The 66,220-nt window shown below is 43.7% G+C and overlaps 1 protein-coding gene and 1 non-coding gene across 2 annotated transcripts; one reads left to right on the top strand and one right to left on the bottom strand.

Annotated features, from left to right (window-relative positions):
* The first annotated feature begins 6,424 nt into the window (after positions 1–6,424).
* Positions 6,425–29,083, top strand: SDHAF4 (succinate dehydrogenase complex assembly factor 4). The gene is made up of 3 exons (XM_038751559.1): positions 6,425–6,513; positions 23,458–23,610; positions 28,918–29,083. Exons 1-3 carry the CDS (start codon positions 6,480–6,482, stop codon positions 29,025–29,027), a joined length of 297 nt encoding a protein of 98 aa, XP_038607487.1. The 5' UTR covers positions 6,425–6,479; the 3' UTR covers positions 29,028–29,083.
* Positions 16,735–16,872, bottom strand: LOC119933541. Its single transcript, XR_005452564.1, has one exon. It is a non-coding gene; the product is annotated as a small nucleolar RNA SNORA7 (small nucleolar RNA).
* Positions 29,084–66,220: the final 37,137 nt, after the last annotated feature.

Genomic DNA, 66,220 nt, shown 5'->3' with positions numbered 1-66,220 from the left:
CCTCTCCGTGCTTCGTTCTCACCCATCCCGCCATCGACCCCCGGCCCACGTCCTGCCCCGGGCCTGGAATGTCCTCCCTCTGCCCATCCGGCAAGCTAGCTCTCTTCCTCCCTTCAGGGCCCTACTGAGAGCTCACCTCCTCCAGGAGGCCTTCCCGGACTGAGCCCCCTCCTTCCTCTCCCCCTCGCCCCCCTTTCCATCCCCCCCGCCTTACCTCCTTACCCTCCCCACAGCACCTGTATATATGTTTGTACATATTTATTACTCTAATTTACTTGTACATTTTTATTCTATTCATTTTATTTTGTTAATATGTTTTGTTTTGGTCTGTCTCCCCCTTCTAGACCGTGAGCCCGCTGTTGGGTACGGACCGTCTCTGTTTGTCGCCAACTTGTACTTCCCAAGCGCTTAGTACAGTGCTCTGCACACAGTAAGCACTCAATAAATACGATTGATGAATGAATGAATGAATGAATGAATGAATGAATGAATGAATGAATGAATGAATGAATAAGGCTTTGAAGTGGGGGAGAGTATTCTTGTCCCGTCCAGAGAAGCTGAGGCAGAGCCAGGGCCTTCAGGTCTGTTGTTGCCACATATGTTGCTTCATATAATAATAACAATAATAATAATGATGGCATGTGTTAAGTGCTTACTATCTGCAAAGCAATCGATCAATCAATCAATCGTATTTATTGAGCGCTTACTGTGTGCAGAGCACTGTACTAAGTGCTTGGGAAGTACAAGTTGGCAACACATAGACATAGACGGTCCCTACCCAACAGTGGGCTCACAGTCTAGAAGGGGGAGACAGAGAACAAAACCAAACATACTAACAAAATAAAATAAATAGAATAGATATGTACAAGATAAATAAATAAATAGAGTAATAAATATGTACAAACATATACACATATATACAGGTGCTGTGGGGAAGGGAAGGAGGTAAGATGAGGGGATGGAGAGGGGGATGAGGGGGAGAGGAATCAATCAATCAATCACATTTATTGAGCACTTACTATGTGCAGAGCACTGTACTAAGCGCTTGGGAAGTACAAATTGGCAACATATAGAGACAGTCCCTACCCAACATTGGGCTCACAGTCTAAAAGGGGGAGACAGAGAACAAAACCAAACATACTAACAAAATAAAATAAATAGAATAGATATGTACAAGTAAAATAAATAAATAAATAAATAAATAGAGTAATAAATATGTACAAACATATATACATATATACAGGTGCTGTGGGGAGGGGAAGGAGGTAAGGCGGGGGGATGGGGTGGGGGAGGAGGGGGAGAGAAAGGAGGGGGCTCAGTCTGGGAAGGCCTCCTGGAGGAGGTGAGCTCTCAGTAGGGCCTTGAAGGAAGGAAGAGAGCTCGCTTGGCGGATGTTGGGAGGGAGGGCATTCCAGGCCCGGGGGATGACGTGGGCCGGGGGTCGATGGCGGGACGGGCGAGAGCGAGGTACGGGGAGGAGATTAGCGGTGGAGGAGCGGAGGGTGCGGGCTGGGCTGGAGAAGGAGAGAAGGGAGGGGAGGTAGGAGGGGGCCAGGTGATGGACAGCCTTGAAGCCCAGGGGGAGGAGTTTCTGCCTGACGCGCTGATTGATTGGTAGCCACTGGAGATTTTTGAGGAGGGGAGTGATATGCCCAGAGCGTTTCTGGACGAAGACAGTCCGGGCAGCGGCGTGAAGTATGGACTGAAGTGGGGAGAGACACGAGGATGGGACATCAGAGAGGAGGCTGGTGCAGTAGTCCAGACGGGATAGGGTGAGAGCTTGAATGAGCAGGGTAGCGGTTTGGATGGAGAGGAAAGGGCGGATCTTGGCAATGTTGCGGAGCTGAGACCGGCAGGTTTTGGTGATGGTTTGGACGTGAGGGGTGAACGAGAGAGCGGGGTCGAGGATGACACCAAGGTTGCGGGCTTGTGAGACGCGAAGGATGGTAGTGCCGTCAACAGAGATGGGAAAGTCAGGGAGAGGGCAGGGTTCGGGAGGGAAGACAAGGAGTTCAGTCTTCGACATGTTGAGTTTTAGGTGGCGGGCAGACATCCAGATGGAGATGTCCTGAAGGCAGGAGGAGATACGAGCCTGGAGGGAGGGAGAGAGAGCAGGGGCAGAAAAAGCCCTGTTCTAAGCGCTGAGGGGGATACAAGGTAATCAGGTTGTCCCACTGTGGGGCTCACAGTCTTCATCCTCATTTTACAGATGAGGTAACTGAGGCCCCGAAAAGTTAAGTGACTTGCCCAAGGTCACACAGCAGGCATGTGGCGGAGCCGGGATTCATTCATTCATTCGTTCATTCATTCATTCAATCGTATTTATTGAGCGCTTACTGTGTGCAGAGCACTGTACTAAGCGCTTGGGAAGTACAAGTTGGCAACATATAGAGACGGTCCCTACCCAACAGCGGGCTCACAGTCGAGAAGGGGGAGACAGACAACAAAACCAAACATATTAACAAAATAAAATAAATAGAATAAATGACCTCTGACTCCAAAGCCCGTGCTCTTTCCACTGAGCCACGCTGCTTCATATGTTACCAACTTGTACCTCCCAAGCGCCTAGTCCAGTGCTCTGCACACAGTAAGCGCTCAGGAAATGAGAAGCAGCGTGGCTCATTGGAAAGAGCACGGACTTTGGAGTCAGAGGTCATGGGTTCAAATCCCACCTCCGCCAACTGTCAGCTGTGTGACTTTGGGCAAGTCACTTTAACTTCTCTGGGCCTCAGTTCCCTCATCTGTAAAATGGGAATTAAGACTGTGAGCCCCCCCATGGGACAACCTGATTACCTTGTAATCTCCCCAGCGCTTAGAACAGTGCTTTGCGCATAGTAAGCGCTTAATAAATGCTATCATGATTATTAGAGAAGCAGCGTGGCTCAGTGGAAAGAGCGCGGGCTTGGGAGTCAGAGGTCATGGGTTCTAATCCCGCCTCTGCCACATGTCTGCTGTGTGACCTTGGGCAAGTCACTTTACTTCTCTGAGCCTCAGTTCCCTCATCTGTAAAATGGGGATGAAGACTGTGAGCCCCCCCCCCACTCCCGTGGGACAACCTGATTACCTTGTATCTACCCCAGCGCTAGGACAGTGCTTTGCACATAGTAAGCGCTTAATAAATGCTATCATGATTATTAGAGAAGCAGCGTGGCTCAGGGGAAAGAGTGCGGGCTTGGGAGTCAGAGGTCATGGGTTCTAATCCCGGCTCCGCCACATGTCTGCTGTGTGACCTTGGGCAAGTCACTTCACTTCTCTGAGCCTCAGTGACCTCATCTGCAAAGTGGGGATTAAGACTGTGAGCCCCACAGGGGACAACCTGATCACCTTTTATACCCCCAGTGCTAAAAACAGTGCTTTGCACACGGTAAGTGCTTAACAAATACCAACATCGTCATTATTATTATTATTATTATTATTATTATTATTATTATTATTATTATTATTATTATTCTCTGAGCCTCAGTGACCTCACCTGTAAAGTGGGGATTAAGACTGTGAGCCCCACATGGGACAACCTGATCACCTTTTATACCCCCAGTGCTAAAAACAGTGCTTTGCACATGGTAAGTGCTTAACAAATACCAACATCGTCATTATTATTATTATTATTATTGTTATTATTATTATTATTATTATTATTATTATTATTATTATTATTATTCTCTGAGCCTCAGTGACCTCACCTGTAAAGTGGGGATTAAGACTGTGAGCCCCACATGGGACAACCTGATCACCTTTTATACCCCCAGTGCTAAAAACAGTGCTTTGCACATGGTAAGTGCTTAACAAATACCAACATCGTCATTATTATTATTATTATTATTATTATTATTATTATTTATTATTATTCTCTGAGCCTCAGTGACCTCACCTGTAAAGTGGGGATTAAGACTGTGAGCCCCACATGGGACAACCTGATCACCTTATATCCCCCCAGCGCTAAAAACAGTGCTTTGCACATAGTAAATGCTTAAGAAATACCAACAACATTATTATTATTATTATTCTCATATCATTAATAATATATCAATATATAGTATATTATTAATAAGATATATATTACCTATGCTATAACATATATCATAATATAGTATGTTGTATGATCATATACATTTTTATTAAATAATATGTTATTATTAACAAATGCCAACATCATTATTATTAATTCAATATATCATGTATATGATATAATGTATAATATATTATGTTATAGAATTATATGTTATATGATGTCTTATCATTATAATTAGCAAATACCAACATTATTATTATTCTCTGAGCCTCAGTGACCTCACCTGTAAAGTGGGGATTAAGACTTGTGAGCCCCACGTGGCACAACCTGATCACCTTGTATCCCCCCAGCACTAAAAGCAGTGCTTTGCACATAGTAAGTGCTTAACAAATGCCATTATTATTATTGTCGTTATCATTAGCAACAACAACGATAATAATAACAATAATGACACTACTAATAACAAATAATGATAATAATAATACTAATAATAACAAATAATGATAATAATAATAACAATAATGATCACCATAATGGCATTTGTTAAGCGCTTACTATGTGCAAAGCACTGATACTAATAATGATACTAATATGATGATACTAATAATAACAATAATGATAATGATAATATTAGCAATAATAATGATAATAATAATAACAATAATGATACTAATAATAACAAATAATGGTAATAATAACAATAATGATAATATCAGCAGTAATAATAATAACAATAATGATGCTAATAATAACAAATAATGATAATACTAATAACCATAATGATACTAATAATAGCAATAATGATAATGATAATATTAGCAATAATAATAATCATAGCGATAATGATACTAATAATAAGAAATAATGATAATAATAATAACAATAATGATGCAAATGATAACAATAATGATGATAACGATGATGATAATATCAGTAGTAATAATAATACTAACAATAATGATACTAATAATAACAAATAATGATAATAATAATAACAATAACGATACTCATAATAATAACAATGATAATAATGATGACAATAATAATAATGATAATATTGGAAGCAATGATAATACTAATAACAATAATGATACTAATAATAACAAATAATGATAATACCGATAATAATGATACTGATAATAACAATAGTGATAATGATAACAATAATGATTATGATGATATTAGTAATAGTAATAATAACAATAACAACAAATAATGATAATAATAATAATAATGAAACTAATAATAACAATAATGATAATAATAGTGATAATGATAATGTAAGTAATGATAATAATAATAACAATAATGCTACTACTAATAACAAATAATGAAGCTAATAATAACAATAATGATACTAGTGATAACAATAATGATAATAATGATAACAATAACGATAATATCAGCAATAATAACAATAACAATAAGAACGATACTAATAATAACAATGATGATAATAATAATAATAACAATAATGATAATAATAATAATAATAATGAAACTAATAATAACAATAATGATAATAATAATGATAATGATAATGTAAGTAATGATAATAATAATAACAACAATGCTACTACTAATAACAAATAATGATAATAACAATAATGACAATAATGATAACAATAATGACAATGATGATATTAGTAATAGTAATAATAACAACAATAACAAATAATGATAATAATAACAATAATGATACTAGTGATAACAACAATGATAATAATGATAACAATAATGATGATAATATCAATAATAATAACAATAACAACGATACTAACAATAATGATAACAATATTAACAATAATGATAATAATAACAATAATGTTAATAATGATAACAACAATGATAACGATAATATTAGCAATAGTAATAATAATGATAATAGTAGTGATACTAATAACACAGAATGACAAAAATAATAACAGTAATGATACTAACAAATAACGATAATAATGATAACGATGATATAACCATAACAATAAGAACGATACTACTAATAGCAATAATGATAATAATAATAACAATAATGATAATAATGACAACGATGTTAACGATTATACCAACAATGATAATGATAATATTAGCAATAATAATAATGATAATAGGAGTGATACTAATAACAACACAGAATGACAATAATAATAACAATAATGATACTAATAACAAATAACGATAATAATGATAACGATGACATTAGTAATAATAATAATAACAATAATAATAATAATAATAATAATAATAATAATAATAATAATAATAATAACAACACTGATGATGATGACGATAAATCCGGTTGAACGAAGGAGTGAACGGCTTCCGTCGGCAGGGGGCGGCCGGGAGCGAGGCGCGCGTGCGCGCGCCGCCCGGAACTGTTTCCGGGTCAAAGTGCGCGCCCTGACCGCTCTGAGGCGGCGGCGGCGGCCCTGAGGCGGCCCTGAGGCGACGGCCCTGAGGCGGCGCGGGGATGAGGCTGGTGGGCCTGGCGGCCACGGCAGCAAGTAAGGAGGCCGCCGGAGGAGGAGGAGGAGGAGGACGACGAGGAGGAAGAGGAAGAGGAGGAAGAGGAGGAGGAGGAAGAGGAGGTGCCCGCGGGGGCGAGGACCCCCGCCTCCTCCCGACCCTCACCGTAATCCTAACAGTCGTTCATCGGCGACCTTTTCCCACAGAAGCGCCGTGGCTCGGTGCAAATCACCATCATAATAACGGCGACGGCCTTTATGAAGCGCTTACTACGTGCCAAGCACCGTCCTGAGCGCTGGGGAGGTTACAAGGCGATCATCATCAATCGTATTGATTGAGCGCTTACTGCGTGCAGAGCACTGGACTAAGCGCTTGGGAAGTCCAAGTTGGCAACATAGAGGGACGGTCCCTACCCAACGGCGGGCTCGCAGTCGAAAAGGGGGAGACGGAGAACAGAACCAAACATACTGACAAAATAAAATAAATAGAATAGATAGGTACAAGTAAAATAGAGTAATAAATATGCGCAAACGTATATACAGGTGCTGTGGGGAAGGGAAGGAGGTAAGGTGGGGATGGAGAGGGGGAGAGGAAGGAAGGGGCTCAGTCTGGGAAGGCCTCCTGGAGGAGGTGAGCTCTCAGTAGGGCCTTGAAGGGAGGAAGAGAGCTAGCTTGGCGGGTGGGCAGAGGGAGGGCGTGCCAGGCCCGGGGGAGGACGGGGGCCGGGGGTCGATGGCGGGACAGGCGAGAGCGAGGCCTAACGGTGAGGAGATCAGCGGCGGAGGAGCGGAGGGTGCGGGCTGGGCTGCAGAAGGAGAGAAGGGAGGTGAGGTAGGAGGGGGCGAGGGGATGCACAGCCTGGAAGCCCAGGGGGAGGAGTTTCTGCCTGATCAGGTCGCCTCACGGTCTTCATCCCCATTGGACAGATGAGGGAGCCTCAGAGAAGGGAAGCGACTTGCCCGAGGTCACACAGCCGACAGGTGGCGGAGCCGGGATTCGAACCCCTGACCTCTGACTCCGAATCGCGTGCTCTTTTCCACTGAGCCACGCAGAGGTCGTGGGTTCAAATCCCAGCTCGCGGTCTTTATCCCCATTTGACAGATGAGGTAACTGAGGCTCAGAGAAGGGAAGTGACTTGCCTCAAGGTCACACAGCAGACAGGTGGAGGAGTCGGGATTCGAACCCCTGACCTCTGACTCCAAAGCCCGGGCTCTTTCCCACTGAGCCACGCAGAAGTCGTGGGTTTGAATCCCGGCTCCGCCGCTTGTCGGCTGGGTGACCTTGGGCCGGTCACTTCACTTCTCTGAGAAGCAGCGTGGCTCGGTGGAAATAATAATAATAATGGTATTTATTAAACGGTTCTTAATCCCCATTTTACAGATGAGGTAACTGAGGCTCAGAGAAGGGAAGCGACTTGCCCGAGGTCACACAGCCGACAGGTGGCGGAGTCGGGATTCGAACCCATGACCTCTGACTCCAAAGCCCGGGCTCTTTTCCACTGAGCCACGCAGAGGTCGTGGGTTCGAATCCCACCTCACGGGGGGGCTCACGGTCTTCATCCCCATTTGACTGATGAGGTAACTGAGGCTCAGAGAAGTGAAGTGATTTGCCCGAGGTCACACAGTAGACAGGTGGCGGAGCCGGGATTCGAACCCATGACCTCCGACTCCAAAGCCCGGGCTCTTTCCCACTGAGCCACGCAGAGGTCGTGGGTTCGAATCCCGGCTCCGCCGACTTGTCGGCTGGGTGCCCTTGGGCCGGTCACTTCACTTCTCTGAGAAGCAGCGTGGCTCGGTGGAAATAATAATGATAATAATAATAATAATGGCATTTATCAAACGGCCTTAATCCCCATTTTACAGATGAGGTAACTGAGGCTCAGGGAAGGGAAGCGACTTGCCCGAGGCCACACAGCCGACAGGTGGCGGAGCCGGGATTCGAACCCCTGACCTCTGACTCCAAAGCCCGGGCTCTTTTCCACTGAGCCACGCAGAGGTCGTGGGTTCGAATCCCGCCTCACGGGGGGGCTCACGGTCTTCATCCCCATTTGACTGATGAGGTAACTGAGGCTCAGAGAAGTGAAGTGATTTGCCCGAGGTCACACAGTAGACAGGTGGCGGAGCCGGGATTCGAACCCATGGCCTCTGACTCCAAAGCCTGGGCTCTTTTCCACGGAACCACACAGAGGTCGTGGGTTCGAATCCTGGCTCCGCCGACTTGTCGGCTGGGTGACCTTGGGCCGGTCACTTCACTTCTCTGAGAAGCAGCGTGGCTCGGTGGAAATAATAATAATAATAATAATAATAATAATAATGGTATTTATTAAACGGTCTTAATCCCCATTTTACAGATGAGGTAACTGAGGCTCAGAGAAGGGAAGCGACTTGCCCGAGGTCACACAGCAGACAGGTGGCGGAGTCGGGATTTGAACCCATGACCTCTGACTCCAAAGTCCGTGCTCTTTTCCACTGAGCCACGCAGAAATCGTGGGTTCGAATCCCAGCTCCACCGCTTGGAGGCTGGGTGACCTTGGGCCGGTCACTTCACTTCTCTAAGAAGCAGCGTGGCTCAGTGGGAATAATAATAATAATGATCATGGCATTTATTAAGCACTTACTATGTGCAGAGCACTGTTCTAAGCGCTGGGGGGTGGGGATACAAGCTGATCAAGTTGCCCCACGTGGGGCTCACGGTCTTAATCCCCATTTGACAGATGAGGGAACGGAGGCCCAGAGAAGGGAAGTGACTTGCCCGAGGTCACACAGCAGACAGGTGGCGGAGCAGGATTCGAACCCATGGCCTCAGACTCCAAAGCGCGTACTCTTTCCCACTGAGCCACGCAGAGGTCGTGGGTTCAAATCCCAGCTCCGCCGCTTGTCGGCTGGGTGACTTTGGGCTGGTCACGTCACTTCTCTGAGAAGCAGCGTGGCTCGGTGGAAATAATAATAATAATGATGATGGCATTTATTAAGCGCTTACTATGTGCAAAGCACTTCTGAGCACTGGGGAGGTTACAAGGTGATCAGGTTGTCCCACGGGGGGCTCACGGTCTTAATCCCCATTTGACGGATGAGGTAACTGAGGCTCAGGGAAGTTAAGTGATTTGCCCAAGGTCACACAGCCAACAGGTGACGGAGTCAGGATTCGAACCCCTGACCTCTGTTTCCAAAGCCCGGGCTCTTTTCCACTGAGCCACGCAGAGGTCGTGGGTTCTCATCCCAGCTCCTCCGCTTGTCGGCTGGGTGACCTTGGGCCGGTCACGTCACTTCTCTGAGAAGCAGCGTGGCTCGGTGGGAATAATAATAATAATAATGATGATGATGGCATTTATTAAGTGCTTACTATGTGCAAAGCACTGTTCTGAGCGCTGGTGGGGGGAGACAAGGTGATCAGGTTGTCCCACGGGGGGCTCACGGTCTTCATCCCCATTTGACAGATGAGGTAACTGAGGCTCAGAGAAGTGAAGTGACTTGCCCAAGGTCACACAGCAGACAGGTGGCGGAGCGGGATTCGAACCCATGACCTCTGACTCCAAAGCCCGGGCTCTTTTCCACTGAGCCACACAGAGGTCGTGGGTTCGAATCCCGGCTCCGCCGACTTGTCGGCTGGGTGACCTTGGGCCGGTCACTTCACTTCTCTGAGAAGCAGCGTGGCTTGGTGGAAATAATAATAATGATGATGATGGCATTTATTAAGCGCTTACTATGTGCAAAGCACTGTTCTGAGCGCTGGTGGGGGGAGACAAGGTGATCAGGTTGGCCCATGGGGGCCTTACGGTCTTAATCCCCATTTTCCAGATGAGGGAACTGAGGCTCAGAGAAGTTAAGTGATTTGCCCAAGGTCACACAGCAGACAGGTGACGGAGTCGGGATTCGAACCCCTGACCTCCGACTCCAAAGCCCGTGCTCTTTTCCACTGAGCCACGCAGAGGTCATGGGTTCTCATCCCGGCTCTTCCGCTTGTCAGCTGGGTGACCTTGGGCCAGTCACTTCACTTCTCTGAGAAGCAGCGTGGCTTGGTGGAAAGAGCCCGGGCTTTGGAGTCAGAGGTCATGGGTTCAAATCCCGGCTCCGCCAACTGTCAGCTGTGTGACTTTGGGCAAGTCACTTCACTTCTCTGGGTCTCAGTTACCTCCTCTGGAAAATGGGGATGAAAACTGTGAGCCACCCCCCGCCCCACGCCGGGACAAGATCACCTTGTAACCTCCCCAGCGCTTAGAACAGTGCTTTGCACATATTAAGCGCTTAACAGCAGCATGTCTCAGTGGAAAGAGCCCGGGCTTTGGAGTCAGAGGTCATGGGTTCAAATCCCGGCTCCGCCAACTGTCAGCTGTGTGACTTTGGGCAAGTCACTTCACTTCTCTGGGCCTCAGTTACCTCCTCTGGAAAATGGGGATGAAAACTGTGAGTCCCCCCCCGCCCCACGCCGGGACAAGATCACCTTGTAACCTCCCCAGCGCTTAGAACAGTGCTTTGCACATAGTAAGCGCTTAACAAATACCATCATTATTATTATTCTCTGGGCCTCAGTTGCCTCATCTGTAAAATGGGGATTAAGACTGTGAGCCCCATGTGGGACAACCAGATTACCTTGTATCTACCCCAGCGCTTAGAACAGGGCTTGGTACATAATAAGCACTTAACAAGTGCCATTATTATTATGTGTGTATAGCGAAACGTCTGTTTATTCTAATGGTGTTGACACCTGTCTACTTGTTTTGTTTCATTGTCTGTCTCCCCCTTCTAGACTGTGAGCCCGTTGTTGGGTAGGGACCGTCTCTATATGTTGCCAACTTGGACTTTCCAAGCGCTTAGTACAGTGCTCTGCGCCCAGTAAGCATTCAATAAATACAATTGAATGAATGAATGAATAATGATGCCATTTGTTAAGCGCTTACTATGTGTCAAGCACCTTTCTAAGCCCCCGGGGGAGATACAAGGTCATCAGGGGGTCCCACATGGGGCTCACCATCTCAGTCCCCATTGTACAGATGAGGGAACTGAGGCCTAGAGAAGTCAAACGACTTGCCCAAGGCCACACAGCAGACAAGTGGCAGGGCCGGGATTAGAACCCACATCCTCCGACTCCCCAGCCCCTCCTTTTGCCGATAGGCTCTGCTGCACTAATAGGAGCCAACTTGTACTTCCCAAGCGCTTAGTACAGTGCTCTGCACACAGTAAGCGCTCAATAAATACGATTGAATGAATGAATGAAGGACCCCAGCCGATGGACAGACGGACTCCTGTGTATATGTGTATATGTGTATATGTATTTATTACTCTATTTTATTTGTACATATTTATTCTATTATATTTTGTTAATATGTTTGGTTTTGTTCCGTCTCCCCCTTCTAGACCGTGAGCCCGCTGTTGGGTAGGGACGTCTCTATATGTTGCCGACTTGTACTTCCCAAGCGCTTAGTACAGTGCTGTGCACACAGTAAGCGCTCAATAAATACGATGATTGAATGAATGAATGGCCCTCACTGCCAGTACCCGGACGGACAGATGGACGGACAGACAAAGCCCCCCATGCGTGGGTTCAGTCTCCAACCTGTCAGCAGGCCCAAACTAACGGCTCCACGTTAGTTTGATCAATCATCATCATCATCAATCGTATTTATTGAGCGCTTACTATGTGCAGAGCACTGTACTAAGCGCTTGGGAAGTACAAATTGGCAACATATAGAGACAGTCCCTACCCAACAGTGGGCTCACAGTCTAAAAGGTTGGTTAGTTAAAGGTTGGTTGATCAATCAACCAATCTGGTATTTATTGAGCACTCAACTGTGTGCAGAGCACTGCACCGAGCGCTTGGGAGAGTGCGGTACTACAGAGTTGGTAGACACATAGCCTGCCCACAGAGAGCTTACGGTCTAGAGGACGAGGTGCACTGTACTAAGCATTTGGAAGAGTACAGTATAACAGTTGACTTTAATGGCGCTACAGAGGAGTGAGCGTGAGCCCGACAAATCGTGTGTTCAGGAGATGGAGAAGAACTGATCTGTGGCCTTTGGCATTTTGCGATGCTGTTAATTAAACATATCATTCCTAGTTATTTTATTCTTCCCTTTTTTGCGGGTGGGAAAGGCAGGGAAGATGACTCTCCCATAACCAAACTGTCAAGGTGCAGAAGCAGAAAAGATAAGCTTCTGAACCGAACCGTAGCAGGGCTATGAGTAAAGCCTTTATTATTCCTCAGACCAGTTTGGATAATAATAATAATAATAATAATAATAATGATGGAGTCTGTTAGGCATTTACTATGTACTAATCACTAGGGCAGATAGAAAATAATTACATCAGAGACAGCATCTGTCCCGCGTGGGGAGCAGTCTTAAGGGGAGGGAGAACAGGTATTTTATCCCCATTTAAACTGAAACACTGAGAAGTTAAGTGATTTGCCTAGGGCCACGCGGCAGGCAAGTGGCAGGCCAGGATTGGAAACCCAGGCCATTCAGTTAAATAATAATAATAATAATGGCATTTATTAGGCGCTTACTATGTGCAAAGCACTGTTCTAAGCGCTGGGGAGGTTACAAGCTGATCAGGTTGTCCCACGGGGGGCTCACAGTTTCAATCCCCATTTTACAGGTGAGGTTACTGAGGCCCAGAGAAGTTAAGTAACTTGCCTAAAGTCACACAGCTGACAATTGGCAGAGCCGGGATTTGAACCCATGACCTCTGACTCCAAAGCCCGGGCTCTTTCCACTGAGCCACTCAGTGGTATTTACTGAGCTCGATCAGTCGTATTTATTGAGTACTTAGTGCGTGGGGGGCACTGTACTAAGAGCTTGGGAGAGTACAGTAGAACAATATAACAGACAGGTTTCCTGCCCACAGCAAACTTACAGTCTAGAGGAGGAAGGCAACATAAATAAATAAATTACAGATATGTACTTGAGTTCTCGGGCTGGGAAGAGGGATGAATTAAAGGAGCAAGTCAGGGTGAGGCAGAAGGGAGTGGGAGAAGAAGAGAGGAGGGCTTAGTCACCATACTCGTTACTGTAGAGTTGGTTGATGAGTTTCCTGCCCGTCAGGAATGTACAGTCTGGAGGGAAGGTCTCCTGATTCCCAAGCCCATGCTCTTTCCATTAGGCAGATCTGGACTTTAAAATTTCAAATGGAAATCCCTATCGCTGGAAAATTTTACAGTGTTATACTAGATGAATTGAACATCTGCAGGACTAGTCAGTCGTTTCAAACTCAGTGATCTATAGTAGTATTTATTTTTGCAGTGTAAATTCGACTTTTGCAATTACCAGTTTAATTTCATATTGTCAATTTTTTTTTTGAAGTGCGCTTGTCACTCGGCGACATGCAGCACCTAGGTTTGGACAACAGGGTCAGTATGTGGTGTTCTAGGGAAGTTTAGCTCGCCAATCTACTACAGCCCAGCGCCAATTTACTTACTGTGCCCCGATCTTGTCAATCTCACCACCGACACCTTTCCCACATACTCTTCCTAGCCTGGAACTCCCTCCCGCTCCGTATACGCCAGACCACCGCTCTCCCCACCTTCCAAGAATTATTAAGGTCTTTTAAACCTTATTCTTTTAGACTGTGAGCCCACTGTTGGGTAGGGACTGTCTCTATATGTTGCCAATTTGTACTTCCCAAGCGCTTAGTACAGTGCTCTGCACATAGTAAGCGCTCAATAAATACGATTGATGATGATTAAGGTCACATCTCCAAGCCCTCTTTTTCCCGACTTGTTTTCCCTTTTGCGTCAGCTGTGAATTTGAATGAGTGACCCACCAGTCCTGCAACGCTCATGTGCATGCATTTAGATTATATCATATAAATTATTTATTTGTTAATGTCTGTCTCCCCCTCTAGACTGCAAGTTCATTGTGGGCAGGGAATGTGTATTCTAATGTACTCCAAGTGCTGAGTACAGTGCGCCACACATAGCGCTAAAGAAATACCACTGATTGATCGATCGATCGATTGATTGAATAGTAACCTATGGGACTGAGCCCTGGTCTGATGGTGCTAATTCCTTCATGAATTTTCAGACATACAAAATTCTCCCTCAAGTTTGTGTTGCCATATCATATTGGGTAGGGACTGTCTCTATAGCTTTTTAGACTGTGAGCCCACTGTTGGGTAGGGACTGTCTCTATATGTTGCCAATTTGTACTTCCCAAGCGCTTAGTACAGTGCTCTGCACATAGTAAGCGCTCAATAAATACGACTGATTGATTGATTGATTGATGTAGTTATGTACCTGATAATAAGAGAAGCATTGTGGCCTAGTGGAAATAGCCCAGGCTTGGAAGTCAGTGGACTTGGGTTCTAGTTCTGATGCTGCCAGGTGTCTGCTGTTGACTTTGGGCAAGTCATTTAACTTCTCCATAACTCAGTTTCCTCATCTGCAAAATGGGGATTCAGTGCCTGTTCTCTGTATTACTATGTATTACTACTATATAATCATATGGGACCTGATTATCTTGTATCTACCCCAGTGCTTAGTATAGTGCTTGGCACATAGTATGTGCATAATGAACAGCATAATTATTAAGTAGCCTAAGGAAATTCAACATTTGGGCCATAGTTTTTGTTTTTAATTTTATTATATTATATCTGCACCCTCCTTAAGGGCAAGGATTGTCTCTCCTCTCTCTTCTGTACTCTTCCAAGCACTTAATGTGCAGTAGGCATTCAACAAACACTACCGATTGATTCTTTTAGGCTGTCTGATTAATGCTTATCTAGTGATGGGTTGGCTTGTCTGGCCAATATATCTATTTAGATCAATCAGTGGTATTTATTGAGTGCTCTCTATGTGCAGAGCACTATACTAAGTGCTTGGGAGAGTACAATGCAGCAGAATTAGTAGACATGTTCCCTGCCATAAGCTTGCAGTCTAGAGAGGAGACAGACATCACTATGAATAAAAAAGTAATTTATAAGAAATAATTTAAAGATACGTCCATAGGTGCTATGGGGTTACAGGTGTTCACTGAAGTCAGAAAGGAAAGCAAGGCAGGGGGAAAAGAGGGCTTAATCAGGGAGGGCCTCTTGGAGGAGCTGTGATCTTAGTAATGCTTTGAAGGTGGAGAGAATGCTGGTCTGACATATACAGAGGGAGAGGGAGTTCCAGGATAGGGGGAGGACGTGGGAAAGAGGTTGGTGACAAAATAGATGAGGTCAGAGTACAGTGAGTAGGCTGGTGCTAGAGGATCAGAGTATATGGGCTAGGCTGTAGTAGATTAGTGAGGTGAGGGCTAGGCTGTAGTAGATTTGTGAGATGAGGTGGGATGGGCAAGCTGCTTGAGTGCTTTAAAGCCAATGGTAAGGAGTATCTGGTGGCTGCAAATGGTGGATGGACAGCCATTGGAGGTTCTTGAGTGGGGAGACATAAACTGAATGTTTTGGTTGAATCATTTGTGCAGCAGAGTGAAATATGGGTTGGGGAGAGACAGGAGGCTGGGAGGTTAGCGAGGAGCCAGATGTAGTCAAGGCAGGAGAGGGTAAGTACGTGGATCATCATCATAGCAAAGTTTGGAAGGAGAGAAAAGGTGGATTTTAACAGAGTTGGGAAGGTAGAACTAATAGAGGTTGGTGACAAATTGAGTATGTGGGTGGAATGAGAGAGATGAGTCGAGGACAGTGCCAGGGTTACGGGCTTGTGAGGTAGGGATGATAGTGGTGTGGTCTATGGTGGCGGTTAAAACAGGGTTTGGGTGGGAACATAAGGAGTTCAGTTTTGGACATGTTTGAGGTGTCAGTGGGACATCCAAGTAAATATGTCTTGAAGGCCGGAGGAAGTGTGAAATTGTAGGGAAGGAGGGAGGTCAGGGTTGGAGATGTGGATTTAGATGTTTATCGCCATATGAACAATTTAAAATATATTTAGTATCATTGGTGATTCTTAATCCTGGTAGAATCTGAGTGCCTTTGGTCCTATCAGATGTGAAAGGTCCCAGAATCACAAAAGGTAGCTATATCATCAATCGTATTTATTGAGCGCTTACTATGTGCAGAGCACTGTACTAAGCACTATATTGAATAGTATAATGGAATAGAATTCCTTGTCTTAACGCCGTCGAGTCGTCTTCGACCCATAGCGACTCCATGGACACATCTCTCCCAGAACACCCCACCTCCATCTGCAAACATTCTGGTAGTGGATCCATACAGTTTTCTTGATAAAAATATGGCAGTGGTTTACCGTTGCCGCCTTCTGCACAATAAACTTGAGTCTCCGCCCTTGACTCTCTCCCATGCCGCTGCTGCCCAGCACGGGTGAGTTTCAACTTGGGCAGATTGCCTTCCACTCGTTAGCCACTGCCCAAGCTTGGAATGGAACGGGTAGGCCTCTGCTTGACTCTCCCTCCCCTAGTCAAGACTGGTAGAGTACTGGAAACTCTCCAGATGCGATCCTTAGAGGGGAATAGAATGGCAATGACTCCAGAAGTCTTCAAATTCCCAACCTAATGTCCGTCCCAGAATAGGAGTTGGATAGTGATCAGGGTAAATTAGTTTCAGTCGTAGACTTTTCCCATGGGAGATTGAAAATTGTTCTAGCCAATCAACCTAATCAATAAATGGTATATCCAGAGCACTTACCGTGTGCAAAGCAACGTAGTAAGGACTTGGGAGAGGACGATATAATAGATTCGGAAAACAAGGTTCATGCTCTTGATCTCACCATGTAGTAGAGGAGTCAGCATCGTGATCTAGTGGATGGAGAAAAGGCCTGGGTGCCTGAAGGGCCTGGTTCTAATGCCAGCTCTGCCACTTGTCAGCTGGGTGACCTCGGGCAAGTCACTTAACTTCTCTGTGCCTCAGTTTCCTCACCGGTAAAATGGGGCTTAAGACTATGAGCCCCATGTGGGACGTGGACCGTGTTCAATGTGAGTAGCTTGATTAATAATAATAGTATATGTTAAGCACTTACTATGTGCCAAGCACTGTTCCAAGCGCTGGGATAGATACAAGGTAATCAGGTTGTCCCACGTGGGGCTCACAGTCTTTCTCCCCATTTTACAGATGAGGTAACTGAGGCACAGAGAAGTTAAGTGAATTGCCCAAAGTCACACAGCTGACAAGTGGCAGAGTCGGAATTAGAACCCACGACCTCTGACTCCCAAGCCCGGGCTTTTTCCGCTAAGCCACGCTGCTTGTCTAAGTACAGTGCCTGGCACCTAGAAGCCTTAACAAATCAATTAAAAATCAATTTCCGATAGGGGAAAGAGCATTGTATGAGGATCTGTACAGAAATAATGTGGGCTGGGGTGGGGTTAATATCAAAGTGCTTAAGGGTGATGTGCGGCTGAGGTGGTGGGAGAATCAAAGTTCTTAAGGGGGGCTGCCCCAAGTTGATAGGAGATGCAGAAGGGAGGGCCAATAGGATAGGAAGTGAGGAATTAGTCAGGGAAGGTCTCTTTGGAGGAGATGGGATTTAGTAAGACCTTGAAGATGGTGAGAGTGGTGGTCTGTAGACTGTAAGCTCGTTGTGGTCAGCCACCGTGTACCAACTCTGCTGCATTATACTTTCCCAATCACTCAGTACAGCGCTCCACACCCAGTAATTGCTCAACAAATATGCTTAACAAGGAGGAGGGGAGTTCCAGGCTAGAGGGAGGGCATGAGCAAGAGAAAATTCCGATGCCGGTATATCCTATGACACCGTACAGAAAGACTTAGACTTTTCCTGAACTGGCAGCAGCAAGTCATGGTGCAACCCAGGAAGTTTAATAAATAGATTGATGATTCTTGATAGTCTGTTCAATCAAAGGTATTTATTGAGCACTTACTGTGTGCGGAACACCGTACTGTACGCTTGGGTGAGTACACTAGAACAGAGTAGGTAGACTTATTCCCTGCCCACAGCGAGTTGACAATCTAGAGGGGGAGAGAGACATTAATATAAATTAATAAATTATGTATATGTACATAAAGTGCTATGGGGGGGAGGGAAGGGTGAATCAAGGATGCAAATCCAAGCGCAAAGGTAATGCAGAAGGGGGTGGGAGACGAGAAAATTAGGGGCTTAGTCTAAGGAAGGACTCTGGGAGATGTGCCTTGAATAAATCTTTGAAGGTGAGCCCATTCCTTCCTCTCCCCCTCGTCCCCCTCTCCATCCCCCCCATCTTCCCTCCTTTCCTTCCCCACAGCACCTGTATATATGCATATAGGTTTGTACATATTTATTACTCTATTTATTTATTTATTTTACTTGTACATATCTATTCTATTTATTTTATTTTGTTAGTATGTTTGGTTTTGTTCTCTGTCTCCCCCTTTTAGACTGTGAGCCCACTGTTGGGTAGGGACTGTCTCTATATGTTGCCAATTTGTACTTCCCAAGCGCTTAGTACAGTGCTCTGCACATAGTAAGCGCTCAATAAATACGATTGATGATGATGATGAGTGATTGTCAGATATGAAGAGGGAAGGCGTTCCAGGCCAACGGCAGGATGTAGGCGAGAGGTTGGCGGTGAGACAGACAAGATTGAGGTACAATGAGTAGGTTGGCAGAAGAGTGAAGAGTGCGGGCTGGGTCATATTATCATCATCATCAATCGTATTTATTGAGCGCTTACTATGTGCAGAGCACTGTACTAAGCGCTTGGGAAGTACAAATTGGCAACATATACAGTCCCTACCCAACAGTGGGCTCACAGTCTAAAAGGAGGTATTAGGAAAGCAGGGAGGTAAAGTAGGGAGGGGCCAAGGTGATTGAGTGCTTTACTGTTTCTGATAGTGTCTCGAGTATCACTTGATTGCATTTGTCTATACTTCAAGAGTAACATTTATACGATATGTCCCTGAATTGCACCACCGAGTAATGTGAGCCCGTTGTCGGGTAGGGATTGTCTCTGCTTGTTGCCGAATTGTACTGTCTAAGCGCTTAATACAGTGCTTAGTGCAGAGAATGATTTTCTCATTCATTCATTGAATGAGTGAATATTCAACAGTATTTATTGAGCGTTTACTATATGCAGAGCACTGTACTAAGTGCTTGAGAGAGTATGCTACGACAATAAACAGGCACATTCCCTGCCCACAGCGAGTATTTTGTTAGTATTTTGTTAGTATGTTTGGTTTTGTTCTCTGTCTCCCCCTTTTAGACTGTGAGCCCACTGTTGGGTAGGGACTGTCTCTATATGCTGCCAATTTGTACTTCCCAAGCGCTTAGTACAGTGCTCTGCACATAGTAAGCGCTCAATAAATACGATTGATGTTGATGAGCTTACAGTGCAGAGAGAGGGAGACCGACATTGTTCTCCAAACAGTGGATTATGTAATACTAGTTAATGAAAATAATTTAAACCGCCCTGATGGGGTGGTGGGGGTGGAGGTAGCTCGTTTACAAGGAATCGTAATATCTCTCTGTCAGAGCTGGATCTCCGTGACTGAAAATCACAGAGATTTCTCGTTTGTTAGCAACCTGTGACTAAGAAGAAGTGATTGGAGATTTTTGGTTACGAGGTGGTGCAGCTAAGAGAACTTGAAAATAGCCTTTATACTGTGATTGTTTCCTTCAGACAGCTACACAGTATAAAAAATGTTTATCGATTGATAGACGAAAATGATATACAGATAGAGGGAGCAAGAGGAAAACCAAGAGCAGAAAAACAGTGCACATATATCAGTAAATACATAAAAGTGTAGGACACCGAATAGTAGAAATAGAGCAGAGGGACTGGTTGACATGCCACACACCTGGGAGGCTGTGGGCTCATGGCTGGCATTACGGGCCCTCGTATCTAATACTTTATTTAATCTTCAACCTGGGTTGCTGCCTGCTCAGTCCTGCAGTGACAGGGGACCGATGCTGCTGGGGACACGTGCCCCTTGAAGACAACTCTTTCTCCTCCTGTTGCAGTGGAGGTGGGGCTTCGACAATAAATCCTATGGTCCGGCAGAAGTTCCACCCCAATCACTGACGGCTGGCAGCTTTAACTCATTCATTCATTCATTCAATCATTTATTGAGTGCTTACTGTGTGCAGAGCACTGTACTAAGTGCGGAGCGCTGTACTAAGTGCTTAGTACTTATTGAGTACTGGTCAAAACCACTAAATAATAATCATAATAATAATGATGGCATTTATTAAGCGCTTACTATGTGCAAAGCACTGTTCTAAGTGCTGGGGAAGTTACAAGGTGATGAGGTTGTCCCACAGGGGGGCTCACAGTCCCCATTTTCCAGATGAGGGAACTGAGGCCCAGAGAAGTGAAGTGACTTGCCCAAAGCCACACAGCTGACAAATTGGCAGCATTGGGATATGAACCCATGACCTCTGACTCCAAAGCCCAGGCTCTTTCCACTGAGCCACGCTGCTTCTCACTAAAGCCAGCGTTAGAAAGAACCTGAAGATTCAGCAACAGTACCCTAAAGGGAAATACATTATTTAAGCAGCTCGACACGATCTGAGTATCAAAATTTAAGTCCTGAAATATTTTTCTGTGATTGTAAGGTTGTCCTGTGTGAAGATGAATGTGAGCTTCACAGAGAGCGTTCTCACACTTGCCCAAATGGCCGTGAAGATACTTTCTGCCCCTTGCCATTTGAGGCTACCATTGTTTAAGCTCCAGTAGCAAGTCAATTAATCAGTAGTATTTATTGAGCACTTACTGTGTGCAAAACACTGTACTAAGCACTTGGGAGACATGTTCCCTGTTCACTATGAGCTTACAGTCTAAGAGGGGATAGGCGTGTCCCAACTGGTCCCTCCGTACCCAGGAGCACATACTGTGAGATGATCAGCAGGGAGAACAGGTGCAGTCTGTGGTCATAGCGAAGCCTGCTCTTTGGGAATGTGTGTTTTCATTACTCATTTTGGGTAGACCTCTTGAGAAATTAGGGATTGCTCCCACAACCTGCACTTTCTGAACACAGCATGATGTGGCTTTGGTTGTGCGGATGCTCACAGAATTGGTCGAGGCAGAAGTGAGGTTCTTTGGGACCGTAAACCCTCTGCACTAGAAGAACTGACTGTTCTGAATATCTCCAAGCCATCAAGAAGAGTAAGCACGTCTGAATCCTCCCCCATTTTATAAACCGTTGCTAAGAATGACATGCAGTCGCTTAGTACGAATCAGCAAAAAACAAAGTGAAGAGTGAAAGCAAGTCCAAATAACACATACACACCCCCACACATATGCTTGTCCTTTGTACAGCTTGATGAACTGGAACAATAGGGGCATCTGGGCAGTCTGTATCTGGTCTAGAAGTGTGGATTCAGGAGAGGCACAGTAGGTAAATGGTAAAGTGAAGGAATAGGTGAGAAAAAAGCAAAAAAACTAAAATTGACCCAACCCATCCTGCGAGGGTAGAAAACAGGGGCAGCGGAATCGGGCTTCCCTAGAAGCTCCTTTCCTGCGTCAGGCCAGTGCGAGAAGAGAAATGGATTACCGGCTTACTGCCTTCCAACCGTTGCCAGGATCTGCGGTGTACACCTTGTGAAGTGAGACTCTCTGCTGCACAGAATAGTGCTCGCTCCTCTAGTGCTCACCTTCTCACTGGGCCTCCATCTCACTTGTCGTGCCGCTGACCCCTAGCCCAAATCCTCAAATCCCACAGTTACTCTCCCCCTCCCCCCAAAGCCTTATTGAAGGCACATCTCCAAGAAGCCCTCCCAGACTAAGCCCCACTTTTCCTCATTTCCCACTCCCTTCTGCATCGCTCCTTTCCTCTTCCCCCCTCCCAGCCCCACAGCACATTTGCATATATCGGTAATTGTATTTATTTGTATTGATGTCTGTCTCCCCCTCTCTAGACCGTAAACTGGTTGGGGGCAGGGAATGTCACTGTTTATTGTTTTGTGTTGTACTTTCCCGAGCAGTACTGCTCAATAAATACGATGGAATGAACGAATTGCTAGTTAAGAAAGGTCGGTGGTGGTATCAGTTGACGGTGAAGCAGTAGAGAAGAAACTGGGGTTCGCGCACATTTTAGCAGTCAAAGGGGTTCACCTTCTACTCCGTGTTACCAAGGAGGCATGGGATCTTACCTCCTTCCCTTCCCCACAGCACCTGTATATATGTATATATGTTTGTACATATTTATTACTCTGTTTATTTATTTTACTTGTACATATCTATTCTATTTATTTTATTTTGTTAGTATGTTTGGTTTTGTTCTCTGTCTGTGACTGTGAGCCCACTGTTGGGTAGGGACTGTCTCTATATGTTGACAATTTGTACTTCCCAAGTGCTTAGTACAGTGCTCTGCACATAGTAAGCGCTCAATAAATACGAATGATGATGATGGGATGGGGAAATATGGGTGCGTTTTGGCGTATTTAGCATTTCCTGCTTGCGGCTTCCCTGTTATGAGTGCTATGTTTAGTGGTTAGCACTGCCTGGTAATTAGATTTTTCCTTGGCTTCCCCTCTAGACTGTAAACTCATGGGCCGGCAGTGTGTCCACTTATTCTGTTGTGTTGTATGCCCCCAAGGGCTTAGTACAAATGCTCTGCACATAGTAAGTGCTCAATAAATACCATTAATTGATTGATTTGGCTCAGAAGGCTAAAAGGATCTTTAAGCAATATTATCATGATATGTATTCCTTTAGACTGTAAACTCTTTATGGACGGGGAACACAATTTGTTGTCTCTCTCCCTCTTCTAGAGTGTGAGCCTGCTGTTGGGTAGGGACCGTCTCTATATGTTGCCAACTTGTACTTCCCAAGCGCTTAGTACAGTGCTCTGCACACAGTAAGCGCTCAATAAATACCCATGAATGAACTCTGCATGCTTTCTCATGCATTTGGCCCACAGTAAGCGCTCAATAAATATGATTGATTGACTTTAATTCTGATATTCAGGCTTTTAGTCAAAGTCTCTAAGTACTCCTTTCTTTGTCATTAGGTTGTTTTCTCAAGCATCTGTTGGGTGCAGATAACTGAACTAAGCAAAAAGGGCGCTCTCCCAAATCTTTGGAGTGAATTGCTTTGTGGTCGTGTGAGTAATGGTATTCATTTTTAAGTTTTTCCCATTTTAATGTTCTCCCTCCTTTGCTAGGAGCATCCCAACTGTGTAATTCATCAAGGAGAATTAGCTCCAATCAAGAAGGGAAGCCCGGACATGCTAAACAAACACTTAAGAAGCCCAAGTTACCCCAAGGCCGGTTTGATGTTCCGGAGGATTCCAATTTAGAACAAGAACCATTAAAAAGTGAGTGTGTTTTCATTTTGAGGAAGAAAATAATAGACAACTACTTCGCTTTCTGCAGTTAATTTATCTGTACTACTGTTCTTTTTCAGTTATGTTGTGAAGAGTCATGTTGAGCTGCTTTGCCCTTTCCTGTCCACCTTACTACCATCATTCTGTTTCTCACCTCTGGTCATCATACTGTAGCAAACTCCTTGCTGGTCTCCCTGCCTCTAACCTCTCTCCTCCTCCACGTAATAATAATAATAATAATGCTGGCATTTGTTAAGTGCTTACTATGTGCCAGACACTGTACTAAGCACTGAGGTGGATACAAGCAAATTGAGTTGGACACAGTCCACGTGGGGCTCACAGTCTCAATCCCCATTTTGCAAGTGAGGGAACTGAGGCACAAAGAAGTGAATTCATTCATTTATTCATTCAGTCGTATCTGTTGAGCACTTACTTCGTGCTGAGCGCTTGGAAAGTACACTTGGAAACTGAGGCACAGATAAGTGAAGTGACTTGTGAAGCTGCCTGTGTCACCCTTTTTAAAATACCATGCGAGAACATCAGTCCCCTCCTCAAAAACCTCCAGGGGCCAGCCACTTTATTTTATGAAGTTGGTGAAACACGTTTTGGAGCCATACCTGTCTAGACCGAAAGATAAATTCCAACGTCACCAGAGTGGGATTGGTGCCGTGAAGGCAAAGTGGTGCTGTGCATCTGCAGTGAACAGTTTTTTTATTTTGAACCTACTTTATGTGCATTCAGAGCTCTTCCAGAGTGTGCTTCCAACTGTTCCACTTCTAGCCATTTCTTTCAGTTGCCATACTGGGTGGCCTCAGAGCTACTGTTGGGGCCTAAGCAGGGAAGGTGAGAGTGAGAGAGGATGGCACCGCCTCTCCCCTTGGTAGCAGTTGTCAAATTGTGCTGAATTTTCGACCCATTGGGAGGCATACCTAAGGATCCCACCTCAGATCCCAAACGGCCTGGGCCTTCAAAAGTTCATTCTAAAATTCTTCAGTCAGATCATTCTGTTTTGACCTTAAAAACAAAAAAACCTAACCGGAAACAACCTTATTGTTAGCTGAGCGGCAAGTCAGATACTGTTAAGCATCTTAGTAATTATTTGTGGGTGATTTTTTTCCCTTAATTGCTACCTAGAACTGGTTTTTCTTTATTCTTATTTTAGAGAAGATTCAGTACTTTATGTATATAAGAAGTCAGTGGTTTCCTTCAAGGAAACTAATACTTTAAAAAAAACCCACAGCTTTAATTGAGTTTTCAAACTCACTGACCTCAAACTCGCCATACAAAGAAATCGGCGTCTCGGTCACCAATCGCTGCTTGATGCTTCAGTTTAATTGATTAAAATGTCCATCGAATGTTAGTGACGTCCTCATCAATTTGTGATATTTTGTACAAGTTTGACTTGGACTGTTTTCTCTGTTCTTCAGTGAAAGGTAGGGGTAATGTGAACGTCTGCCTTGCCTGAGGAAAGACCATCAGAATCTCACCCCTCGATCCAAACAGCTGGGACAGGACAAGTCCCCTTTGGCTGTGGTAGCAGCGTCAAGAATTCCAGGAAACAATGTGAAACGGCAGCAGCAAGAAGAAATAAGTGATAGCAGCAGCTGACAACCAGTACCAATTCCCAGTGTTCCTCTAATCACGGGTCCGAGATGCGGTCTTGCCTTTGGGTAGACCTTTCAGGACTTGTCGTAGCCAGCAGTGGTGGAGACGGTGCCCGGCTGCTGCTGCCACTTACCTCCTTCGGCTGCTGTTGCTCCTTCGGCGTCGACCTAGTAATAATAATAATAATGATAATAATAATAATGATGGCATTTATTAAGCGCTTACTATGCGCAAATCACTGTTCCAAGCGCTGGGGAGGTTACAAGGTGATCAGGTTGTCCCATGGTGGGCTTACAGTCTTAATCCCCACTTTACAGATGGAGGTAACTGAGGCACAGAGAAGTGAAGTGACTTGCCCAAAGTCACACAAGTGACGGTGGAGACGGGATTTGAACCCATGACCTCTGACTCCAAAGCCCAGGCTCTTTCCCCTGAGCCAGGCGCTGCTTCTCTGGTACTGAGAATAGGTTGTACGTCTGCATACCTGAGCGTGGGTGATTAATGTGGGTCACCCACGCCTCTCACCTTTATCTTTCCTTTTCAACTCTGTGTCTCCTCTTCCTGCCTCTTTCTTCCCCCATTATTCTTGGACCATCAGTCCTGTCCCCTGGAAGCCCGCCCACAGTTCCACTTTGAGTCCCCAAAATTACGGTCACTCTGTATAGTGTTTCTATTACTGTTTCCTTAATGCATGGATTTGCACAAAGAGGTTATCCTGTTGCCAAGAAACAGGCCTCCAGAAAACAGCATAAATAAATTGCCCTTAGCTTTTCTTGGCGAGGAGCTTTTTTCCCCTTTTATTCTGATTTTTATTCCATCTTCATTGTGTGTTCTGTATTGCGCGTACCTGACATTATCCCTGTTTTCAAAAAACCGAGGCAGTAGTTCCCCTTATTAAAGTTCACTTTACATTCTAGTACCTAACCCTATCTTTATCGTGACATTTCTCCTTTAAACATCACTTATCTATCTGCTTTAAAACTTCATCAGTCATCAGCAGTTCTGGTTTTTTTTTGTGTGTCATTTGCAGTGGTTCAAGGAATGTTCCCATACCACTCAGAATTGCCGGTCTTTCCTCCTTAAGGAATGTCTGATATTTAAGCAGCAAATTAAGGCATTTAATTGGAAAGCCAAAGGGACTAGAGAGAACAAATGAAATAGATGTTTTAGCTTGAAGGTGGTACATCTTAGAATGAAGAGGACCACTTATGGAACTAGGTACTCAGATTGGCTCGATTAAAATTGAATGCTTTTAAAGTTTACAGTTCAATCAGTCAACTATATTGCAATAGTTGCATTTTTCTTTTATATAAATCTTCAGTGAAGGAATCAATCACTTGTATTTATTGAGAGCTTAATGTCTGCAGAGCATTGTATTAAGCACTTGGGAGAGAACATTGCAACAATATAACAGACACATTCCCTGCCCACATTGAGCGTACAGTCTAGATGGGGAGACAGACCTTAATATAAATAAATAAATTACGGATGTGTACCTAAGTGCCGTGCGGCTGAGGGAGGGGGAATGAATAAAGGGAGCGGGTCAGGGTGATGCATAAGGGAATGAAAGTGAAAGAAAAGAGAGCTTAATCGGGGAAGGAGATGTGCCTTCAATAAGGCTTTGAAGTGGGAAAGAGTAACTGTTTGTCGGTTATGAAAAGGGAGGGCGTTCCAGGCTAGAGGCAGGACGTAAGCAAGAAGTGTGTGGTGAGATAAACAGGATTAAGGTACAGTGAGTAGGCTGGCATTAAAGTAGCGAAGTGTGGGCTGGGTTGTAGTAGGAGGGTAGCAAGATGAGGTAGGAGGGGGAAAGGTGATTGCTTTAAAGCCAATGATAAGGAGTTTCTGTTTGATGCGAAGGTGGTTGGGAGATCACTGGACGTCCTTGAGGAGTGGGGAGACATGGACTGAATGTTTTTGTAGAAAAATGATCTGGATGGCTGTCACCCGTCGTCCGGGGACGGGTTCGTTCAGTGATCGGTGAGGCGAGAGAGAGGGGGCCGGGGACGGAAAGCCTGAGTTTATATAAAATTTATTCCACGAGGCGAATTGAATTTATGTAATTGTTTAGGCGCAATGGATTGAACTTCCCTTTCGGGAGGAATATAATCAATTAGCAATATTAGAGCTTCCCTACACGGGAGGAACACAATCATACGTTAACCGCGCGTGGGTGAGACGGCTAGCTCTCACCCGTGTGCACTTCCCACTCGGGAAGAATCCACTTACTTTCCCACATGGGAAGGATTCATTACATTACCCGCGCACGTGGTGGGCGGCTAGCTCTCACCATGTGCTCTCCCTACATGGGAGGAATCCACTCGTGATTCCCATCTGCAGCGGGGTACCTGGGTCCCACCCACGAGACACTCACCCGTCCCGCGGCCCTTGCCTCAGTGTGTTGGTTCTGGTTGTAGAGCGGGCATCTGGCCTTCTGGGCAGGGAGAGACCCGTGGGTTGCTGCTGCTGCTGCAGCGGCTGCTCCTGCTGCTGCGTGTCCTGGTGTTCTGACCCCGAAGGTCAGAGGCGACAGGTATTTATTGCCTGTGCCCCTAGGCCATTCCAGCTTCCGGCCTCAGTCTACCCAATCTCTGCCCTCCCCCCTCCTCCATACCTAATTTGATGGCATGGGGGCGAGGGACACCTTCTGTATTCCCAGCTTGGGCTGTCAATCTAGCAGATTTGGTCGTGGGGGTGGTATCCCACCCTCACTTCCTAGTTCCGCCTGCTGGCTCAGGTGGTCACGAGATAGCTTTTGACCTTGAGATGGCCGGTACCCAAGGGTCACCTCGGGACAATGGCGGAGTGAACTATGGACTGGACTGGGGAAAGACAGGAGGCAGCGAGGTCAGCAAGAGGAAGGCTGAAACAGTAATCAAGACAGGATAGGATGAAGGCCTGGATTAACATGGTAGCAGTTTGGATGGAGAGGAAAGGGCAGATTTGTAGCGCATACACATTTAGTGCATATAACAATTTAGGAATGGTTACATGCACTTTTATATCACGTGTCAGTTTGAGAAATAAAACTTTTAAAAGCATGGATTCAGAATGGAATAGGAGAGTCACCTGTTCTTTTCCTCAAAATTCTCACTTTAACACAGCTGCGATGGATAGGACATATGAGGAGAACGAGTGACAGCAGGATACCCGGACAGCCGCTGTACGGTGAGCTGACATTGGGTACCAAAAGCAAGGAGGGCAGAGGAACTGTTCTAAGGATACGGTAAAGCAAAACCTCGACAATTCTCCTTCCCAGCTGAAAACTGGAAGTCAGTGGTTGAAGACAGCCCTGAATGGCAAACTGCCATCAAGATGGGAATGGCTGTCTGAGCCAGAACTTTGCAAAAGAAAAACCAGCACCAGGCTCAGCACATCCACCACCAAGGGACAAACTTTTTGTGTGCCCAAAGTGCCTGGGACTGTGGCACGCACACACACACACACCCAGATGAACTTCCCTCTTTGTGGTGTCCTTTGCGAATTCGTTCACATTTGAGAGAAGCAGGATATGGTGAGAGATAAAATAAGTTTGGAGATTGACTCCTCCCATGTTCTTTTGAAGCCAAAGAGTGTTTTTAACTATTTTCACCGAAGTTCTCGGCCTGAATGGAACTGATGTGCATGTGCCCCACTCTAGTCTTTACCGATGCAACGCCGACTGACCTCTTTACATTTCCTGTTCTTGTTTAGGATTTCCAGGTGATGTCAACCCCATTACGAAGGAGAAGGGTGGACCTAAAGGCCCTGAACCTACTCGTTATGGTGACTGGGAGAGAAAAGGACGTTGTGTGGATTTTTAATACATGCGACCTTTAGCCTCCTACCATTTACAGTTCAAATAAAAATATTTAATTGACTTGTGTTCAATTTTATCTTGATTAGCTTTCAGATGGAACGCGCTACTCTGGTTAGGCAAATAGCTGGTGCCAAAACGTCGGCCTCTGCGGAATTTTGTTTAAATTAGGCGTGATCACAGATGACTATTGCATATTCCTTCAAGGCGGGTGCCTTACAGTAGCTTTCGATTTGTGAGTCATATCCTCTTTGAAATGTGGATTGGTTGATGTCACGTAATGAGTTGTTGTAATAATAGGCTCTTCTTCAAAGTTCTCTGCCGAGTAAGAGTGCATGTAAATATTGATACTTGAATTTAATGGAGTGTACTGTATGTCTGAGTCTATAATGGCTAATCAGTCAGTCACTGGTATCATCATCATCAATCGTATTTATTGAGCGCTTACTGTGTGCAGAGCACTGTACTAAGCGCTTGGAAAGTACAAATTGGCAACATATAGAGACAGTCCTTACCCAACAGTGGGCTCACAGTCTAAAAGACTGGTATTCAGTCAGTCAGTGGTATTTTATTGAGCACTTTCTGTGTGCAGAGCACTGCACACAGCTTGGGAGAGTACAACAGTACAACAGAGTTGGTAGACACATTCCCTGCCCTAGGGAGCTTACAGTCTAGCAGGGGAGGGAGACATTGCAATAAGTAAATACATTAAAGGTACATACATTAGTGCTGTGTGGCTGAGGGTAGGGTGAATATCATGTGCTTAAAGGGCACAGATCCAAGTACATAGGTGATGCAGAAAGAAGGAGTAGGAGAAAAGAGGACTTAATCGGGGAAGGCCTTTTGGAGGACATGTAATTTTAATAAGACTTCGAAAGCAGAGAGATTGGTGGTCTGTTAAATATGGAAGGGGGAGAGCAGGATCCAGGTCAGAAAGGACTTGGGAAAGGCAGGGATTATGTCTCTTTATTGCTGTATTGTACTTTCCCAAGCAGTTAGTACAATGCTCTGCACACAGTAAGTGCTCAATAAATACGACTGAATGAATGAATTGGCAGCGAGATAGAGACACAGTGAAGAAGCTGGCACTGGAGGAGTGAAATGTGCAGGCTGGGCTGCAGTGGGCTAATATTTTAAAATGTACTTAATTGAAACCATATTTGGGCATAAAGTAAGGTTAAGCTCTTTTAGAGAATTGTGGTGAATCTATATATACTTTTATATCCAGAATTTGGCATGGATTTATTTCCTTGTTTTCTCCAAACCAGGCCAGAGCTAAACAACTCAGTTGCCTCAGCAGTTCAGGTAGAAATGTATCTCTCTCTTCATTTTGAGTAGATTACCCCCATATTAGCTGTTGTGCGAATTTGAGGATAGTAAGATAAATGCATAATTTAAGTCAACCCATAACCTTCTCAATGTTCTTTCTGTCCTTTATCAAAGCTAATGCCTTTTAAACCTCGAAACGTGAAACCGCATCAAACCATAGTAATGTGGGCCAGTTTCTTTTCTATTTGTGTACCATATAATTTTGTTTGTAAAGAATATGTACACGTAGAACCATTTGTATCTTACACTTGAACACATTTAAAAGATGTTATTGGAGGGAAAATCATCCTGAATTGTCTTGAAGATCTCCCACATTATTAGGATAATATCACTGACGCTCCTGAGGTTTAGCATTAGGAGTGAATTTTAGTAAACTGAAGTGACAAGTGATTTCTGTTATGAGAAGGAAAGCTTAGTGACTTAGATCACTTTGATTCTCTCAAGATGATAAGTAGTCAAAAGAGCATGGGCCTGGAGTCAAAGGACTTGGGTTCTAATCTGGTTCTCCCACTTGCCTGCTGAGTGACCTTGGGCAAATCACTTGACTTCTCTGTGCTTCAGTTTCATCATTGGTAAAATGAGGATTGAATACCTGTCCTCCCTCTTGGATTGTGAGCTAGCCTCATGTGGGAAAGGGACTGGGTCTAATCCGATTAACATGCATGCATCTACCCTGTAGACACATAGTAAGCACTTAAGAAATATTATTATCGTTAACAATGATGATAATAATAATAGTGAGGCATCAGCCTTGAGAGACTCAGCTGGGGTAGACTTGAGAATTTTAAATTTCTAGAGTTTTGCCAGAAGTTTTTATGGGACATTCAACGGCATCGTGGTGATCAAATCAAACCTTAATTAAGAGAATCCAACCTGTTAACTTGCCCTTCATGGTGGTATGCCAAGGCATTATACATATACTCTCTTCTGGGATTGAACTAAAGACATCAGAGGTCATTAGATTTAAAAAAAAAAAACCAAAAAAACTGAAATTGCTGTCAAGCGCTTAGTACAGTGCTCTGCACGCAGTAAGCGCTCAATAAATATGATTGATTGATTGATTATTTTTTATTGAAAGCCCTCAGAATATTAGCACCAAAATACAATTCACCTCTGCTCAGTGGCTGAAATCACGAACCAAAAACTCCAGAAAGTTCTGATCTTTTGTAAAGATTACATAATTAACACTTAAAGGGCAAAAATGGTTACATGACAGAACAATGCTGATGTAACTGGCATTCTGCCGAAGGAAGGTTTCCAATTTTGGTGTCCGAAAGCTGACTAAAATTTAAGAACATCCTGCCCAGTTTCCAGAATAATCTCCAGGCCCATCTCTACCCTCGCCGTAGGATATAAAGCTATCCATTGGATCATTTTCAGTTCATTTTGGTGAGGGGAAACATAATTTCCACCAAAAATATAACTGGTATAGCTGCATGATTAAAACCTGACAAAACTTTTGTAGCTTTCTTCCCTTCAATCAATCAATCATATTTATTGAGCACTTACTGTGTGCAGAGCACTGTATTAAGCGCTTGGGAAGTACAAGTTGGCAACATATAGAGACAGTCCCTACCCAACAGTGGGCTCACAGTCTAAAAAATTGAGTATATGAAGGGATTACAATGGATAGGTTTCTGGGTCTGAAATTGTTACCAGGTGAAGGTGCTATATAATATGACATTTTCTTCACAGTAGATCTGTGATACTGTGTTTAAAATTTTACTTTAAAATATTAACCTTCCTTTAGGTAAAAATGTGCTTGTTCTAAAATAGTGGGCAGGATTGTGCATCTCTGGGCTAGGATTAGAGGGTTGTGGGAGACAAAGCTATGTCATTCTCACCCTCAGTTCATTTTGTCCAAATCAGAAAAACGGCAAGACGTGATACCTTGATTTCTGCAAGGCTAAGCTTGGCCATCATCGTCAGTAGTATCTCTTGAACACTTATTGTGTGCAGAGCACTGTATTAAGCACTTGGGAGAGTACGATACAAAAAGAGTTGGTAGACACCTTCCTGCCCACGACAAGCTTAGTAATCAGGGATATCTGACAAGGCTTCAACCTAAATGATAATCAGAAATTAATGTCATAAACGTGCTATTTGTAAAGAATGAAAATAAATACAAATATTAAACCTCAAGAGGACGTGCGGGTGCTTTGTTTCTCCTGGAAATATCTAAACTTGGCTTTACTTACCTTGGGTCTCCTCCTAGCTCTCTGGCCATTATTTTCAGTGTCTTTTGCAGACTCCTCTGCCTCCCCGCCTTTAACTGTGGGGGTGCCTCAAGGCTCAGTTCTGGGTCCCCTTCTCTTCTCCACCAGCACTCACTCCCTTGGAGAACTCATTCAGTCCCTCGCTTCAGCTGCCTTCTTTACGCTGATGATTCCCAAATCTACTTCTCCAGCTCTGATCTCTCTCCTCTGTAGTCTTGCATTTCCTTTGGCCTTCAGGAATCTCTACTTGGATGTCCCACCAACACCTCAAACCTAGCATGTCCAAATCAGAACTCATATTTCCATATTCCCAGACTGAGCCCCTTCCTTCCTCTCCCCTTCATCCCCCTCTCCATCCCCCCCATCTTACCTCCTTCCCTTCCCCACAGCACCTGTATATATGTATATATGTTTGTACATATTTATTACTCTATCTTACATGTACATATCTATTCTATTTATTTTATTTTGTTAGTATGGTTTTGTTCTCTGTTTCCCCCTTCTAGACTGTGAGCCCACTGTTGGGTAGGGACTGTCTCTATGTGTTGCCGACTTGTACTTCCCAAGCACTTAGTACAGTGCTCTGCACACAGTAAGCGCTCAATAAATACGATTGATTGATTGATTCCCACCCAAACCCTATCCTCCCCTTCATCTTCCCACCACAGTAGATGGTGCTACCATCCTTCATGCCTCTGAAGCCCCTATCCTTGGTGTTATCCTTGACTCTTCTCTCTCATTCAACACACATATTCACTCTGTTGCTAAATCCTGTCAGTTCAATCTTTTAGACTGTGAGCCCACTTTTAGACTGTGAGCCCACTGTTGGGTAGGGACTGTCTCTATATGTTGCCAACTTGTACTTCCCAAGCGCTTAGTACAGTGCTCTGCACACAGTAAGCGCTCAAATACGATTGATTCAATCAATCGTATTGAGCGCTTACTGTGTGCAGGGCACTGTGCTAAGCCCTTTGGAGAGTATAACACAATATAACAGACGCATTCCCTGCCCACAATGAGCTTACAGTCTGGAGGAAGGCGATAGACATTAATATAAATAAATAAATTACAGATCAATTGATTCAATTGTATTTATTGAGCACTTACTGTGGGCAGAGCACTGTACTAAGCGCTTGGGAAGTACAAATTGGCAACCTATAGAGATGGTCCCTACCCAGCAACAGTCTCTCATCATCATCATCATCATCGATCGTATTTATTGAGCACTTACTGTGTGCAGAGCACTGTACTAAGTGCTTGGGAAGTACAAATTTGCAACATATAGAGACAGTCCCTACCCAACAGTGGGCTCACAGACTAAAAGGGGGAGACAAAACCAAACATACTAACAAAATAAAATAGAATAGATATGTACAAGTAAAATAAATAAATAAATACAGTAATAAATATGTACAAACATATATACATATATACAGGTGCTGTGGGGAAGGGAAGGAGGTAAGATGGGGGGATGCAGAGGGGGACGAGGGGGAGAGGAAGGAAGGGGCTCAATCTGGGAAGGCCTCCTGGAGGAGGGGAGCTCTCAGTAGGGCCGTCTAGAAGGGGGAGACATAACAAAACAAAGCAAGTAGGTGTCAATGCCATTAGAATAAATACAATTATAGCCATATACACTTCATTAATAAAATGAGTAATAAATATGTACAAATATACACAAGTGCTGTGGGGAGGGGAAGGGGATAGGGCAGAGGGAGGGAGGGGGAACGATGGGGAGGGGAGGAAGAGAGGGAAAGGAGGGGCTCAGTGTGGGAAGGCTTCCTGGATATACATTAAATGCTGTGGGGCTTTGGGAGGTGAGGGAAATGAATAAAGGGAGCGAGTCAAGGTGACAGAAGGGAGTGGGAGAAGTCTTCCCAACGTCGCTAAAATCCACCCTTTCCTTTTCATCCAAACTGCTACCTCGTTAATCCAAGTATTTATCAAGCACAAGCACTTGAAAAGCAGCATGGCCTAGTGGAAAGAGCCCGGGCTTGGGAGTCAGAGATCGTGGGTTCTGATCCCCGCCCTGCCACTTGTCAGCTGTGTGACTTTGGGCAAGTCACTTCACTTCTCTGGGCCTCAGTTCCCTCATCTGTAATGTGAGGATGAAGACTGTGAGCCCCTCGTGGGACAACCTCATTACCTTGTATCTAACCCCAGTGCTTAGAACAGTGCTTGGCACATAGTAAGTACTTAACAAATGCCACCATTATTTGAAGCAGCGTGGCTTAGTGGCAAGAGCATGGGCTTAAGAGTCAGGGGTCGTGGGTTCTAATCCCGGCTCCGCCACTGATGAGCTGCGTGACCTTGGGCAAGTCACTTGACTTCTCTGTGCCTCAGTTACCTCATCTGTAACATGGGGATTAAGACTGTGAGCCCCACGTGGGAGCACAACCTGATTACCTTGTATCTACCCCAGCGCTTAGAGCAGTGTTCGGCACATAGTAAGCGCTTAGCAAATACAATCGCTATTATCCTATCCCGCCTTGATGATTGTATCGATCTCCTGCCTGACCTCCCTGCCTCCTGTCTCTCCCCATTCCATTTTTCTGCAGAAATGTTCAGTCCATGTTACCCCACCCCTCAAGAACCTCCAGTGGAAACTCTCCAGATGCAATCCTGAGAGGGCAGGGAATAGCATCAGCGTCAATCAATTTGTGAATCAGTGGTATTTATTGAGCACTTACTGTGTTGAGCACTTATTACTGTGTTGAGCACTGTACTGGGCACTTGAGAGAGTCTGATACAACAGAGTTAGGCATGTGCCCTGCTCACAAAGCACTAACTCACCCATCCACCCCCCACATCAAACAAAAACTGCTTACCATCGACCTTAAAGCACTCAAACACCTTGCCCCCTCCTACTTTATTTTACTGTTCTGCTATTAGAACCGAGCCTGCAAACACTGCTCCTCTAATGCCAATCTACTTACTGTACCTCGAACTCGTCTCTCTTACTCACATCCTGCCTCTTCGTAGCCAACAGGCAATTTCTCTCTCCACTTTCAAAATCCTACTGAAGGTGCATTTTCTCCAAGAGGCCCTCCCTGACTTAGCCCTCATTTCCTCTTTTCCCACTCCCTATTGCATCGCTCTGATTTGCTTCCTTTATTCAACCCTCCCTCGGCTCTGCAGCACTTAGGTACATATCCGTCTTACCTCCTTCCCTTCCCCACAGCACCTGTATATATGTATATATGGTTGTACATATTTATTACTCTATTTATTTATTTATTTATTTATTTATTTTACTTGTACATTTCTATCCTACTTATTTTATTTTGTTGGTATGTTTGGTTCTGTTCTCTGTCTCCCCCTTTTAGACTGTGAGCCTACTGTTGGGTAGGGACTGTCTCTATGTGATGCCAATTTGTACTTCCCAAGCGCTTAGTACAGTGCTCTGCACATAGTAAGCGCTCAATAAATACGATTGATTGATTGATTGATATCCTAAGTCTTTTAGACTGTGAGCCCACTGTTGGGTAGGGACTATCTCTATATGTTGCCAATTTTGTACTTCCCAAGCGCTTAGTACGGTGCTCTGCACACAGTAAGCGCTCAATAAATATGATTGATGATGGTTGATGATGACATCCATAATTTATATTAATGTCTGTCTACCCTTCTAGACTGTGAGCTCGTTGTGGATAGGGAATATGTCTCCCAACTCTGTTATATTGTACTCTCCTGAGTGCTTAGTACAGTGCTCTGCACACAGTAAGTGCTCAGTAAATATGATCGATTGATTCCAACCCAAACCCTGTTCTCCCTTTGTCTTTCTCATCACTATAGGCTATACCACTCTCCCCTCCATCTCACAAGCCTCTAACAGTGGCATCCTCAACTCATCTATTTCAACCCTCATATTAATTATGTCACCAAATCCTCTTGGTTCTACCCTCACTATATTTCTAAAATCCACCCCTTCCTCTCCATCCAAACCCAGCGCTTAGAACAGTGCTCCAGCGCTTAGAACAGTGCTTTGCACATAGTAAGTGCTTAATAAATGCCATCATTATTATTATTATTATTACTAAAAACACATCGTATGGTGCCTTGAGAACTGCCTCTTGACTTTTGCTGTCGAGGTGTCTCCGATCCATGGCAACTCCACGAACACATCTCTCCCAGAACACCCCACCCCTCCTCCATCTGCAATTGTTCTGGCAATGTATCCGTAGAGTTTCCTTGGTGAAAAGTCAAAAGTGGTTTACCATTGCCTCCTTCCTCGCAGTAAACTCGAGTCTCCGCCCTCGACTCTCTCCCGTGCTGCTGTCCAGCAAAGGTGAGTTTTGACTCGTGACAGATGGCCTTCCACTCGCTCGCTATCCTCTGCCCAAGCTGGGAATGGAACGGGTAGGCCTCTGCTTGACTCTCCTTCCCATAGCTGAGACTGGTCGAGTACTGGAAACTCTCCAGATGCAATCCTGAGAGGGCAGGGAATAGCATCAGCGTCAATCAATTTGTGAATCAGTGGTATTTATTGAGCACTTACTGTGTGCAGAGTACTGTACTAAGCGCTTGGGAGAGTCTGCTACAACAGAGTTGGTTAGACATGTGCCCTGATCACAAGGAGCTAACTAACTAATCTCCCTGCCTCCTGTTTCTCCTGAATCTTCCCTCCTCCTTCCCTTCCCCACAGCACCTGTATATATGTTTGTACATATTTGTTACTCTATTTATTTTACTTGTACATAGCTATTCTATTTATTTTATTTTGCTAGTATGTTTGGTTTTGTTCTCTGTCTCCCCCTTTTAGACTGTGAGCCCACTGTTGGGTAGGGACTGTCTCTATACAGTAATCTGCACACAGTAAGCGCTCAGTAAATATGATTGATGATGATGATGATGAATCCAGTCAATGCTTAACTTAGTTCCCCAGAGCATTTTTCCAAAAAAAAAAAAAAAAAATTCAGTCCCTGACTCCCTAGTCCTCAAAAAGCTCCAGTGGTTGCCCATCCACCTACTTTAAAGTTGTCAATCAGCTTGACCCACCTACTTTATCTCGTTGATCTCCTACTACAATCCAGCTGGCCTACGTCACTCCTGTAATGCCAATCTGCTCACTGTACCTTGATTTCATCTATCTTGCAGCCAACCCCTTGTCTGCATTCTCCCTTTGGCCTGGAACTCCCTTCCTCTTCATAAATAGAAACAGTGTGGTCTAGTGGAACCCTGTATATATGTATATATTCCCCCTTTTAGACTGTGAGCCCACTGTTGGGTAGGGACTGTCTCTGTATGTTGCCAATTTGTACTTCCCAAGCGCTTAGTACAGTGCTCTGCACATAGTAAGCGCTCAATAAATGCGATTGATGATGATTGATGATATGTCTGTACGTATTTATTACTCTATTTTACTTGTACATATCTATTCCATTTATTTTATTTTGTTAATATGTTATGTTCTCTGTCTCCCCCTTCTAGACTGTGAGTCCACTGTTGGGTAGGGACCGTCTTTATATGTTTCCAACTTGTACTTCCCAAGTGCTTAGTACAGTGCTCTGCACACAGTAAGCGCTCAATAAATACGATTGATTGATTGATTGATTGATTGATTGATTGGAAAGAGCACAGGCCAGGAGTCAGAGGACCTGGGTTCTAATCCCAGCTCTGCCACTTGTCTGCTGGGTGATGTTGGGCAAAGTCGCGTCACTTCTCTGGCCCTCAGATCGCCTCTTCTCCCTCCTACTGTGAGCCCTATGCAGGACAGGGACTTTGTCTAAACTGAGAACTTGCATCTCCGCTAGTGCTTATAACAGTGCTTGGCACATAGTAACAGCTTAACAGGTACAATGATAAATGAACCTTTGAAACCAGTGGCGGGTGCCAGGCTGCGATTTTGAACTAATGGTGGATTTTTTGATGTCAAAGAATGAGTTCTTGGAGGTTCCTGGAGAGTGCTTGCTTGGTGACTCCCTGCCCTACCAGGTGACATTCCTGGCGGGATTTGCCACCTTCCCACAAATTCCTGCTCAATGGATTCAGCTGTCCACAGCTGTCCTGTTTTGGTGTTAGCAGACAGGGTAGAGAGGAAGGAATATGTGAAAGAAGGAGTGCAAGTTATACCCCTTCCCTTCTGCCTTTCAGCCGTCTTGTGGCATTTGAGTACCTGATGGTCATTTTATGTCACCATAAAGGACAGTAGCCTTGTCCTGACTGACTGCTCCCACATTTAACAGCTAAATATGTCACAGCTGTCTGACTACCAGCTTTTCAGGAGTTCCTTTTGGATTGAAACTATTTTTGAATATAGCAGAGCACCCTACGCTTCAGATTTTTTTTTTAGCTTTCAAGCTATGCCTCTGTCCAATGCTGTAAATGCACTTTAAAAAGCAACCTCCTACACGGAGACAAAATGAAAACACTATTTGTATTTCTGTAATCGAGTTCCACAATCTTTTGCATGAAGAATGATTGAGAATCCCAAAATAATGAAGTACGTCTCCCATTTTGATAAAGGTTTCCAGATTAGGCCGGTGTTTCATGAAATAGCTAGATAGCAATTCACACAATAATTGCATTTGGTCACTACTGAATCACAATGAATTAATAGAAATAGGATGAAATCTTTTGGATCTATGAAGGTTTATTTGTTGCTGTTGTTTTTTGCTTTTTAATTTCCATTTAACAACTGAACGTGTTTTGGCTCCAACCAGTGGAAAGGGATGGAGAATGGGGAAGTGGATGTCAGCTCTCCCAAAAGGCAATTCTTTGACTTCACTTTTAGAAATAATATGTTATAAAATCCTTTGATCTATCCATCCAAAGAGACTCTGCTGTTCCTTGTACATTTGCAGGTGAAAGCGTGCGTGAACGAGAAGCGAACCTACGTCAAGGATAATTGTCATGTGATTATATACCACGTTACCTATTGCTGTACGGAGATGATGAAGGAAACACTGGAGACTATTTGAGAGTGGAGTCACTGGTTATGTTGCTGTAAGAGGTATGTCCCTGAGGTGACTCTCCCACCTCCCAACCCTACACAGCACATATGTACATATCCGTAATTTATTTATATTAACGTCAGTCTCCCCCTCTAAACTATAAGCTCACTGTGGGCAGGGAATGTGTCTGTTATATTGCTTTACTGTACTCTCCCAAGTGCTCAGTACGGTGCTCTGCACACAATAAGCACTCAGTAAATTCATTCATTCATTCAATCATATTTATTGAGCGCTTACTGTGTGCAGAGCACTGTACTAAGCGCTTGGGAAGTACAAGTTGGCAACATATAGAGACGGTCCCTACCCAACAACGGGCTCACAGTCTAGAAGGGGGAGACAGACAACGAGACAAAATATATTAACAAAATAAAATAAATAGAATAGTAAATATGTACAAGTAAAATAGAGTAATAAATCCGTACAAACATATATACAGGTGCTTTGGGGAGGGGAAGGAGGTAGGGCAGGGGGGATGGGGAGGGGGAGAGGGAGGAGGAAGGAAATGAATGGGAATGACTGACTTGACAGGCTTCCTGCTATCCAGTGTTCCACCCTGTCACTCCATATCCTAGGGAAGGACCGATTAAAATTCCACCTTTGGTCAGGCAGTGGAAGGGAATCACAATATAGCCTCCTCCTTCTCCCTTTCTCCACTTTGGGGGCAATAGCAGCAAGTTCAGCCACCATCTCTCTCACTGCTACACCACATGAGCCTCCCTGGACCATCCACGGTTGCTTCTGGAGAGGTCAATCAATCAATCAATCGTATTTATTGAGCTCTTACTGTGTGCAGAGCACTGTACTAAGTGCTTGGGAAGTACAAGTTGGCAACATACAGAGACAGTCCCTACCCAATAGTGGGCTCACCGTCTAAAAGGGGGAGACAGAGAACAAAACCAAACATACTAACAAAATAAAATAAATAGAACAGATATATACAAGTAAAATAAATAAATAAATAAATAAATAGAGTAATAAATATGTACAAACATATATACATATATACAGGTGCTGTGGGGAAGGGAAGAAGGAAAGATGGGGGAGATGGAGAGGGGGACAAGGGGGAGAGGAAGGAGGGGGCTCAGTCTGGGAAGGCCTCCTGGAGGAGGTGAGCTCTCAGTAGGGCCTTGAAGGGAGGAAGACAGCTAGCTTGGCGGAGGGGCAGAGGGAGGCCATTCCAGGCCCGGGGGATGACGTGGGCCGGGCGTCGACGGCGGGACAGGCGAGAATGAGGCACGGTGAGGAGGTTAGCGGCAGAGGAGCGGAGGGTGCGGGCTGGGCTGGAGAAGGAGAGAAGGGAGGTGAGGTAGGAGGGGGCGAGGGGATGGACAGCCTTGAAGCCCAGGGGGAGGAGTTTCTGCCTGATGCGCAGATTGATTGGTAGCCACTGGAGATTTTTGAGGAGGGGAGTAACATGCCCAGAGCATTTCTGGACAAAAACAATCCGGGCAGCAGCATGAAGTATGGATTGAAGTGGGGAGAGACACGAGGATGGGAGATCAGAGAGAAGGCTGATGCAGTAGTCCAGACGGGATAGGATGAGAGCTTGAACGAGCAGGGTAGCGGTTTTGTACATATTTATTACTCTATTTATTTATTTATTTATTTTACTTGTACATATCTATTCTATTTATTTTATTTTGTTAGTATGTTTGGTTTTTTTTTTCTCTGTCTCCCCTTTTAGACTGTGAGCCCAATGTTGGGTAGGGACTGTCTCTATATGTTGCCAATTTGTACTTCCCAAGCGCTTAGTACAGTGCTCTGCACATAGTAAGCTCAATAAATATGATTGATTGATTGATTGATTCGATGGAGAGGAAAGGGCAGATCTTGGCAATGTTGCGGAGCTGAGACCGGCAGGTTTTGGTGACGGCTTGGATGTGAGGGGTGAATGGGAGAGCGGAGTCGAGGATGACACCAAGGTTGCAGGACAGCCTATTTAGCCAGTATCACAGCTCTTTGTGTAGTCTCAGCTATGCTGCGGATGGCAGGAACTTTGGGAATTGTCCTTGCCGCCACCGATCCCCTGCTAGCCCCCATCAGCCAAGTCTGGGTAATACCCAATGCACCGCAGTAGGGCACCACATAAACCTCCTTGTCCTCTGTCGAGAAAGGAGCTATGCAGTAGGCCCTTCCCTTTTTTAAGTTATGGTAGATACCATCACCAGATTTGAAACGGCACAATCTCTTCCTACAGAGGGGAGCAGATAGTAGATTAGAGAAGCAGTATGGCCTAATGGAAAGATCATGGGCCTAGGCGTCAGAGGACCTGGGTCTAATCCCAGCTCTACCACTTACCTGCTGGGTGACTCTGAGCAAGTCACTTGGCTTCTCTGGGCCCCAGTTTCCTCATCTGTGAAAGGGGGATTCAAAACCTGTTCTCCCTCACAGTTAGAATGTGAACCCTGGTAGGGGCAGCGACTGTGTCTAACTTGAATACCTTGCATCTACCCCAGCTCTTAGTACAGTGCCTGGTACGTAGTAATCAATCAATCAATCAATCAATCGTATTTATTGAGCACTTACTGTGTGCAGAGCACTGTACTAAGCCCTTGGGAAGTACAAGTTGGCAACATATAGAGACAGTCCCTACCCAACAGTGGGCTCACAGTCTAAAGTGCTTATCAAATACTATTATTATTATTGTTATCATTATAGTAAACTAGTATAGTAAAAATCACACCTCCTCCAAGAGGCCTTCCCATACTAAGCCCAATCATTCATTCATTTATTCATTCAATCGTATTTATTGAGCGCTCACTGTGTGCAGAGCACTATACTAAGCACTTGGGAAGTACAAGTTGGCAACATATAAAGACGGTCCCTACCCAACAACAGGCTCACAGTCTAGAAGGGGGAGACAGACAATAAAACAAAACATGTGGACAGGTGTCACGTCATCAGAACAGATAAAAATAAAGCTAGATGCACATCATTAAGAAAATAAATAGAATAGTAAATATGTACAAATAAAATAGAGTAATAAATCTGTACAAACATGCACAGGTGCTTTGGGAGGGGAAGGAGGTGGGGTGGGGAAGATTCATTCATTCATTCAACCGTATTTATTGAGCACTTACTGTGTGCAGAACACCGTACTAAGTGCTTGGGAAGTACAAGTTGGCAACATATAGAGATGGTCCCTACCCAACAACGGGCTCCCAGTCTAGAAGGGGGAGACAGGCAACAAGACAAAACATATGGACCGGTGTCAAGTCATCAGAATAAATAGAGGTAAAGCTAGATGCACAACATTAACAAAATAAATAGAATAGTAAATATGTACAAGTAAAATAGAGTAGTAAATGGAGATGAGGAGGAGGAGACGAAAAAGGGGGCTCAGTCTGGGAAGGCCTCTTGGAGAAGGTGAGCTCTCAGTAGGGCTTTGAAGGGAGGAAGAGAGCTAGCTTGGCGGGTGTGCGGAGGGAGGGCATTCCAGGCTAGGGGGGAGGACGTGGGCCAGGGGTCTACGGTGGGACAGGCGAGAACGAGGTACAGCGAGGAGGTTAGTGGCAGAGGAGTGGAGGGTGTGGGCTGGGCTGGAGAAGGAGAGAAGGGAGAGAAGGGAAGTGAGATAACGTCAACTATGCATTTTGCTGTGTACCCCGTAGTCATTTTTATACTCACCCTTGCCCCACTTGTGTAAATATTCTTATACTCTACTATTTCCCCTATCCCTAATCTATTTTAATATTGGTCTCTCCCTGTTGTAGAGTGTAAGCTCCTTGTAGGACAGAGACCAGGTCTACCTGCTATGTTGTATTGTACTTTCCCAAGAGCTTAGTCCAGAGCGTTGCACAGAGTAATACCATTATTATTATCATTATTATTATCACTATTATTATTATTATTATTATTATTATTATTTTGCTCAGTGGAAAGAGCCCGGGCTTTGGAGTCAGAAGTCAGGGGTTCAAATCCCGGCTCCGCCAATTGTCAGCTGTGTGACTGCGGGCAAGTCACTTCACTTCTCTGTGCCTCAGTGACCTCATCTGTAAAATGGGGATTAAGACTGTGAGCCCCCCGCCATGGGACAACCTGATCACCTTGTAACCTCCCCAGCTCTTAGCACATAGCAAGCGCTTAATAAATGCCATTATTATTATTATTATTATTATATCGTCCACAGTAGTGTCAGTGGTAGCACTGCCCGGCGGGAGTCAGTTGACAGCAACCACTGGCATGGACAGCGTATTTTGCTCTTTTTACTGAGCTACTGCTACAGTGTGCCGCTGATGTCTGCCGACCTCACCGGCTCTGGTGGCCTTATTGCCACTGGTGGCCTGCCGGCCTCCTTCATTCATTCAGCCGTATTTATTGAGCGCTTACTGTGTGCAGAGCACTGGACTAAGCGCTTGGGAAGTCCAAGTTGGCAACATATAGAGTTGGTCCCTACCCAGCAGCGGGCCTCACTGTCAACTGCTGCTCCCCATGGCTGCCGAGGAGTCCTGAGGGCTTCACCTAGAGGAGGAGCTCAGGTAGAGGCCACAGCCACGACCCAACACAAGGAGAGGCTGCACTGGCCGGACTGAGGACGGATAAAGCAAGCAGCATGAATAAGGGATAAGAAGCAGCGTGGCTCAGTGGAAAGAGCCCGGGCTTTGGAGTCAGAGGTCATGGGTTCGAATCCCAACTCCACCACATAGCTGCTCTGTGACCTGGGGCAAGTCACTTAACTTCTCTGAGCCTCAGTTACCTCATCTGTAAAATGGAGGTTAAGACTGTGAGCCCCACATGCGACAACTTGATCACCTTGTATCCCCCCCAGTGCTTAGAACAGTGCTCTGCACATAGTAAGCGCTTAACAAATGCCATCATTATCCCCTCTCCATCCCCCCCACCTTAGCTCCTTCCCTTCCCCACAGCACCTGTATATATGTTTGTACATATTTATTACTCTATTTTTTTATTTTGCTTGTACATATCTATTCTATTTATTTTATTTTGTTAGTATGTTTGGTTTTGTTCTCTGTCTCCCCCTTCTAGACTGTGAGCCCACTGTTGGGTAGGGACCATCTCTATATGTTGCCAACTTGTACTTCCCAAGTGCTTAGTAGAGTGCTCTGCACACAGTAAGCGCTCAATAAATGCAATTGATTGATTGATTGATTATTTTATTGATTATATTATATTATAATTAGTAATCATTATTGATTGATTGATTAATTGATAGTAAGAATTTTGTATTTTTGTTTTCTCTAGGAAGCTAACGTGTTTTCTCATAAGGGGTTTTCAAAATGCTCCCGTTTTTGAAGTTCAAACAGTGTAGCTGAATTTGCCAAGTTGATATTCAAGCATCTAAGTTCTTTCTAACTTCAAAATTGAATAGCAAATCACAGTCTTAAACTTGTACTCTACTCACCCTACTTACTTTCCTAACTTCATATTGAATCTAGCAGGTTTGTGCTTGAAGACAAATTTACACTGTTCTGTCTGAATGCATGAATATTATCACCAGTACTAGAGTAACAGTACTAACTTAGTTACTGCTTCTCTGCCTTCAGAAACTTCTAGCTCACCCTATTTCATATTCAGTCAGAGTGTAACTCATTTTAGACTAAGAAACATTTAGGAACATACCAAATTGTGAAGAACAAAAAGCCAATAAATATTATTCATTGATTATTTAATGGCCAGTACAAATCACCTCCATAGTTGCATCACATATCTATTTTTAGAGAAGCTTTTTCCTACATAGGAAATTAACATATTTTTCTAAGAAAGGTTTCTCCGTAATAACTAGAGTACCATGCATGTGCAATCAAGTAAGAAAGGAGTAACAGTAATAATAATGATGGCATTATTAAGCATTACATGCCCATTTGTGGAGTGGCAGATATGAGGTTATGATGTCAAACAGTCCCTGTCTCACATGGGACTCATAATCTACTTTATCCCCATTTTACAGATGAAGAAACTGAGGTTCAGATAAATAAACCTTGCCTAAAGTCATGTTGGGTCAGTAGCCAAGCTAGCACTCAAGCCCGGATCTCCTAATTCCCAATCCTACCCTTTTTTTGTTTTGTTTTTGTTTTTGTTTTTGTTTAAGCACTTACTATGTGCCAAACACTGTACTAATCTACTCACCTATTGTACAATGTCCTATCAGAAGTGTTAGGCATATTTTATGTCACTTTTGTCTGATTCTCTTTTTCCTTTGGTCTATTTAAACTCATGAAGAAAAGCTAGGCAGGATCTTCAAAGAAATTTCCTAGCTAAGAAAAACATGAAAGTCGATAAATAGGAGACTTGCACACCATTAGGACCTAAGCATCTTTTGTGTTAAAGGGAAAGCATTGAGAGTCTTTGTTTGATAAACATTCAAATATTTCCAGGTTTTAAGCAACTGCTTGTTATTCCCATTTTCTTCCCACCAACCTCAACAATCTAGAACTCTATTACAAGGGGCTCCCCTCTCTTTGATTTTCTTTTTCTAAAAGAATAATAAACCAGTGAATAGTTGGTCAAGATGAAAAGGCTTTTTGCAAACTGCATTGCACTACCTTTATGTTTAATTCTCAGGAAATTAGCAAATGAGTGAAATGCCTAAGCAACAGAAGAACGAAATGGAGAGATGCAGTTTGTACTTGAAAGGTAATTAACAGGAGGAACATAGAGGAACACCTCATTCTGGACTATTACTGTATGTTGGGCACCAGACTTTCCAAACTGCTCAGTCGTGTATTTTTGAAATCATAGTCCCATCCTTTTGAGAACAGATCCTTGCTGATGGACAAGAAAGACTAAATGGCAGTGAAGCATGATCACGATCAAGTGTGTGCATACATAATAAGTATTGCGGATAATCCTGTGTGTGAATCACACAAAAGTGTTTTCCAAGTTATGTTTAAAAGAGACTTTGATTTAATAAGTACAGTCAGCTTCTAGTGGATAGGGGCATGTTATTATGTAATCCAAACACCATCTAGCCTATAGAAGCAACTGTAATTAGTTTGGGGCTCCATATCCTTCACTTTTTATTTTTGGAGTAGCTGCTATTTAAGAAAGCAAAAGAAGGAATCCTCCCTCCACCCCCACCCACTCCCCCCATACACTGGTACTACATCCTTTCCATACAAATTGCTACTAGGCTGATCCAAGCACTTTTCATATACTACCTGGACTACTGCATCAGTTTCCTTTCTGATCGCCCTGCCTCCTTTCTCTCCCCACTGCAGTCCTTGCTTCACTCTGCTTCCTGGATCATTTTTCTAAAAAACCTCCTATGTTATGGAGGTTTATGTTTAGGAACATATCAAATTGTAGAGAACAAAAAGCCAATAAATATTATTCACTGATTATTTAATGGCCAGTACAAATCACCTCCATAGTTGCATCACATATCTATTTTTAGAGAAGCTTTTTCCTACATAGGAAATTCTTTCCTATAGGAAATTCTGTGTTTTTCTAAAACCCCTCCTATCCACCTCTGCATCACACAGAAACTTCTTACCATCAGTTTTAAAGTACTCAATCAGCTTCTGCCCCTCCTACCTTACCTTTCCAACTACACCCCAGCCTGAGACACTTTGCTCCTCTAACCCCAATCTACTCACTGTACCTCGACCTCATCTCTCTCACCACTGAACCCTTGCCCATCTCTTTCCCCTGGCCTGGAACTACCGCCTTCTTCATATCTGAAAGACCGTGACTCTCCCCACCTTTTAAAGCCTTATTAAAATTACATCTTCTCCAAGAGGCCTTCTCCTACGAAGCCCTCATTTCCCCTAACCCCTCTCCTTTCTGAGTTGCCTATGTACCTGGCTCTGTACCCTTTGAGCATTTGATGTTCACCCCACCCTCAACGCCACTGCACTTCTGTTCATATCCGTAATTTATTTTAATCTCTTTCTACCCACTCTAGACTGTAAGTTCCTTTGTCAGGAAATGTGTCTATTGACTCCATTACATTGTACTCTGCTGAGTGCTCTGCACACAATAAGTGCTTGGCAAATACAAATGAGTGATTGACTGGTACGGGATGAGAGACAGCCTTGATAATCCATAACAGGAGAGGGGCGATGGAGTTTTTCCAGTGAATTGTGAACTTTTTTTTCAGCCTGATTTGGGGTAATGGGGAAAACTGAGGTTAATGTGGTCTCTTGCGGGTTTGGGTTGAGGGTGCTGGACTCATAATTTCCCCTTTTTTCACAATTTCCCCAGCACAACAAGATCACAATCTGTTACATTATGAATCTCAAATAATGGCAGTACACCAGGATTACAAAAGCATTGAAGATCCTAAGGGAAGTCACGATATTAAGGTTATGAGGGCACAGGGGTATCTGTTCAGCTACATCCAGACATCCTCTATTCTGAAGCCCTGGGCTACCTAAAAAATGATAATAATAATAATGGCATTTATTAAGTGCTTACTATGTGTAAAGCCACTGTTCTAAGTGTGGGTCAAGCATTGGTTTGGACTTGAGATGATCATATCAGCCACAGACCCTGTCCAACATAGGGCTCACTGTCTAAGAGGGAAGAACTGGTTTTATTCCTCATTTTACAGATGAGCAAATTGAATCACAGAAAAATTAAGAGACTTGTCCAAGGCTACAGAGCAAGCAGGTGGCAGAGCCAGGATTAAAACCTGGGTCTTAAAACTTCCCAGCCAGTTGCCTTTCCACTAGACCATGTTGTCTGTCTCAGCCATTTGCCTTCAAATAAGTGCTAGAAGCATTAGGGGAATGAGGATGGGGATTAAAGATGAGGAAAAATGCAGTTCCCTCACCCTACTGGCAAAACAATGCAGTTGGAAAATCTAATTCTTGATCAGTTCTCTCAGCATCCCCTAAATACCATATTTAACATTAAGCAGCCTGAGAGGATTCCAGTCATTTCTCTGGAATCAAAGTGTCTGCTACAAGGGAAGGTCATATAAGAGAATGGATGGCAACAGGACAGCGTGAACTGAAGGGAAAACCGTGAAATAAGGAGGGCAGGAGAAATATTTTTAGAGAACTCTCCCAAAGACACGATGCAAGAATTCCCTAAGAAGCTGTGTGCAGCTGGGAGCCTGCAGCAATTATCTGGCAGGCTGCAATTAGTAATGGGATGACCTGGGTGAAGAGCTTCAAGAAGACAATGGCAAAAAGAGGCAGAATTGAAAATGACGCCAGTGAAGTAGAAAATGGAATGATACAGAAGGGAACCATACTTAAACACACACTGCATAGAAGAGACGGGTAGTCATTTCAGTCTTTTTATCCACACTTGGATTAGCAGCGGCATTATCTTTGAATGTGAGGGCAGCTAGTTCTATATTACACAACAGAATGTCACTGTTTGCAACTGTTTTTTCATTTGAAGGAGAAAAAGAATGTCTTGGATATACCCCTGAGTCAACTTGAGCGTGATTTAAATACACATAAGATGAGCATCATCATCAACCATCATCAATCGTATTTATTGAGCGCTTACTATGTGCAGAGCACTGTACTAAGCACTTGGGAAGTACAAATTGGCAACATATAGAGACAGTCCCTACCCAACATTGGGCTCACAGTCTAAAAGAGCATGCCAGTTGAAGTTCTTAAATATACGTGAGACATGGATTGTGTCCAGTTTGCTGATATTATATCTACACAACACACAGTGCTTAACAAATATGAAGAAAACCAAATATCGAGAAGCAGCATGGTTCAGTGGAAAGAGCATGGGAATGGGAGTCAGAGTTCATGGGTTCTAATCCTAGCTCTGCCACTTATCAGCTGTGTGACTTTGTATAAGTCACTTAACTTCTGTGGGTCTCAGTTGCAGCTGTAAAATGGGAGTTAAGATTGTGAGCCCTACATGGGACAACCTGATTATCTTGTAGTGCTTGGCACATAAGTGCTTAACAAATACCATCATTATTATTATTATTATTATACCACTGTTGTTATTATTATTCTTATTTTATTCTTGCCCCGCTCACAGTAAGTGCTCAATAAATGTCCTTGATTAATTGAGGGATCTTTTTTCGTGGTATTTGTTAAGTGATTACTATGTGTCACAAATTCTTCCAAGTGCCAGGGTAGATTCAAGTGAACTAGATTGGATACAGCTCCTGTCCCACCTGGGGCCCACAATCTAAGTAGGAAGGAGGACAGAAGAACTGAGGCACCGATAAGTTCAGTGACTCGTCCAAGGTCACACAGCAAGCAGTTGGCAAAGTGGGGATTAGAAGCCAGCTACTCTGACTTCCAAGCCCATGCTCTTTCCACTAGGCCATGCTGCTTCTCTAGTTTTCTGGTGGAATCGCTTAGTAAGCGCTTAGTACAGTGCTCTGCACACAGTAAGCGCTCAATAAATAAGATTGATTGAATCTGGGTGGTGAAAGTCTTCAATTCTGTCCCTCCCAGCATCATCAGACCTTGTGGGTGTCCCTGCCTCCGTGGCTTGGCTTCCTTTTCTAAATACTCTTGGGATTGGGAGGAGGGGTCAAGTGCCTTTAAGAAGGCATCTATAAACTCTTAAATGTCCCGGGACAAATGTCTCATTTGTTCAATTGCAAGAGTGGCCCCGCAAAAGGCTTAGAGTCCTGTCACTGTAAGATGGCCACCGTGGCCATTAGAGAATGGTGCATCATAAAGGCAACAAACTGCTGCAAACAAGTAAGTCCACTCCTTCCAAAGTAGGATAAATGAACAGCTTTCTTAAATTAAGTAGAAAAAACAGAGATGGTTGACTACTTCCTCACTTCTTATATGCCAAGGGAGCAACAAGGAACCACTTTTATGACCTCTAGGCTACTGGGAATGTTACCAAATATTTGAACATTCTAGTCCCAGGACAAGTTGTGGGACTGTTACTTATGTACAAACCTACAAATTATTTATTTATATTAGTGTTTATCTCCCCCTTCAGACTACAAGCTTCTTGTGGGCAGGGAATGTGACTACCAACTCTGTTGTACTCTCCCAAGCACATAGTACCATGCTGTGCATACAGTAAATGCTCAATAAATGCCATTGATTGATTGATTGACTCTTTACTGTTTGAATGGAATGTTTTAGTTCTAACTTTGCACACTGGTTGTTTTCGGTAGTTTCTGAAAGTTGGATTTTTTTTCCTCTGTGTGTCCTTTTCATGATCTCTTCAAATGTAAAGACTGGGCTTGCTTATTTGCACTGCATTTTGGGCCCAGCAACTTGTATGAAATCGATAGTACTAAGGATCGTTGGCCCTTTAAAATGTGTCTCTACGTGCATTTAGACTGATACTCAGATGTTGAAGGACTGATGGAATCAGGAAACTAACTGAAATTTCAGCTGATGACTTCCCAGAGTATCTTGAGATTAGAACAGAGTCTAGAACGGAGTGTAGCCAGAGTGGATCTAAACGACTCACATCACCTGGCTGTCTTACTGCTTCTTAAGATGAAGAGATTGATAAGGTACTAAAAATAAGACTTCTGAGTTTTCTCTTAAGACCAATCTCTTCTAAGGGAGATGTATAACTGGAGATTGGATGTTTGCAGTTTTACCCAATTTCATCCTGATTTTTTCCTCCAACTCACTATTTTAAACGTTGGATTGCATTTGAAAAATCCGGAATCAGGTCTCTTGTCCCCAGAACTGCCAGTAGCTCTGCCGTTTCTGTTGTTTGCTGCTCTTGCTTACCTAGCAACTTTTCCCCTTTTCCCAGGTTGCCTTTCCTTTTCACCCTTTTTCCTGCCTCCCTCATCAACTTGGAAGCTGAGCCAAAGGAGAAGCCCCAGGGGTGCTGAAGAAGAGGAGAAGAGAGGGGCCGTTGTTGGTTGGTGGTGATGCTGTTGTTGCTGCTTTATAACGCCTCCCTTTCTTCTAACTTCCCAGAGCCGCCAACTGCCCATGTTGGCATTTTCCCCGCGACCTCTACCTCAGGTGAGTGACATTGGTACTGGCATCTCCCACCCTCTGGATCTCTGCTAATCCATCAAGCAGTCGAATTTATTAAGCCCTTACGGTGTGCAGAGTACTGAACTAAGTGCTTGGCAGAGTTCAGTACGAGTTGGTAGACACATTCCCTGCTGTCAACGAGCTTGAAGTCTAGAGGACTGTCAAGTCCTTTAAGATAGAGATCCCATCTACCATCTCTGTTGGATGATCCCAAGAGCTTATTATATGATAAGATTAATAATAATGGCATTTATTAAGTGCTTACCATGTGCAAAGCACTGTTCTAAGATCACATCTACCATCTCTGTTGGATGATCCCAAGAGCTTATTATTATTATTATACGATAAGATTAATAATAATGGCATTTATTAAGTGCTTACCATGTGCAAAGCACTGTTCTAAGCGCGGGGGAGCTTACAAGATGATCAGCTTGTCCAACGGGGGGCTCACAGTCTTAATCCCCATTTTACAAATGAGGTAACTGGGGCACAGAGAAGTGAAGTGACTTGCCCAAAGTCACACAGCTGACAATTGGCGGAGCTGGGATTTGAACCCATGACCTCTGACTCCAAAGCCCGCGCTCTTTCCACTGAGCCACGCTATATAGTATCTGTTAATAATAATAATAACAATGATGGCATTTATTAAGCGCTTACTATGTGCAAAGCACTGTTCTATGCACTGGGGAGGTTACAAGGTGATCAGGTTGTCTCACGGGGGGATCACAGTCTTAATCCCCATTTTACAGATGAGGTAACTGAGGTAACTGCTCATAGTAAGTGTTAAGCACTTAGTAGGAGCCAGGCTCTGTATTAAGTATTGGATTAGATACAAGATAATTGGAGTTGGGACAGTCCGTGTCCTACATACGGCTCACAGTTTTAATCCCCATTTTACAGATAAGGTAACTGAGGCACAAAGAAGTTAAGTAACTTACCCTGGGTCACACGGTAGAAAAGTGGCAAGAGCTGGGATTAGAACCCAGGTCCTCTGACTCGGAGGCCCAGGTTCTTTCCACTAGGTCACTACTTCTCTTTAATAATAATAATACCATACTATTATTATAGTATTTGATAAGCACTTTCTGTGTGTCAAGCACTGTTCTAGGCACTGGGTTAGATATTCATTCATTCATTCATTCAACCGTATTTATTAAGCGCTTACTGTGTGCAAAGCACTGTACTAAGCACTTGGGAAGTACAAGTCGGCAACATATAGAGACGGTCCCTACCCAACAACAGTCTCACAGTCTAGAACGGGGAGACAAACAAAACAAAACATGTAGACAGGTGTCAAAATAATCAGAATAAATAGAATTATAGCTGTATGCACATCATTAACAAAATAAATAGAATAGTAAATATGTACAAGGAAAATAAATAGACTAATAAATCTGTACAAATGTATACAAGTGCTGTGGGGAGGGAAAGGAGGCAGGGCGGGGGGGATGGGGAAGAGGAGAGGAAAAAGGGGGTTCAGTCTGGGAAGCCCTCCTGGAGGAGGTGACCTCTCAGTAGGGCTTTGAAGGGAGGAAGAAAGCCAGTTTGACTATATGCATTTACAGCTTGGACACAGTCCCTGTCCCACATGAGGCTCTCAGTCTAAGTTGTAGGGAGAACAGGCATTAATACAGTGCTCAGAATAAAGTAAGTACTCAGTAAGTATTACTGACTGCTGGATTTCCTCAGATGAAGAAGTGTTTTTTAAAACAGTTAAAATTTGAATTTTGGTATAATTCCATTTGTTTTCTATAAACCCCCACAAAAATCCAATAATTACCCCCCCCCCACCTTCTTTTTTTAACCAGAAAAATTTACTTTTAGTAAATATATTGAAGTGTCCATCCAAGTCAACACAAGGTAGCACCATTATCACCCTTCCCTCGTCATGGAGCACAGGATGTAGCAGCGGTAGCCCAGTACTGCTGTAGGAGGGGAGAGGGAAGAAAGATAAAGACTGATGCTTTGGCCAGGAATCATTGGAATCATCATCAATAGCACTTATACATCATCTCAGGTGCAGAACCCTCTACTAAATGCTTGGGAAAGTACAAAAGGGTGAGTTGCTGATGATGGCATTTGTTAAGCACTTACTCTGTGCTGAGCACTGTTCTAAGCCCTGGGTTAGCTACAAGGTGATCAGGTTATCCCACATGGGGCTCACAGTCTTAGTCCCCCTTTTACAGATGAGGTAACTGAGGCGCAGAGAAGTGAAATGACTTGCCCGAAGTTTCACAGCTGATAAGTGGTGGAGCCGGGATTAGAACCCACGACCTCTGACTCCCGAGCCCGTGCTCTTTCCACTAAGCCATGTCACACGACTCCTATCCCCCAACTTCAAGGAATTTACAATCTAGGGAGGGAAACGCACGCTTAAACAAATTATGGATAGGGCAAGTAGTAAAGTATATAAACTAGGTATAGCAGTGTGAGGGGGGCATATAAATGATTATTCATTTAATCATATTTACTGAGCACTTCGTGTGTGCAGAACACTATACCAAGCACTTGGGAGCGTACAATACAATAAACAGACAATTCCCTGCCCACAACGAGTTTACAGTCTAGAGGGAGATTATGTGGAATGCAAGGGATAAAGTGACAGTTGGGGGTTTCCAGGCAGAGACTTTAGAGATTACCTGGGAAAGCCCTCCAAGCGTAGCCACCTAGTGTAGTGCTCTGCACGCACTATGTTTTCAATAAATACCATCGATTTATTGATTGATTGGAGGAGATGGGATCGCAGAGGGGCTTGGAAGATGGGGAGAGCTGTGGACTGTCAGATTTGAAGTGGGGGCGGGAGGTCCAGGAGTGGGGGAGAGTGTCAGCGAGAGTTAGGCAACAGCAAAGGTGAGAGTGAGGTACAGTGCATAGATTAATTTAGAAAGGAACTAATCAGTCAATCAATCTATCAATCAATTGTATTTGTTGAGCGCTTACTGTGTGCAGAGCACTGTACTAAGCACTTGGGAAGTACAAGTTGGCAACATATAGAGACGGTCCCTACCCAACAACGGGCTCACAGTCTAGAAGGGGGAGACAGAGAACAAAATCAAACATATTAACAAAATTAAATAGAATAGATATATACAAGTAAAATGAAGAAAGAAGGAAAGAAAGAAATAGAGTAATAAATATGTACAAACATATATACATATATACAGGTGCTGTGGGGAAGGGAAGGAGGTAAGATGAGGGGGGGATGGAGAGGGGGACGAGGGGGAGAGGAAGGAAGGGGCTCAGTCTGGGAAGGCCTCCTGGAGAAGGTGAGCTCTCAGTAGGGCCTTGAAGGGAGGAAGAGAGCTCCTCCCTGCTCTGAGCTCCTCAGCAATCGTATTTATTGAGCGCTTACGATGTGCAGAGCACTGTACTAAGCACTTAGGAAGTACAAGTTGGCAACATATAGAAAAGGTCCCTACCCAACAACAGGCTCACAGTCTAGAAGGGGGAGACAGGCAGCAAAACACAAGTAGACAGGTGTCAATACCATCAAAACAAATAGAATTATAGACATATACACATAATTAATAAAACAAATCCCTTCTGCTTTACCTGACACAGTTTGGTACATATTTACATATAATTGGATACAATTTGTATGTGCCTATTATAGGCATTGAAATATAGCCTTGTGCTATTTTCCTTGTAAAGGGTTATTATAGTCACCCAGAAAGTTGTCCTTTCTTGATTTCCTCTCTTTACTGCTTCTCAACTGTGCTCTGTCATTGAGCAGATCACCTAATCCAAATATAGGTCAATCAATCAATCAATCATATTTATTGAGTGCTTACTGTGTGCAGAGCATTGTACTAAGAGCTAGGGAGAGTCCAATATAACGATATTCATTCATTCAATCGTAATTATTGAGCACTTACTGTGTGCAGAGCACTGTACTAAGCGCTTGGGAAGTACAAGTACAATATAACAGACACATTCTATATATGTCTATATGTAGATCTATCCACAGAGAATAGAATTTATATATGAATGCTTTTGAATTTCATCTCATGCTGAGAAAGACCAGTGCTATAATGACTATGCCAGATGTGTAACAGTTGACTATGGGAAATTTCTGAAAATCCACAATTGCAATAGGTAATAAGAAAAGTCTTTTTGTATTGCGATTGCTTTGGTCATGTAATTAGGAAGAGAAAAAGATTGAAAATAGAAACATTCTTAATCTGAATAATAGTTTTTAAAGAGCCCTCAAACAGTGCATTTCAAGAGACTGCTGAGGCATGACTAATGTTTTCACAGTCATTATGTATTTTATTATAATTATATGTTTTGTTGTTTTTTCTGTAGAAAGAAAACAAGATATTTCTCCTAGTATTAGAAAACCACATCGCCTAATATGGCATTTAGTTGCACCATCTATCTTTTCTCAGTGCTTGAATATCAAAGACACCAAACTATGGGGCAAGGTGCCCGCTCACAAGTAATAAAAAAATGCTCAGCTTAAACTTGTTATTCTAGAAGATGGATATTGACTATTTCTAAAGGTGTCTAGGAATGGAGACTGACTCCATAATCTCCGTGAGTAGCCTGCTCCAGGGCTATATCCCTCTGATTGTCATTAAATCTTTCTTATATCCAACTGGTCCCCTCTCAGGGTCGCATCTGGAGAGTTTCCAGTACTCAACCATTCTCAGCTACGGGCGGGAGAGTCAAGCGGAGGCCTATCCATTCCGTTCCCAGCTTGGCCAGTGGCTAACGAATGGAAGACAATCATCTGCTACAACTCAAAACTCACCTGTGCTGGGCAGCAGCAGCATCACAGGAGAGTCGAAGGCAGAGACTCAAGTTTACCGCACACAAGGAGGCAATGGTAAATCACTTGCATAATTTTACCAAGAAAACTCTATGGATATACTCCCAGAACGATTGCAGATGGAGAGCGGGAATTCTGGGAGAGATGCGTCCATGGTGTTGCTGTGGGTCGGAAACGACTCGACGGCAGAAGACAAGACAATATCCAACTGGATACTCTTGGCAGGGGTGGGTTAGGAATCCTACTTCTTCCTATTATTTTTTAACTCCCTCTTTACTCCCTTCTTTGCTTTTCTACACCCACAGTAAATTATTCCTCCCATCTGGAGTCCACCACTGAGTTGTTTTGCTATTGCTTTGCTGCTCAACGTTAGCCTATATTATTTCCTTTTTATCGGTTCTAGAAGGTCGTAACCTAGAACTAATCTACAACCTCTCCCAATGTCATATCTGCCCCAACTACACCTCAGTCAATGGTTTTGTTTAGTATTTACTGTGTGCCATGTACTGTACGAAGCTCTTGGGAGGGTACAATATAACAGAATTGATAGACACGTTCCCTGCTCACAGGGAGCTTACAGTTTATGTGTATGTCCTGAGACAGAGTTCCTTACACACATAATTGCAATACTCTTCCCCTGGAAAATTTCAAGATTATGTGTTATTTGTATTCATCAAAATTCTAAACCCAAGCACACAAGGGTGATTAATTAATTGATCAATCAATCAACGATATCTATTAAGCATTTACTGTGGGCAGAGCACTCCACTAAGTGCTCGAGAGAATACGAGACAACAGAGGTGGTAGACATATTCCTCTCTCCCAAGAGGGGAAGACAGACATTAAAATTGTTATTATTATTATTATTTGTGTTATTTATGGTATTGTTAAGCCCTTACCCTGTGTCAAGTACTGTTCTAGGTGCCAGGGTAGGTACAAGTTAATTCAATCATATTTCAGTTCCATTGTATTTATTGAGCGCTTACCGTATGCAGAACACTGTACTAATCACTTGGGAGAGTACAGAACAACGATAAACAGACACATTTCCTGCCCACAACGAGCCTACAGTCGGACATCGTCCCTGTCCCTCATGGGGCTTACACTCTAAGAAGGAGAACAGGTTTTGAATCCCCATTTTACAGTTGAGGAAACCGAGGCACAGAGAAGTAAAGTGACTAGCCCAAGGCCACCCAGCAGGCAACTGGCAGATCTGGCATTAGAACCCAGGTCCTCTGACTCCCAAGGCTCAGGGTCTTTCCACTAAGACACTTGTGGAGGTGTGGGCAATATGAAGTGCTTCAAGGGTACAGATCCAAGTGCATAGATGAAGCAGAAGGGAGAGGGAGTAGCGGGGATGAGCGTGTAGTCGAAGAAGGGCTCTTGGAGGAGTTTAGGTCTTGATTAGGTCTGCCACAACCATGGATAAACGCAGCCTAAAATATACATTATCAAGTGTTATCTTTCCAAACCCGAACTCCATAGTTGTCTTAGTACATGTATTTCATTTTTCATCTAGCCTTAGAGTATGTTTTCTTCTACAATTATTTCATTGCAGTGTGAAAGAATAGCATTCTCTACATATGGGCATGGGGAAAGCTTAACATGTAGAGGAGAGGGCATCCAGAGAGCATTCCTTAGAGAATGTGTGACTATCACTTTCTTTGGTTTCATTTACCTCACACACCTAGTCGTAATCAGGGAAGCAGCATGGCTTATTGGAAAGAGCAGGGGCTTGGGAGTCAGAGGTCGTGGGTTCCAATCCCGGCTCCGCCACTGGTCGGCTGTGTGACTTTGGTCAAGTCACCTCACTTCTCTGTGCCTCAGTTACCTCCTTTGTAAAATGGGGATTAAGACTGGGAGCCCCACGTGGGACAACCTGATTATCTTGTATCTACCCTAGGGCTTAGAACAGTACTTGGCACGTAGTAAGTGCTTAACAAGTGTTTTGTTTTGTGGTCTGTCTCCCCTTTCTAGACTGTGAGCCCGTTGTTGGACAGGGACCGTCTCTATATATTGCTGACGTGTACTTCCCAAGCGCTTAGTACAGTGCTCTGCTCACAGTAAGCGTTCAATAAATACAGTTGAATGAATGAATGAACAAATACCATCATCATTATTATTATTATTATTATTATTATAATCATGTGTAACCGGAGTTATGAACACACTGCCGATAAGGGCAGCAACCAAGTGAGAGAGAGAGAGAGAGAGAGAGAGAGAGAGTGTGTGTGTGTGTGTGTGTGTGTGTGTGTGTGTGTGTGTGTCTGTGATATAGTTTTAGGAGTCCCTTCCCTCCCCAACCAAGCAGCTAAGGTGTTTGGTCACCTCTCCCCCTCGTCCCCCACTCCATCCCCCCCATCTTACCTCCTTCCCTTCCCCACAACACCTGTATATATGTATATATGTTTGTACATATTTATTACTCTATTTATTTATTTTACTTGTACATATCTATTCTATTTATTTTATTTTGTTAGTATGCTTGGTTTTGTTCTCTGTCTCCCCCTTCTAAACTGTGAGCCCACTGTTGGGTAGGGACTGTCTCTATATGTTGTACTTCCCAAGCGCTTAGTACAGTGCTCTGCACACAGTAAGCGCTCAATAAATGCGATTGATTGATTGATTGATTGGTCAGAATTATATCAATGTGGGATCTGCAAGAATAGCTCACAGGCTCAATCTGGGGTAGGTCATTTAAGGAGCCCACCTGTTGACATTTCTGGTGCCTTAGCTGATCCTAGAACCAGCCTGATGTAGTGAATAGAATGTGGGCCTAGGTGTCTAAAGGTCCTAGGTTCTAATCCTGGCTCCCAACTTGTCCGCTGGGTGACCTTGGGCAAGTCACTTCACTCCTGTGTGCATCAGTTCCCTCATTTGTAAAATGGGGATTGAGGCTGTGAGCCCCATGTGGGACAGGAACTGTGTCCAACTCAATTTGCTTGGTATCCACTCCAGTGCTTGGTGCAGTGCCTGACACACAGTCAGCACTTAACAACTACCACAATTATTATTATTATTAGAAGTAATAATAGACTGTGAGCCCACTGTTGGGTAGGGACCATCTCTATATGTTGCCAACTTGTACTTCCCAAGCGCTTAGTACAGTGCACACAGTAAGCACTCAATAAATACGATTGAATGAATGAATGAAAGTAATGGTCCCACACTGGTAGATTTGTTGGGTGCCCCGCATCACTGAATGATCCTGGATATTCCCTCCTTTTTGGGTAAGGATCACATCTTTTTTTTTTTTTTTTTTTTTTTTGCACATTCCCAAGGCCCTAGTATAGTGCTTTGCTTACAGGAGCTACTCAGTAGATGTTGTTGATGATGATATTAATGTGAGGGCTTCTTCTCCCTCTCGCCTCCCTTGGGAGGATAGTTGGGAATCATTCAATAACATTTGTTCAGGGCTAAGCTGGTCTCTGATCAGGATCACTGAGCACTATTCAAAATCATTCACTTACCCTACCCAGTGGGCTGAAAACGTTTGTTCATTTTCAAACACTGGGATCTTAAATTCATTCATCCCTGAAATTGAGCAGAATTTGCTCAAGTGTGATCTTTCTTGTTCTGCTGTGCTTTTTCACTTTCACACCCTCTTTGAGCTGGGAAATATGACTCAATGACCTATTTGCTAATTTGAATATACAAATTGATTATAAACCCCCAAAATTGACTGATATAGAAACATTAAAACCAATCTTTTAGGAAAGTGTCCTCGTAAACAGATTTTTTATGCACCAACAGGAGGATGCCCTTGCAATCCTCCCAGAATTCTGGAGAGAGGGTGGGGCTGGCATCATCCTCAATCTAGGGAAAAGGGGTGTTTTGGTTCTCTCTAGCCTAAAGAATAAAACAACCATTTTTCTAAAATCCATAGGGGGCATGGCTTTAAAGAAGCAGAGCCATGGTCCACGTGTGTAGGTGAAGAAAGAAAAAGACAAGGAAAGAGAGAGGGGGAGATAGAGACAGAGAGAGAGTCTATCTGTGGTAAGGTGGGGGGGCATGGGACAAACAGACCTACACATATTTATATATGTGGAATTTATTTATTCATTTATTCATTTATGTCTGTCACCCCCTCTGGATTGCGAGCTCATTGAGGGCAGGGAATGTATACCACAGTTATTATAATTAGTAATAAGGAAACCCTGACAATAACTCATTACTACTTTCTTTATTGTGTCAATTCTTGAAGTTGATTGTTCTATTTTTGCCAGCACTGTGTTTAGTTACCCAATCTGAGCCCACGTGTCAAGTGGATTATTGCTGCTGCATTAAATGCCTAAAAAACAAGTTGAGAAGATCCAAAATAGGACTCCTCATCATCTCACCCAAACTCTCTCCTCCCCTGTCTTCTCCTTCACTATAGAAAACACCTCCCTCCTCCCCAGCTCACAAGCCTATAACCTTGGTATTATCCTTTACTCATCTCCCTCACTCAACCCACATGATTCAATCTGTCACTAAATTCTGTCAGTTCTACCTTCAAAACATCTCTAAAATCTGCCCTTTCCTCTATCCAAATCGCTGCTCTGTTGATCTGAGCGATTATCACATCCTGCCTTGATTACTGCATCAGCCTCCTTGCTGACCTCCCTGCCTCCCGTTTCTCCCCACTCCATATTTCACTCTGCTGACCCTATCGTTTTTCTAAAAAAAATGTTCATTCCACATCTCCCCACTCCTCAAGAACCTCCAGTGGTTACTCAGCCACCTCCGCATCAAATTCCTTACCATCGGCTTTAAAGTACTCAACCACCTTGCCCTATCTTGTCTTGCTGATTTCCTACTACAGCCCAGGCCGCGCACTTGACTACTCTGATGCCAACCTATTCACTGTATCTCCATTTTGCCTACCTCGCTTCTGGCCTCCGGCCCATGTTCTCCCTTCGGCCTGGAACTCTCTCCGCTTTCATTTACGATAGACCATCGGTCTCCCCAACTTCAAAGTCCTACTAAAAATCATATCTCCTCTAAGAAATCGTCCCTGACCTATCTCCCATCTCCCCCTACCCCCTTTCCCTTCCATGTTGCCGATGTACTTGGATCTGTGCCCTTTAAGCCCTTGATAGTCACTCCAGGCTGTACCTCCCAGCACTCACGTACATTTTTGTAATTTATTTTAAGGTCTGTTTCCCCACTGAAGACTGTTTAGCTCCTTGTGGTCATGTGTCTACCAACTCTGTCGTATTGTATTCTCCTAAGTGCATAGTACAGTACTCTGCACGCTGTAAGTACTCATTAAATACCATTGTCCGATTGATTGATTGGATCAGTCAATCAGGAGTCTAGTCATTTGCTTGTTGTCATATTTCTCCAAGTCCACCATGTTTAATGACATGACAAGAGAGTGTTCTTTACCTTACGCCCCTTCAGATAGATCAGATAGATCATTGTACATATTTATTACTCTGTTTATTTATTTATTTTACTTGTACATATCTATTCTATTTATTTTATTTTGTTAGTATGTTTGGTTTTGTTCTCTGTCTCCCCCTTTTAGACTGTGAGGCCACTGTTGGGTAGGGACTGTCTCTATATGTTGCCAACTTGTACTTCTCAAGCGCTTAATACAGTGCTCTGCACACAGTAAGCGCTCAATAAATATGATTGATTGATTGATTGATTGATCAGAGAAGCAGCGTGGCTCACTGGAAAGAACAAGGGATTGGGAGTCATTCATTCATTCAATTGTATTTATTGGGTGCTTACTGTGTGCAGAGCACTGTACTAAGTGCTTGGGAAGTACAAGTTGGCAACATATAGAGACAGTCCCTACCCAACAAGGGGAAACAGACAACAAAACCAAACTTGTAGAATGAGAGGTCAATGGGTTCAAATCCTGGCTCTGCCAATTGTCAGCTGTGGACTTTGGGCAAGTCACTTAACTTCTCTGTGTCTCAGTTCCCTCATCTGTAAAATGGGAATGAAGACCGTGAGCCCCACGTGGGACAATCTGATAGTAATAATAATAATAATGGCATTTATTAAGCGCTTACTATGTGCAAAGCACTGTTCTAAGCGCTGGGGAGGTTACAAGGTGATCAGGTTGTCACCTTGTATCCTCCCCAGTGCTTAGTACAGTGCTCTGCACACAGTAAGCTCTCAATAAATACAATTGATTGAATGAATGAATGAACAAATGCCATCATTATTATTATTATCTCTTCCTGCCCCCTAAAGAATCACAATGACATCCAGAGAATTACACAAGATATAAGCTCTATCCCCTCAGGGTTGCACCTGGGGAGTTTTTAGTACTCTATCAGCCTCGACTATGGGAGGGTGAGTTAAGCAGAGGCATATCCATTTGGTTTTGTTCTCTGTCTCCCCCTTTTAGACTGTGAGCCCACTGTTGGGTAAGGACTGTCTCTATGTGTTGCCAATTTGTACTTCCCAAGCGCTTAGTACAGTGCTCTGCACATAGTAAGCGCTCAATAAATACGATTGATGATGATGATATCCATTCCATTCCTTGCTTGGCCGGTGACTAGTGAGTGGAAGGCAATTTGCTACAAGTTAAAACTCACCGGTGCTGGGCAGCAGCGACGTAGGAGAGAGTCGAGAGCGGGACTCAAGTTTACTGCATGGAAGGAGGCAGGGGTAAACCACTTCTGGATTTTTACCAAGAAAATTCTACGGATGCATTACCAGAACGATTGTAGACGGAGGTGAGGTGTTCTGGGAGAGATGTGTCCATGGCGTCGCTGTGGGTCGGACACGACTCGACAGCATAAAACAGTGAGATCTATATTTTGGAGATTTGCCTCTGGGAAATATTTCTACAATCAACAGGGTTTTACTACAGCAATTTGCAATCTGCCCATACAGGGTTGGTAGGCCAGCTGAGGCAAAAGGAGCTTAGAACAGTGCTTTGCACATAGTAAGCGCTTAACAAATACCATCGTTATTATTAAAAGGAGAATTCCATTTATATGAATTTTGGCTTTGGTGAGTAGGAAGCTGCGATCATTAATGATTAAGCTGAAAACTGTATAAGCGGAATAAATTTGGGAGGATATTTCTTTGTGCTTCAAAAGAAAAAAAAAGCCCAAAACAGTTTCTCAAATTGTGGGTCATGGGTAAACTGTAGATGGGGGTAAATCCCTGACACAATAGCGGCAGTGTTTCTCAAACTGTGGGTAGTGGGTAAACTGGTAGGGAATGGTTAAGACTGTGAGCCCTATGTGGGGTAGGGACTGTGTCCAACCCCATTTGCTTGTAGTCACCCCAGCGCTTAATACTATCAATCAGTCAATCAATCAATCAATCAATCGTATTTATTGAGCGCTTTTCTGTGTGCAGAGCACTGTACTAAGCGCTTGGGAAGTACAAGTTGGAAACATATAGAGACAGTCCCCACCCAACAGCGGGCTCACGGTCTAAAAGGGGGAGACAGAGAACAAAACCAAACATACTAACAAAATAAAATAAATAGAATAGATATGTTCAAGTAAAATAAATAGAGTAATAAATATGTACAAACATATGCTTAACAAATACTATAATAAAAACAGTAATAATAATAATTATTATTATTATTAAATCAGTGCTTTGCACATACTGAGCGCTTACTAAATGCCATTATTATTATTATTATTAAGTCACTTAACTTCTCTGGCCCTCCATTACCTCATCTGTAAAATGGGGATGAAGACTGTGAGCCCCACGTGGTACAACCTGATCACCTTTTAACGATAATAATAATGATGGCATTTATTAAGCGCTTACTATGTGCAAAGCACTGTTCTAAGCACTGGGGAGGTTACAAGGTGATCAGGTTGTCCCACGGAGGGCTCACAGTTTTAATCCCCATTTTACAGATGAGGTAACGGAGGCCCAGAGAAGTTAAGTGACTTGCCCAAAGTCACACAGCTGACAGTTGGCAGAGCCGGGATTTTAACCCGTGACCTCTGACTCCAAAGCCCGGGCTCTTTCCACTGAGCCGCTGCTTCCCCCAGCACTTGTTCATTCATTCATTCATTCAGTCGTATTTATTGAGCGCTTACTGTGTGCAGAGCACTGTAGTAAGCGCTTGGGAAGTACAAATTGGCAACATATTCTATTTATTTTATTTTGTTAATATGTCTTGTTTTGTTGTCTGTCTCCCCCTTCTAGACTGTGAGCCCACTGTTGGGTAGGGACCATCAATAGATGTTGCCAACTTGTACTTCCCAAGCGCTTACTACAGTGCTCTGCACACAGTAAGCGCTCAATAAATAGGATTGAGTGAATATAGAGACGGTCCCTACCCAACAGCGGGCTCACACTCTAGAAGGGGGAGAGAGACAACAAATTGTGTTCCCTGTCCATAAAGAGTTTACAGTCTAAAGGAATACATATCATGATAATATTGCTTAAAGATCCTTGTAGCCTTTTGAGCCAAATCAATCACTTAATGGTATTTATTGAGCACTTACTGTGTGCAGAGCATTGTAGACCGTGAGCCCACTGTTGGGTAGGGACCGTCTCTATATGTTGCCAACTTGTACTTCCCAAGCACTTAGCACAGTGTTCTGCACACAGTAAGCGCTCAATAAATACGATTGATTGATTGATTACAACAGAAGAAGTGGACACACGGCTGGCCCATGAGTTTACAGTCTAGAGGGGAGGCCAAGGAAAAATCTAATTACCAGTCAGTGCTAACCACTGAACATAGCTTGTATACCCCCAGCGCTTAGGACAGTGCCTTGCACATAGTAGGCGCTTAATAAATGCCATTATTATTATGATTAATAATAGACTGTGAGCCCACTGTTGGGTAGGGACCGTCTCTATATGTTGCCAACTTGTACTTCCCAAGCGCTTAGCACAGTGTTCTGCACACAGTATGCGCTCAATAAATACGATTGATTGATTGATTGATTGATTACTAAGCCTTTGGGGCATACAACACAACAATAAGTGGATACACCGCCGACCCATGAGTTTACAGTCTAGAGGGGAGGCCAAGGAAAAATCTAATTACCAGTCAGTGCTAACCACTGAACATAGCACTCGGTGCTTGTATACCCCCAGTGCTCAGGACGGTGCCTTGCACATAGTAGGCGCTTAATAAATGCCATTATTATTATGATTAATAATAGACTGTGAGCCCGCTGTTGGGTAGGGACCGTCTCTAGATGTTGCCAACTTGTTCTTCCCAAGTGCTTAGTACAGTGTTCTGCACACAGTAAGCGCCAATAAATACGATTGATTGATTGATTGATTGATTACTAAGCCTTTGGGGCATACAACACAACAGAATAAGTGGACACACTGCCGACCCATGAGTTTACAGTCTAGAGGGGAGGACAAGGAAAAATCTAATTACCAGTCAGTGCTAACCACTGAACATAGCTTGTATACCCCCAGCGCTTAGGACAGTGCCTTGCACATAGTAGGCGCTTAATAAATGCCATTATTATTATGATTAATAATAGACTGCGAGCCCGCTGTTGGGTAGGGACCGTCTCTAGATGTTGCCAACTTGTACTTCCCAAGTGCTTAGTGCTCTGCACACAGTAAGCGCTCAGTAAATACGATTGATGATGATGATGATGATGATAAATGGGGAGCGTGGTCAAGCTGCTCCTCACAGCTGCTCCCTAGGCCAGGCTAGGGAGGAAGAGAATCCCCACTGCACAGCCCCTTGGCGTTCCCTATCTAAAAAAGGAAAGGATCCCTCAAAAATGAGCTTTTCTGAGAGTCAGAGGTCATGGGTTCTAGTCCCAGGTCTGCCACTTGTCGGCTGGGTGACCTTGGGCAAGTCACTTCTCTGGGCTATTTTACTTATTTATTTATTTTACTATTTATTTATTTAGTTTACTTATTTATTTATTTATTTTACTTTATTTATTTTACTTGTACATATCTATTCTATTTATTTTATTTTGTTAATATGTTTGGTTTTGTTCTCTGTCTCCCCCTTCTATCCATCATCAATCGTATTTATTTATTTATTTATTATTTATTTATTCTAGACTGTGAGCCCACTGTTGGGTAGGGACTGTCTCTATATGTCGCCAACTTGTACTTCCCAAGCGCTTAGTAGAGTGCTCTGCACACAGTAAGTGCTC

Source organism: Tachyglossus aculeatus, chromosome 1 (assembly GCF_015852505.1).
Source record: "Tachyglossus aculeatus isolate mTacAcu1 chromosome 1, mTacAcu1.pri, whole genome shotgun sequence".
Classification (NCBI taxonomy): domain Eukaryota; kingdom Metazoa; phylum Chordata; class Mammalia; order Monotremata; family Tachyglossidae; genus Tachyglossus; species Tachyglossus aculeatus.
Note: the sequence above shows the minus strand (reverse complement) of the source record. Positions and strands in the feature narration are given on the sequence as shown.

Coding starts and splice junctions, on each gene's coding strand:
- SDHAF4 (XM_038751559.1), top strand. CDS start 6,480: ATGAGGCTGGTGGGCCTGGCGGCCACGGCAGCAA. Junction 6,514..23,457: donor CCTGGCGGCCACGGCAGCAA/GTAAGGAGGCCG, acceptor CTCCTTTGCTAG/GAGCATCCCAACTGTGTAAT. Junction 23,611..28,917: donor AGAACAAGAACCATTAAAAA/GTGAGTGTGTTT, acceptor GTTCTTGTTTAG/GATTTCCAGGTGATGTCAAC.